Source organism: Gastrolobium bilobum, unplaced genomic scaffold, assembly GCF_033153095.1.
Source record: "Gastrolobium bilobum isolate Gb01-03AN ecotype WA unplaced genomic scaffold, APGP_CSIRO_Gbil_v1 utg19603, whole genome shotgun sequence".
Taxonomy (NCBI): Eukaryota; Viridiplantae; Streptophyta; class Magnoliopsida; order Fabales; family Fabaceae; genus Gastrolobium; species Gastrolobium bilobum.
In genome coordinates this window covers 113,984-183,045 of record NW_026895844.1, presented here as the reverse complement: position 1 = coordinate 183,045, position 69,062 = coordinate 113,984, and the positions used below count along the sequence as shown (strand labels likewise).

Below are 69,062 nucleotides of genomic sequence, written 5' to 3'. Positions count from 1 at the left end.
TGTTCCTTATGCTATTGAACCAATCAATAATAATGAAGGACAAGTTAATGATCCCACTACTTATGAAGAGATTATTGTTGATGAACCGAATGAACCCATAGTAGAAGAACCACAACAAATAGCATTAAGAAGATCTCAAAGAGAAAGGAGACCTGCTATTTCTAATGATTATGTGGTATATCTACAAGAATCTGAATTTGACATGGGTATTCAGGATGATCCAGTAACGTTTTCACAAGCCATGAATGGAGAAAATGGTGATAAATGGTTAGATGCCATGAAAGATGAGTTGAAATCTATGGAACAGAATAAGGTCTGGGATCTTGTTGAGTTACCAGAAGGGTGCAAGAGAGTTGGTTGTAAATGGGTCTTTAAGACCAAACGTGACTCTCATGGTAACTTGGAACGTTACAAGGCCAGACTAGTTGCAAAGGGATTCACTCAGAAAGATGGCATTGACTATAAAGAAACTTTTTCACCAGTTTCAAAGAAGGATTCGTTAAGAATTATTATGGCATTGGTGGCTCATTATGATCTAGAGTTACACCAAATGGATGTGAAAACCGCCTTTCTAAATGGAAATTTAGATGAAGATGTGTACATGGACCAACCAATGGGGTTCATAGAAAAGGGTAAAGAGCACATGGTGTGCAAACTTAAGAAGTCAATATACGGACTTAAACAAGCTTCACGACAATGGTACCTTAAGTTCAATGATACCGTTGTTTCCTTTGGATTTAAAGAAAACATCGTTGATCGATGTATATATCTGAAGATCAGTGGGAGCAAGTTCATCTTATTGGTTCTGTATGTTGATGATATTTTGCTTGCAACTAACGATCTTGGTCTTTTAACTGAGACTAAGAAGTTTCTCTCTAGTAACTTTGAAATGAAAGATATGGGTGAGGCAGCTTATGTGATAGGAATAGAAATATTCCGTGATAGATCACAAGGACTGTTAGGTTTGTCTCAGAAAGCATATATTAATAAAGTTCTAGAGAGATTCAGAATGGAAAAATGCTCATCATCTCCAGTTCCAATTCAGAAAGGAGATAAGTTTAGTCTCTTACAATGTCCTAAAAGTGAATTGGAACGAAAAGAAATGGAAGCAATTCCGTATGCATCATTAGTTGGGAGCTTAATGTATGCTTAGACTTGTACGAGACCAGATATTAGCTTTGCAGTTGGGATGTTGGGTAGATACCAAAGTAATCCCGGTATGGATCACTGGAAAGCAGCAAAGAAAGTTCTGAGATATTTGCAAGGAACTAAAGGTCACATGCTTACTTATAGAAGGTCTAGCAACCTTGAAGTTATTGGATACACAGATTCGGATTTTGCAGGATGCGTAGACACAAGAAAATCTACATGTGGTTACCTGTATTTTTTAGCTGAAGGAGCTATATCATGGAAAAGTGCAAAGCAGACTGTAATAGCTGCGTCCACTATGGAAGCTGAATTTGTGGCATGCTTTGAAGCCACGATTCAGGCTAAATGGCTACGGAACTTTATTTTAGGGCTTGGATTGGTCGACAATATTGCAAAGCCGCTGAAAATTTATTGTGATAATTCCGCAGCTGTCTTCTTTTCTAAAAACGACAAATATTCCAAAGGTGCTAAACATATGGAATTAAAGTACTTTTCCGTTAAAGAAGAGGTTCAGAAACAAAGAGTGTCTATAGAGCATATTAGCACCGATCTTATGATAGCTGATCCTTTGACGAAGGGATTACCGCCCAAGACATTTACTGGTCATGTATGTAGAATGGGCATTATGTCAGCTAATGAATGATAAAAATTATAGTTATGTATTAAAGTATTGACACTCTGAGCTCATTGATGAATATATGTTTCTGATATTGTCTTGTTTTTCAGTTTATGTATGCATGCAAGTATATGTGATGATATTGAAAATATTTGTGGTCCGTTATGAAGACATTATTGTTGGACATAATGTGTACTTCCTATTAAAGTATCATGTTAGGAAGAAGAGTCAATATAGTAGTACATGGAAGAGACTATGTCGACTTGATAGCATACAACCGCCATGACTCATGTTGATTTTATTTCTAATAATGAATTATGATGACGTCAATGTATGGAACCTTTAGGCTAGTAAATGCGCATTATAGTGAATTTTAATTAAATCATGAAGGGACACCTTATGACATGAGCCAAGTGGGAGAATGTAAAACTATTTGTGTCTCATGTGTAACGTGTGTCAATCGGTTTAATTAAATAATAAAAGAGGCTTTATGGTAATTGACGTTTCGCATTAATGGTAATTGACGTTTTGACGTTTTGCATTATGCTAACGTTTTACATTAATGGTAATTGACTTTTTGACGCTTCGCATTAATGGAAAGTTACAGGGAGTTATTTGAAACTCCATGGTTCAGTTATATAAAGAGAAAAATGGTGAGTCTCTGGGTTTTAATCTCTCAGAATTCTCTCCTTCATGGTCTGCCCATAAAAGTTGTATCAGATCCTTGTCATAGACGATACAAGGAAAGCAGAGGGTAAAGACTCTGAGAAACAATCTTCCATCATTAAAGTTCTTCATCAGAGTTCTTCCGCACTAATGGAGAAAGGTACGCTCTTATGTGAAATTCATGAATTCTAAAGATCCTGTATCATGTTCTTGAATGATCATTGTTGAACATGTATTAATGAATTACTGATAAATTGCTTACAAAAAAACCACGTCCTGCCGTCTTCCACTTGCACTTTTATAATTTGCATACTTCTGTAATAATTATTTACATTCACAAAGTCCTATAGTTTCTGTGGAATTTCAGCTTAGTATGTGTTCTATTATCGTACTTTACTACATTGCTTCATGATATCACATAATTTTACAATACGAGTATAACGCCCTAAAGTGTTTTTGAACTTTAGATACCGCTCAACGCAGAACCATAGTCCTCTGCTGTCTCCAATTACTCTTATCTTATGGAATCGAGGTTGAAAAGCTCGGTGTGGACGGCCATGGAGACGGAGCTGTCGGGTGCGCAGTTTGCGAAGAAGAGGCTGAATTCGTTGGGGGTTGCGACGGTGTGGGAGCTGTTGAAGGAGGCCGATGGCGGAGGAGAGAGTTTGCTGAACCTGAAGAGCAGCGTGATGTAGCGGGAATCCAAAACGCAGGAGCTAGGTTTTTGCTGGATCTCTATCAGGACTTGGAGGAGCGATTCTTTGTTCAGGAGGAAGAACCCAAACAGTGACAGTTTGGGTTCCGCCGCAGCAGCCACCGAGACGGCAGAGACCGCGATGTTGACCTGGCCCGAGTGTGTGAACCCGAATTTCTCAAAGAGGATCATGGGTCGGGTGTCGGAGGTTATGGTTAGAGATTTGATCTCCGCCGTTGAGGGGAATATCAGGAATAGGAGTAGGACCAAAACGGCGGTGGTGATGACCGTTTTGCTCATTTTCGAGAGAAGGTGCTGATGGTTGCTGTTGAGAAAGAAATGACGCTAACGGGACGGGACGGTCCAAGTAAACAGTGGGTTACGCAAGTTAAGCTTAGCTTATTGTTGAAGACAACACACACACACTGATCTGCCAAGTAAACGACGACGTCACTGTGGACAACTAGACGGAGTCATCAAAAATGAGAAAAGCATTGCCATATTCTTAAAGTCATGGCTCCTTCGTGATTTTTATTGAAAGCAAAAACGTCTGGATCGAAGAAAATGATCAATTTGTACTAAAAAAAGAAAAGAAAATGATCAATGATATGATTTGTATAATAATGATCAATTTCTAGTTACAAGATATAATGATGTGTTCATTTACAAATATTTACAGATTTGATGTCATTATTTTGTTATATAATAACATTAAAATTACTAATTTATCTTAGAGTAAACATCTTTTTTGGTCCCTGGCAATATTCACGAAATCCATTTTAGTACCTGACAATAAAAAAGGACCAAATTGGTCCCTAAAATTACAAAAAAAAGGGGCCACGTTAGTCCTTCTGTCAACTCCTCCGTCACGGTCAAACTAACGGTGTCCATGTGGCACGTTAGTGTGATGACGGAGCTTGGACAGTTGACACCTTGGATGGGCAAACGACGACGTTTTGTGCAAATGGGTTCCCAGCTTTGCAAAGTAGAGCACGACGTCGTTTCTTGGTCGATGAGGAACCCTAAAAAATAAAATCCCCAAAATGTTGAATCGAACCTTAAACAGACAAAAACCCCCGAATTGATGAAGCTAACCCTAAACATGAAATAAGCCCCCAAAATCTGTGGACGTTGATGATTGTTTGTTTCAATGTGACTGTCATGACATTTGTTAGTAGGAAAGAAAACTGAATGATGTATACCTGAAGATGGTGGAGGAGTTAGATAGGATAGACAACTAAATTAGAAATGTTGGTAGGAAAGCTAGGGTCTTAGGTGCTGTTTGTGTTGGTGTGTTTATCTTGTGTATGTTTTTTGTTAGTGTGGTAACAGTCAAAAGAAGTTACCCCAATGTATTTTTCCTTCAATGATGTGTAATGAGTTATCAGTTCTGTTGTTATACCAATTAATGAAGAAGGTTGTATTATATGGAGCATTTCTGTATAGTATCATATATTTGTGTATCAATTAATGCAGTACTGGATGCTAGATTGTATCTGGTTTGAATCTGTTTGTGTATAGTATCATATTTTTGTGTATCAACTACTGCAGTACTGGATGCTAGTTTGCTACATTGTATCACAAACCATCCATGTACAGATATAGATGCATAAGCTGATACAAAAGTTCCATATTGTTATGCACATTTGTTAATCATGCCAAAACACGAGGGCCAATTTGGTCCATGTCAAACTACACGAGGGTCATTTTAGTCCCTGACAAACAGCTCGGGGCCCTTATTGGTCCATGACCAGAGAAAAATAGGACATGAGGGATTGAAACACTTGCAGTCTGAGATTACAAAACAAAAGTGCATAACACTTGACTTGGAGGTCCAAGAACTACACTTTCATAACTCAGGGTTTAAAAAACATAAAACAGAACAACTGGAACATAAGAGCTGGAACACTGCATTGCTGGAACATTCATCAACCCTGTATATGCAGAGAATAATAGGCACATACTTGTATGTTGTTGATGTGCAGTCGAAATCAACAAAACAGACTTGCATTACATCAGATACTGCTTATTGTCCAGTTTGTCCAACAAGAATAAATGTAGTACTTAGTTAAAAATACATATGTCAGTTAAATATTTTTGTGCATCACATGCATGTCCAGAATATAGTCAACTGCAACGAATGAAAAGAAATGTCATGACAGTCATATTGAAACAAACAAATGTCATGATAGTAATTACTCCAGGACCATAATGGATGTCATCAGCATTTATAAAAATTTGAAGCCAAAACCTTACTTAAACAAAATCAAATATATATCACTTGAAAGTTCATACCCTCAATGCTATCTCATAATCATTTTAAATATCCAAAAGAACGGTAAAACACAATCAATCTAAACTTTTAAGATTTGCTAGTAATAGAGATTCAGAAGATAAATGCCCACTCTTGATAAACATAATGATCAATCATCACCTCATTCAAAGAAAAATGACAAGTCAATTAATGCTTATAATTTCAAACCCATAAATGATGTAAGGGGTCCTGAAAATTGGTTTTAATCATAATGCATTGAGTAAGATGTTGGGGTCTGGGCTTTAGAAAGTGTACATATATACTATAAGGGGCGCAATCGTAGTTCATGAATCCCCCTGAACCCCCCCCCCCCAAATTGACTCAAACAAATGTCATGACAGTCATATTGAAACAAACAATCATCAACGTCCACAGATTTTGGGGGCTTATTTCATGTTTAGGGTTAGCTTCATCAATTCGGGGGTTTTTGTCTGTTGAAGGTTCGATTAAGCATTTTGGGGATTTTATTTTTTAGGGTTCATCATCAACCAAGAAACGACGTCGTGCTCTACTTTCCAAAGCTGGGAACCCATTTGCACAAAACGTCGTCGTTTGCCCATCCAAGGTGTCAACCGTCCAAGACCCGTCATCACACTAACGTGCCACACGGGCACCGTTAGTTTGACCGTGACGGAGGAGTTGACAGAAGGACTAACATGGCCCTTTTTTTGTATTTTAGGGACCAATTTGGTCCTTTTTTATTGCCAGGGACTAAAATGGATTTCGTGGATATTGCCAGGGACCAAAAATGGTATTTACTCTTTATCTTAAGATATGATTTGTATAGTTATGTTAAATGAAATTATCGATTTAAATAATTCTTTTGTCTTTAACGTATTCCTTGATACTTTTTTTAAACTTGAGAAATATTTGGATGTTAGAGATTAGAAATAAAATATTTATATTTATATATTTAATTTTTTTTAATATTTTATTTTTTAAATGAATTAACCCGCTAATCCACCTCAAAATAAAATAAATTGAAATTTCTAACCCATTCATTAATAGAGGGTCAACCTGTCCCACTTCATTTTTAATGAGTTAAGGTGGATCGAGGCGAGTTGACCCATTTTACTATGAATAACTTTCTTGATGTTGTTCCCGAAAGTCCTTGGGCGAAAAACTTTCCTCGAAACAACTCTCTCATCATTTAATTTTTCATTTCTCTTTCAACGATCAGCATTAATTGGGAGTCTTGACTATTAGAAGATGACCATTTCATATGCATCTGAAAATATTTTTAGATTTAGATTTCACGTTTATATATATTTGATCTTGATCAATTTTTTGACATCGCCATTTTTATGCCAGAGATACCCTAAGGTTTAAAGTAATTACATTTCATCTTTATTATGAATTATCACTATTATATATATATATATATATATATATATATATATATATATGTCCAGTTTTCATATTTTTCTATTATTTCTTTGACTGTGATTTCTTAAATTCCGCAATTGAATAGGAATAAATAAATACAAAATATAATTAATTTAAAACCGATTTAGGTCAAATAATATTTAACTAAGCTTAATTTAATAATTTTTAATTAAATAGTAATATATTGCTTTAAGAAATGAGGATGGGGCCCGGGTTACTGATAAGGAGGAGCTCATTAACATGGCCAGGAATTATTTTGAAAACCTGTTTGCTCCTAGTGAAGAGGAGATTGAAGATTTTCCAGTGAAAGGTCTGTTTCCTACTCTTAGTAATGAAGAGAAGGATTACCTTGCTAAAGTGCCTACAAGTGAGGAGATTCGTAGAGTGATTTTTAAAATGGAAAAGTTCAAAGCTCCAGGGCCTGATAGTTTACAGGCTATGTTTTTCCAAAATCATTGGAAATTTGTGGGGGATTCTGTTTGCAGGCTAATTATTAATATTTTTCTGGATCCTAGGAAAGTTAAGGAAATCAATAAATCATTGATTTGTCTTATTCCTAAGAAAGACAGCCCAGAAAATATGAAGGAATTTTGTCCCATCAGCCTCTGCAATGTAGTGTATAAGGTGGTGACTTAAATTATAGCAGAAAGATTGAGAGACTTTACGCCTAGGGTGGTTTCTCCAAACCAGTGTAGCTTCATTAAAGGGAGACATAGTGCAGATAATATTATTATAGCTCAAGAAGTTGTGCATTCTATGAAAGAGAAGAAATGGAGGAAAGGGTGGATGATGATTAAGGTGAATTTGGAGAAGGCTTATGACCGACTTAGTTGGAAGTTTATCAAGGATACCTTGGAGGATTTGGTTCTACATAAGAATCTGTTAGAGTTGATATTTAACTGCATATCAACTAGCACAATGAATCTTTTGTGGAATGGGAGATTAACAAAAGACTTTAATCCTCAAAGAGGAATTAGACAAGGAGATCCTATTTCTCCATATCTTTTTGTCTTGTGTGTTGAGAAATTGGCTCATCTTATTCAGTTAGCTGTGGATACCAAAGCTTGGAAGCCAATCATGGTAAATAAAAGTGCCCTTCCTTTATCTCATTTTTTTTTTGCAGATGATATCATCCTTTGTGTAAAGGCTTCTCTGGACCAAGCTTATGTTATTAATCAGGTCCTCAAGCTGTTTTCTGCTGCTTCGGGCCAGAAAGTCAATGAAGATAAATCAAGAGTGCTTTTTTCTAAGAATGTGGGTATTAATAGAGCTAAGGAAATTAGTGATTGTCTTGGAGTGGGAATTACTAGTGATCTGGAAAAATATCTTGGTGTTAATCTAAATCATAGAAGAGTTTCCAGAAGTTCTTTGAATTATGTGGTGGAAAGGGTGCAGATTAGGCTATCTTCTTGGAATCAAGCCTCTTTATCTTTAGCAGGGAGGATCACATTGGCCAAAGTTGTCCTGGAAGCTCTTCAAACATATACAATGCAAACCATTTATATTCTTATCAATATCTGCAAGGAGGTGGAGAAGCTGACTAGGAGCTTCATTTGGGGGTGAAGTCCTAATAAAAGGAAGGTGCATCTGGTGAGCTGGAAAAATATATGCAGGATGAAGGAGGATGGAGGTCTCGGGTTAAGAAATCAGAGGCTGATCAACAAAGCTTATGCTATGAAGATTGGTTATGGGGTGATGAAAAATAATGGTGCTCTCTGGGCCAGAATTCTGAGAAGTAAATATAAGGTGGGTGCTGATTTAATTCCTATGTTAAAAGAAGCTAGAATTAATTCTAACGCTTGGAAAGGAGTTTGCAAAAGCTGGAGACATGTTCATGATGGGGTGGGAATTCATATTGGAAATGGGAATAGAAAAAAGTTTTGGTGGGATAAATGGGTCCATGACATGGGAAGGCTGATAGATAGAGTTATTGAGCCCATTCCGGAGGAAGCAAATAATTGGTGGGTGGTGGACTGTGTAGATCATGAAGGATGCTGGCAGTGGTCAAAGTTCAATAAATTCCTTGATGATGAGGCTATTGTTGCTATTTCTAATGTGAACCCTCCATCTAAGGCAGCTGGGGTTGATAAGGTGATTTGGAATCACTCATCCACATGTATTTTTTCCATTAAATCTGCTTATAATTCTTTGAATAGTTCGCCGGATAATGATGATGGCAGAAACTGGACTTTGGCTTGGGAGTGGGAGGGTCCTCAGAGGATTAGAGCCTTCCTCTGGTTATTTATTGGTGAAAATTTGCTCACCAATGATCAAAGGTTGAGAAGAAATCTCTGTGAGGATGCTAAATGTATGAGATGTCAGGATGCTGTAGAGAATTGCAATCATATTTTCAGGGAATGCATCTGGTCCAGACACATTTGGCAGCTATGTTTTAAAGGTATGGAGTTTAATTCTTTTTGGGAGGAGAAGTTTAAAGTTGGGTTGAAAGAAACTTGAACAGGAGAAAACAAAATAGAGATTGGAGGAGGTTGTTTGGGGTTATATGCTGGTTGATATGGAAGGAAAGAAATAACATGGTTTTTAATGATGATTGGAAAACTTCTACCGAGATTGTGAATTATGCTCATTCGTTCATTCAGAATATAACAGTGGTTAATAATTTGTTTTTTAAGGCTTGGCTTCTTAAGCTACTAGGAATGATATGAATTTTCAATGGAAAGCTCCTCCCCCCAATTGGATCAAGTTTAATTCTGATGGTGCATGCTATGAGAAGGGTACTTTGCAAGAAATTGTCATGGGAATTGGATCTCTGGATTTTCAAAAATACTTGGCAGTGACAATGTGCTGATGGCTGAATTATGGGCAGTAATAATTGGCTTAGAATGGGCTTGGGTGAAAGGCTATCATCAGGTGATTGTTGAAATTGATTCTATGGATGCTCATGAATTGATTCTCCAGGGATGCGTGATATCTCATCCTTGCCATATGCTCATGCTTAGGATCAAGGAGATGCTGGGGAAAAACTGGATGGTGAAGGTTGTTCATGTGCATAGAGAAAGTAACAGAGTAGCTGATTGGTTGGCTGGTCATGCTCCTAGAGTGGATAGGAATGTTGTCTGGTATAGTGAGCCTCCTGAGGGTTGTAGAGGTCTTTTGTTGAGAGACATTAGAGAAGATAGTGCCTAGGATATTGGGTAGGTAGTTGGTTTTTTGTTTCTGTTTAGTTTCCTTACTTGTACAAAAATAATAATTAAAAAGTAATATATTATTTTAGTAGGTCAAATAATAGTCAAAATGGTTAACATATTAAGGTGGTTTGCGGGGGGTGGTTCGTGATTGTGCAGGTAATTGGGTTCTTGGCTTTTGCAGGAACTTGGGAAGTGAGACTGCTTTCAATGCCGAGCTTTGGGCCTGCCTGATTGGTCTGGAGCTTTGTTGGAACAAAGAAAGGGTATGGCCTATTGCCTGTTTTGAGATTTTAAACTTCTTTTAAAATAGGAGTGAACTAGTATGATCTTCCTTTCATAGGAATTCACTTAAATATCAAACACATTTTACTAATAGAGATATATCGAATCAGCATGATCGTAGAATTCACTTCCAAGGTCCAAAACATTTTATTAATAGAGGTACATCGCTTCTATTAATGCGTCACTCTAGGCACTCACTATGATTATTTTTCAATTCAGTAGTTTGAGCTTATTAACATATTTTACTGAATAGTTTATTTGGAATGAAATTTTTGAATAGAAGGAAAAAGAGAGGAATACAGATTATACCCATCTCATAATTAATATACATTTTATAGAGATAAAAAAAAAAATTAAGGGGAATAATACTTTTGTGACTCCCATTACTTTTTAATTTTTCCTTTATCTATAAAGAAGGAAAAAGGAAGAAGCTTTGTGCACATCATCATATTTTTACATGCATTTTTATTTATTTACATATATATATATTAATTTTTTTTTACAAACTTATAAATTATATTATATTTGATCGGTAATACTCTACTCAAAAGTATCATACTGATCCGACATAATATAATTTGTAAGAGTTTATAAACAAAAAATTTATAAATATAACCTTATCCTATTTTTATTATTTAACCAAATAAAATAAGAAAAACATCAATTCTTTTCATCATATAATATAAAATAACGAAAAATGATAATATATTAGTTTGAGACAGAGAATATTCGAAGTTGCAAACTTTATTAAAGAAAATGGGTCAGGATTATTTTACACCAGTGTAAGTTACACTCTCAATTTTATCCGTTGATTCCATTTTTATCTAACGGCTCAAATTTTTTAGTAATGTGAGTCATTGGATATAAGTGGATCAATGGTCAAGATTGAGTGTAAGACTTCTAACTTTTACACCGATGTAAGAACATCCTGCCCCAAAAGAAAATTGTCATGCCATATTTATTAGAACAGTATGGGGCACCCGTTAAATTCTCATCTGCTTTTTTTCTACCCTGAACCGTCACCTAATACATCACGTGGTCAACGCGTGGCCAATTAGAAAATGACAAAGTTCCCGAACAAGCCATGATATTAGTAATATTCCGAAAGAGAGAAAGAGAATAAACCTTTGTAGCAAATTTGGGATAGGAATAGATCAGTGATTGGAGGACAATTTGGTCATTCCAGCAAAGTATCATTAATATTTTCGAAAACATTTTCACTTGCAGACGAGAGAGAGACGAGGTGGTCGGTGTTCCCGTTGGTCCATTCCGAACCACCAAAACCAACAAAATCGACCAAAAAGCCCCGTTTATGATTCGCAATTTATACGTTATCGTCAAGTTAATTCCCGTAATATAGTTGCAAAATTGAAGTAATTGAAGATTATGGGTATGGGAATAACGATGTAATGAGTAGTGAGTACGAGTTAGAGGGGTTGGGTTCTGAAACCGGTTTTTTTCTGGTATCCAAATCCTCCACGAGAAAATTGACAACCACCTAGGAGGAGGTTGTGGAGGATTGAGCGTATCAAAGGGTACTAATACAAGAAGTTAAGAACCTCATTGCATAAAGAAAGGGAAGATAAACCAAAATCGTCATCAATTTTTTGAGACCCCAGATTTTTATCTGAATCTGTAAGTCTATGCTTTCTCACCTTTGGATTGTCAATGCTCTCCTTCCATTTTTATTTTTATTGGGTGGGAAAAAAGTTTTGTTTTGTTTTCTGATTTTTATACATTACATCGATTATTCTGTTTCTATCTGTATATATATATTTTTCCCAAATTAATGATATTTATGTTTGCCATGCAGTGCTGTTGTTGATCAGGAACCATAATAACTGGAAAAAGACAAAGGTTGGAGGAATACTTCATGTATAGTGTTGGGGTTGTTTTGATTGGAAGCAAGGCTTAAACTTTGGGGGTCTGTTTTTGTATTTTGGTGTTTTGACAAAAATGAATGTGGTAGGCAGAGTTGGAAGCTTGATTGCAACCCCTTTTCACCCCTTTGGTGGAGCTGTTGATGTGATTGTTGTTCAGCAGCAAGATGGGACCTTTCGGAGCACGCCTTGGTATGTTCGGTTTGGTAAATTTCAGGGTGTTCTCAAAGGTGCTGAAAAGATTGTCAGAATAAAAGTTAATGGTGTTGAAGCTGACTTCCATATGTACCTTGACAATTCTGGGGAGGCTTATTTTGTGAAGGAGGTGGATGATGATGATAAAGGAGTTGAGTCAAATGGGGTTGTTCAAGATTCTAGTAACAAAAATAATAGTTTTTTGAGTAATGTTCATAAACTTGATCATAGCATCTCGGATTCTGGGGTGCTTCGGTTGAAAGATGAAGGTGATTCCTTAGTTGTCCCTCCAATTCAAAGGGCAGAATCTGATGGTGATAGGAGATTTTACGAATTCCAAGATGATCGATCTTCTTTTGAAGATTCAGTTGAGTTGTCAGAATATGGGTCTAATTCATTTGAGAGTCCAGAGAGAGAGAATTTTGTGGACTCACACGGTTCCCTTCCAGAGATGGTCTTGGTGAGTGTGGATGGTCATATATTAACTGTCCCTATCTCAGAATCAGAGCAGAATGAGGAGAATGTGCAATTAAGAAATCCTCAGTTTCATCTGGGCCCAGGTGAAGAGACTGACTTATGTGAAGGGAATGAAGAGATGAGTTCTGGCGAAAGTGCTTCGGCTTCGGCTGCTGATTATACTAGTCAGCTGGATGCTCCAACAGGTGAATTAGCACCCACATGTTGCAACACTAATGGTGATGATAATACTTCTGTGCTCCCACTTGAAGTTTGTCAAGGAGAGGAGGAACATATTTGTCAAGTACAGGAAACCTTGGAGACTAAAAATCAAGATCTTTATATGCAAACTGATTCAGAAGGGGTTGTATCTGGTGTCGAGAGGGAGAATGTTTTTGAAAGCTGTTTGGAGCCACAAGAACTTGCCCAGCAGGCTAAAATTGCTGATTTACATGATTTAGCTTCATCATTGGAGGTTCAAAATTCGGCAATGAAATCTAATGCAAGTTGTCCGGTAGTTGATGAAAATGAACAAGAGAACATTGTACAATCTCAAAATGTTGATGAGTTGTCTCCCCCAAATGGTTCTATTTCTTCTGATGGCCATAGATCTCCAAAATCAGATTTGGGACTTCAAGAGATTGAGAAAAATGCATCAGTAGAAGTTGAAACTGCTTCTGGCTCTCATTCTGTTACTATTGATACTCAATGGAATGATGAACATATTGGCAAATCAGTGTCAAATGATGTGGTAGATGAGAGTCAACAATCCCCTGCACTTGAAGGTGTTAGTAATACAAGTGAGGTAGTGGAACCTCAAACAGAAACTTCAAATAAAGGGGATCAAGGTCATTCAGGTTTGAGTAAGACCTGTGCGGAAAATTAGTTGCTCTTGGATTCTGCAATTATTTATTTGATATTATTGGAGTATTTACTTACTTGCATTCATCTTATAATTTGCAGGATTTGAGATCTCACTTTGTGGTCATGAACTTAGGGCGGGTATGGGTTTGGTAGCTGCTGCTGAAGTGTTTGAAGCACATCGGATATCTGCAGTGGACTTTACAAGTTCTGCACCATCAATAATTAAGAATCAAAATCTTATTATCAGATTTAAAGAGAGGTACTTGACGTGGGAAAAGGCTGCTCCTCTTGTTCTTGGAATGACTGCGTTTGGTTTAGATTTACCTGTTGAGCCCAAAGATGCAATTCCTGTGGAACAGGATGATGCAGTAAAGTTCAGATATGATGATACTGGATCACCTTCGTCTGGACGCAGATGGAGAATTTGGTCTCTTCCTTTTCGAAAGGTCAAGACACTTGAGCGCACCAATAGCAACTTATCAAATGAGGAGGTATTTCTAGATTCTGAGTCTGCATCTCTTGTAGAGCCAACTCCAACTTCCAGTACCCAGGGATCTCCTCGTAAACAATTTGTAAGGACAAATGTTCCCCCTAATGAGCAGATAGCATCCTTGAATCTCAAAGATGGTCAAAATTGGGTAACCTTCAGTTTCTCTACAAGGGTTCTTGGAACACAACAGGTTTTGACATTTATTGATTGTCTAAGTTCCCATATGAAGTTATATGCAGTGCTTGGGTTTTGTTTATTTAAGAGAAAATTTTTAATTGCGTAACAGGTTGATGCTCATATATACTTATGGAAGTGGAATGCAAGAATCGTAATTTCGGACGTTGATGGAACTATTACCAAGTAAGGCTACTAATAATGCTTCTTGTGCTACTAAATATTCTTTCAAACTTGACATAGATGCTTCTTCACCGTTGTTATTCTTCTCTACCGTCTTTCTGACTTTGTACTCCATTTAATTGGACATTTATTTAAGATGAAATCCCTGTAGGCACCTATCATTCAAATTTTGATAGTTATTGATGCTGTTGAGACTGTTACCAAAAGAAGGACAATAGGGAAGGGGGTGCAGGATCTGATTTGAATATATGAAGTTTCAAATTTTAGTTGTCTGTCATCTTGGGTTCAGGCTTTGTGTAATCTTATGGTGCATTAAATGACTTGTTGTCGGAGTGGGATGAACCAAAGCATCTATCATCAGCTTGTGTGCATTCTATATTAAATTCCTCGGCTGATCCCTTGACTGAATCTTGAACAGAATGGTCTTTGTTACTCTGGGTTGTTTTTTAAAAGTATTTACCCATGCCAATTGTGTCTGAGTTATTTGTACATGCATAAGAAAAAGATGTTAAGCATGATTGCATTCGCCGTTATGCCTAGACAAACATGTCTGAATGAAAGTTGTACTAAAAAACACTATAAAGGAAATAGAAGGCAGAATTGCATTATGGTTTGAGAATCATAATCAGCACCTTGTTTTTTCCTTTCTTTTAGGTCTGATGTTTTGGGGCAGTTCATGCCTTTAGTTGGCAGAGATTGGACTCAGTCTGGAGTGGCAAGGCTTTTCTCTGCCATTAAGGTATGTACATTGTTTTATTTATAAAGATCTAACTTATGTTCAATTCAGCTGGAGTTGGAATGTTAAGGCCAAAATTTGGTAAGGTAAATGGAAACAGATCTTCATAGGATTTTTATAAGAAGCATCTTGTACATATAATGTTTAATTTAATTTCCGCTTTGTTGTTGCTGCTTATTCATTATGTTTCTGGTTACTATGTTGTGTTTCTTAACTAAGATGTATACATGATTCTCAAATTAGTGGTTTGAGTTTGTATAACTGGCAAAGGGACAAAGAAAAGAAAATTCAGTTACCAAGTAACATCTATATACCTCTTGGCTATTCTATTTTAAGGATGAATTGAGCTGTAGACTAGAATTGCTTATTGCATCTGCAGTTATTTAAAGCACACTCTCTCTGGGGTGGGTTTGTTAAAGATCTTATGACCATAAATGCAAATGGGTTTGGAAGGAACTGAACCCTGCTCCTTTGAGCTTGGGCTTGAGATTGCTCAGCAAATGAGCCTGAAGCCTGGTCAAGTCATTTTTTTGCTCAATCAACAAGCACAGTTGCTCGGAAGGCTAGTGTCCATGGTCTGTTGTTGTTACCATACAACATTTATGGCTTTCTTTTACTTCCCCCCTTTTTCACTTGCATTTCATCAATATTGTTATTGTTGCTGTTATTATTATTATTACTATTATTGTTGTTATTTTTATTATTATCATTATTCGGTTTTGGACTAAATTTCTGCTTACGTTTCTTCCGTTGGAATGAAAACGCAAATAAATATAGGAAAAATAGTTTATCCTTTTAAAGGATCTAAGTTATGTCTTTTTATCCCCTCATAACTATGTACTCTAGGGAGTACATAGTTATAATATTAAAGTTGTACTTTTTTCTCTCTCTTGAGAAACTGTCGGTTGAAGTGAGAAGTGGAAAAAAGTACAACTTTAATATTATAACTCCCCGGAGTACATAGTTATAAGGGGGTGAAAGGACACAACTTAGGTCCTCTAAATGGACAAAACGTTTTCCCATAAATATAATGGTTATTAGCATAACTTTTACTGTCTCTCTAATGCAAATTGTAGCCTAGCATGCATGATGATATCATGATACCTAATGTTCCATAGATTTGTATCTCAAGAAGATCAATGTCTAATAGTAGATCCGGATTTTATGTCAGGAAAATGGATACCAGCTACTGTTTCTGAGTGCCCGGGCAATTGTCCAGGCATATCTAACCAGGAACTTCTTGCTTAACCTGAAACAGGTATTGAATCAACCTGGTTTTCTATTATCAATGACAGCTTAATTTCCTATATTAGAATTATTCTGTGCTTCTAAGTAGCTGCATCAAAGAATTTGTCTATGAGAATTTCTTTGAAAAGGTAGGCATCAACTTTCATCCACCTTCTAGTTTTGTGAAGCGATATGGATCTTGATTTAATATCCAAAGACATTAGTTTTTCTTAACTGCACCTGTGGCTGCTTATTAAGTCATCGTTTCAAGGTAGTCTGTTACAAACCTCTACTCAGATCATGAAAATAAGAACAGAAACAGAGATCATTGGCCTGAATAACTTCACCTTTTTCATATATTGAGCAAAAGATAATTACAAGACAGTCTCACTGAGACAATTACAGGGAAATCAAGACAATTACAATGAACTGGAAATCAAAATAACAAAGCACAAAGAAATAAAAGATAATGTGAGACAATTCTAGAGTTCTCACTCTCCTAATTCCAAAAGGGCCCAGTCACTACTAAGATTCCAGATACCCAACCATGCTGCCTTCCCTTTGTATATAACTACCTTCAAGTCACCTCCACGCTCTCCATTCTGTTACGGGGCAATTTGGGAAACTCCTAGCTGACGTGGCAGTAGCTGTGTATGTTTGTTGACTAGGATCGTATCATAGTCAAAGGCAAAGATGGCCTTAAGGTACCATGGGGTTTTAATGCCTTGAAACAGGAGATGCTAAAATTGCTAGTTTGACTGAATAAAAAGAAGAAAACAGTAAAATATTTGGCTATTTTACATTTTACATCAACTTGCTATATAGGTGAGGTTAATTAATCATGCAAACATTAATTTTTATATTAAAGCCAAAAAGAAAAATGTTTAAAGCAGGATAATAAGTGGGTAACAAGTTCTAGATATTAAAGATCGTAATTGGAAGACTTGACTACCAGGAAAATTTCATTAAGGTGTTAAAGGCAAGAGAAGACAGTACCAAGGGCGCCCTTAACTACACTGCATCATTTTATTTACTTTTTTGCAATTAAGTTATCATTTTGTTACCCCTGTCCATGTCTCTCTATGTGTGTGTGTGAGAGAGAAGAGACAGTAAAGATTTCTTTGTTATGTTCTCTTTTTATTGGCATGTTTGATTTTTCTGGCCTCATTTTGCAATAATAGTTCTTTAGCTAAATAAAAGTTTTGTATATTTGCAGGATGGAAAAACCTTACCAAATGGACCCGTTGTTATTTCTCCTGATGGATTATTTCCCTCACTTTTCCGAGAAGGTGAGGCACTTTTAACCTGAGATTAATTAAGGTTGCATTGAATCCTACAATGTAGTCACTTGTTAGCTGTGTGATGATAATTGTAAAGAACCTTGGGATACACCACCCCAAAAGCTAGCTCAAAGGATGGGAGTGCCCAAGGCCTTATAAACTCCACATTAGTTGCACATACAACCAATGTGGGACTATATATCTCAACACGCCCCCTCACACGAGAACCCATTGGGCTTGAAGAGTGGACAATGCAACAGGCCCAGCCTACCTGTGCTAAGAAACGCCACAATAGAAAGTGAGGGGCGGCGAGACTCTGATACCATGTAAAGAACCTTGGAATACACCACCCCAAAAGCTAGCTCAAAGGATGGGAGTGCCCAAGGCCTTATAAACTCCACATTAGTTGCACATACAACCAATGTGGGACTATATATCTCAACAATAATGACTTCACTTTCTGCTGATGCAATTTTGCTTTTTGTTTGATGAATCTTTCTTTATGAAGACTATACTGCTGTCTCAAAGAAATCAGAGAGAGAGAGAGAGAAGAAAGAGAACGAGAGTGAACAGAAGAGAGAGAGAGTGAATAGTTCATTAAAATGAAAAGTATTACACGAAGCTCATTTATAGAGCTCAGATTTATGCCACGTCATCTAGTTCATTTACAACTATAATCAATTAACTAAACTGATCTATTTTGCTAATTACAAAATTAACCCTGTGTACAACTGTACACCTTTATCTACTCTAATATGCCCCCTCAAACTCAGGGTGGATGGAGATAACTAAGAGTTCACCACCTTGAGTTTTTCCCTCAACACAGCAAACCGTGAGGCAGATAAACTCTTAGTAAGAGTGTCAGCAACTTGGTCCAAGGCTGGAATGTGGCAAACTTTTATTTCCTTAGTAAGAACACACTCTCTGACAAAGAAGATATCTAATTCCATATGCTTAGTCCTGGCATGAAGAACAGGATTATGAGACAGAGAGACAATACTCAGATTGTCACAAAGGATGAGAGAAGTACTAAACTGAACTTGAAGCTCATGAAGAAGAGACTTGAGCCAGAGAACTTCTGCTGTAGCTAGAGCAAGGCTGCGATACTCAACTTCTGTACTAGATCGAGCAACAAGATTTTGTTTCTTGGACCACCAGGATACTAAGTTGGATCCAAAAAAGACACATGCTCTTGAAGTGGACCTTCGATCATCAGGGTCACTAGCCCAATCTGCATCACAGAATGCTGTGATAGAGAATAAATGGCTAGGATTGCATGGATGTAACAACATACCATGATGTAAGGTGCCATTTAAGTAACGTAAAATTCTTTTGACAGTAGCCCAATGTTCTTCAAGAGGCTGAGCCATAAATTGACAAGCTTTGTTTACTGAGTAGCTGATTTTAGGTCTAGTGAGTGTAGCATATTGGAGAGCCCCCACAATAGAACGGTAGAAAGAAGGATCTGAGTAGTAGTTGAATCCATATTTAGAAAGTTTGCAGCCAGATTGAAGTGGAGTGGAAATTCCTTTTGCCTCTGCCATTTGAGCCCTATTGAGTAAATCTTTTATATATTTAGACTGAGTAAGACTCAATGCTCCAGAAGATGCTCTCTGAACTTCAATGCCAAGAAAGAAATCAAGTTTCCCAAGATCTTTAAGAGCAAACTCAGAATGAAGTTGTTGAATTAGAGACTGAATAAAAGTTGAATCACTGCCAGTGATGATTATATCATCAACATAAACCAAGAGAAAAACACATTGAGCTGACTTCCTGTAGATAAACAGTGAGGGATCACATTTACTAGCAATAAATCCAAGATGCAGTAGAGCTGTACACCTTTATCTACTCTAATACTATCAATATCATGTAATTATTATAACCTGCTAAAATTTACAATCCCGCTAAAATTTACAATGTAATTTACAATCCTGCTAAAATTTCTTTGGTTTATCAATTGTGAAAAACATTGACAACCTTCTATTCTTTTTGTTATTTCATGGAGTTTAATTATATATATACCTGACACCCATTAAAATCAGTTCTTTTTTATTTAGACAACAAAAATATTATAATCATGCATTACCCATATGTTTACATGCTTATTATCATCGATCTTTTTTCCCCTGAAAGTGGATTTGTGATATGTCTCTGACTTGCCATTTTGTGTGCTTGGTCCCTTTACCGATGGAAGTGATAAGAAGAGCACCTCACGAGTTCAAGATTGCTTGTTTAGAGGTGACTTTCTGAACTCAAAAAATCATGTCACTGAATATAAACTCGGATATGCTATTAGAAGGCATCTTCTTAGCAGCAATATTTTTTTGCAGGATATCAAGAGACTTTTCCCTTCTGATTATAATCCATTCTATGCTGGATTTGGCAATAGAGACACAGATGAACTTAGTTATAGGAAGATTGGAATCCCGAAGGGCAAAATATTCATTATTAATCCTAAGGTGTGCATCCTGGATTAATATTTCTTAACAGTTAGTATTTTCTTTAGTTCTTCCTTGAGACCAACTAAATGACTACGAAAACTAACAGGGTGAGGTGGCTATTAGTCAACGTATTGTTGGTGCAAAGTCATATACATCATTACATACCCTCGTTAATGACATGTTTCCACCTACTTCTTTGGTAGAGCAGGTGACAAATCATTTCCAAACCCCCCCATTTGAATGGCAATTTTGAAACTTTATTAAACCAACAATTTTGACTTTTAATTTCTGAACATTGCAGGAGGATTTCAACTCATGGAATTTTTGGAAAATGCCATTGCCAGATGTTTAGTTCCCTTTGACAAGAATTCCCTGGTATTGAACCATCCGAGATGTTAACCAAAAAGCCAGACATTCCTTCTATAATTGATTGGAGAGTATCCTTCTATACTGTAATTCATTGATGGGCATGTAAGTTTTCAAAGAACATTATTTTCATTGTGATGGCCATGCCCTTGCTCTCCTTCTTTTTTGATCTTCATTAAATCTTGGTTTATTACAATCCACCCCATCAACAGAATTGTATAACATTTGGCTTACATGTTAAATTGTACTACGCTTAACTACTAAAAAATAAATAAATTGTCTTACACCTTGGTGTATTTTTCATTGGGAATGGCACAAATGTTCAAGAAAGCAAATGACTTTTTCTCTAGTTCTAGTTTTAGGTTGGGTGGATGCGGTGATATGCAACTTCTTCAAGGGAATAGGGATGTCACTTAGTGGGTGCAGGTGATGTTCGTGTCAGATCGAGGCCTGACACGAATATAAATACACTTGACATGGATACGATGTAGAGAAAGATTTGTGTCAAAATCTTGACATGAACATAATTTATATTTATTTTGTGGGTTGATATGATTAAAATAATTAGTCAATACTAAAATGTCTCGTTTATTATATGGGTTGGTAATGACAACATGAATAACCTCATTTCATAAATATTGTTTTGACATGATATCACACAAGAAGAATAATTTGAAGAAGATTCATGCCGGTCTTTGTTGTGTTCGTGGGCTAATATAAATATAATATCTTTTTTCAGGATTTAAATCAATTAATCAAATTATAGTGATTAATAATTTCTAAAACGATATTTTGTCATTTGATGAATTAACTGAATATGTTTGGTGTTATTATTATACCTCTTTCAAGAAGTTTTTTACAAACCAAAAAAAATAGTGTCATCCATTCAGTTAGGGGTGTCAAAACGGGTTGACACGAATACATCAACACTAACACGACACAAATACATCAACGCTAACACGACACGAATACATCAAAAATAGTGTCATCTTTTTTTTTTTTTTTTTTTTTGTCAAATTGTAATATAGCAAAGTAATACGCAAAATTATTCTCGTTAATCGTTACTAAGTCCGCCAATTTATTTATTTATTTTCTGGATAGGTAAATCGTTGTTATTTCCTGAAATTTCACGAATCAATTAATAATTTAATACTCATCCGACCACACCTTAGCTGGACTAAGAATGATAATTATATCCATCAAATATAAAAATAAAAATGATAATTATTAAATAAATAATAAGAAACAATAATTCTAGTACTGATATAAAGGAGGTAATAATAAAGATATATTATTGAATAAACCCCACTTAAACTTTTATATACAAAAAAAATGGAAATAATAAAGATATATTATTTTTTAAAATATAAAATATAAGTATTGAAATTTAATGATGGATTTAAAGAAACATGAAGCGAAACGGAAGGCAGAGGAATCGAACTTAATGACACCAAAAACAATGAATGTTTGAGTTCAGCATGTCGCGGATGCGCTTGACTTCTTCTTCCTTTCGCCATTTTTCTCCCTCACCTCTCTCTCTCTCTCTCTCTCTCTCTCTCTCTCTCTCTCTCTCTTCTTCACAAGCTCCTAATCTCCATTGCATTCCCAGCTACCATTATATCTCACACTTATCAGAATCAACAACCACCCACCTTCACCTTCATCTATTCCCTGTCATTTTCATTCTTTTCTTTTCACCTTTATAACAAAGATAGATACACACTTTCTTTTTCCTTAACCACATTTGCACATATATACACATAGAAAGAGAATCAGAGGAAGAGTATATATATATATAAAGGAAAATTAAAAACGGTGGTGAAGAGTGAAGACTGAATAAGAATGTCGTGGGTAAGATCGGCGGTGATCAAAGCGGTGGAAGCAGGTGGCCAACACAATCTCAGCCGCGCCGTTCGCAACTACGCCGACTCCGTCGTCCTCCATGCAAGCAACGCCGTCGCCGGCGGCGCCAAAATCATCCAGGACCGCATTGTAACTAAATTCTCCAACTCTCCACCGTACCCCTTTTTCTAAAAAATTTCATTTTTCCTTTTGCTTTTTCGTTTTTAATTCTGGGTTTGGGAGAAAGTTTTTACCTTGGCAATGGTACCTTGCAGTACAAGAAATCTCTAGATTCCTCTCTTTCTCGAATCTAGTGTCTGAATGGTTTTATTAAACAGGTATCTCGTAATATGCAAAGTTTTAGGCATACTGTAAAACGGTTAGAAGAAGTTTCTGTTTCGTGTAGAGGGATAGAGAGGGTTCAGTTGCTAAGAAGGTGGCTGGTTGCGCTGAAAGAAGTTGAGAGACTAGCTGCTACTTGCACTGACCCCAATGCTAATGATCCAGATAACCAGTTTCTTTCTGATGAGTTCAAGGATTCACCTGCAAAACCCACTTTGGTTTGTGAAACCTATTTGTTTTTTTTTTATTTCTGCTTATGTTATTTTATTTTATTTTCCCCTCTCCACTTGCAAGTTTTGGTGCATCGCAGCGGTAAGATCGCTTCTCGTGACCGGAAGGTTACGGGTTTTAAATCTGGAAAATAGTCTCTTTGCAAAAATTGCAAGGGTAATGCTGCCTACAATTGACTCTCATCCCCACCTTTGCAAGTCCGGGAGCCATATGCATCGGGTTTACCGTTTTTATTTTCCCCTCTCCAGTAATGGCCTCACTATGTTAAGCTAGCTCACTTCTTTGAGTAGTTGTTCATTCTTGTAGTATGTGACCATGGACAGGTTTACTATGTAGACCCTGGCATGATGGGTGAACCAAAAAATTTTCGTGATGTGTTTCTTCACAGTCAAGCTCTTGAGGGCATAACATTTTCAATGGTGAGTTTAAGCAATGCTATCTTTAACTGCCACAGTGCCAAACTTTTGGATCAGTATATTAAATGAGTACAATGCCCAATTGCCTCATTTAGTTTCTCTAGAGGATTTCCATGTTACAATGGGTTAGGTTTGACAGTTTTTGGTTGTAACTTGTATGAATTTGCTATCAAATTAAGAGTCAGCTTGTACTTCCCATATGGAAATGAAAATTTAAATTACATAATTTTAATTAAATTCTATAGAAGGGGTGATTCCTAATATATCGTTTTCTTTAAACTGCTAGTTATTTATTCTGGAGAAAATAGTTCTTGTTCTGGTACTTGTTTGAATCATGGGTATAGTTAGCTGATAATGGTATGTATAAAAATTAGAACATGAATGTATAAAAATAACAAGGATCCTACATTTATTTGTCTTTTTAATACAAACTCAATGTGTTGTGACTTGAGGAACAATTCTTAAGAATTTGTCTACTTTCAGTGATATTCTATTTACAGTGGCTTAGCTTTATATTTGCTGATTTATGAAACTTAACCGCAGGTTATCTCTTTTGTGTGACTCAGATTCTTGACGCACCAAATGAGGAAGAAGTTTCACTACTTTCAGAGATATATGGGTAATTTTCTCTTTCTGTTTTTAGCTTTTCTTTTCTTAAACTGATGTATCCGCAGCCAAATATTGGTTCAAAATAGTTACTGGTTAAAAAACTGCTTCTGGTTTGGTATGGTTGTACAGGCTCTGTATTCAAGGAGGAAAGGAAGAACATATGGCCGTGTTATCCAGCGTGCAGGATTTGGCAAAAGCATTTTCTGGATATGAAGATGAAGTACTGGTAAAGATGTTAATATTTTCTTATAGATTTATTTGTTTGTGGTTAATATAAACTCACGTACAATATTATGACTTGTGTGGAGCATATGTGAATACCCATTATCATTGATACATCAGACCAAACGACTGTAGTAATACTTTGCTTGGGAGTTCATGATATCAGTAGGTTGATGTGAAGCTCAGAATCACAGAGATGCTTTGATTTTATATGCTAAGAAACTTGGGGTCTAATGGCATCCTCATTTAAGAACAAAGGTTGAGGGCTTACAAAGCTCTAAATCAACACCGATAGAGTATATAAGTTATACATCTTAACTAGTGATGAAACATACAAGTGGCTGAGAGGGGGCAGCTCCCCCCCCCCCCCCCCCCCCCCCCCCCCCCCCCCCCTCTTTCTCCCCAAATTTATTTTCCCCTTTAACAACCAAAATTTTCTTTAATAAATCATATTTAAAGAATTTAGTTAACACTTTAACTCTTTTTAGTATGCCAAATTAAAAAAAAATTAGTGACATTTTCGCCCCTGCGTTGTTTTTGGTCAATTTCTGCCACTGACCTTGATTTTGCCATAACATGCAAACTGAATACTGTAATTTTATGAATTCATAAAGGTAACTGGTGTGATTTATTAAATGTTAATTAAATTTTATTATTCTGATAAAACTGGATCAGATAACAAGGAAATAAAAGAACTCAAGCAGCTTTTTGGCCCAGATAAATATCTGAATTTTCTGTATATTGAAGAAACAAAAGGTTGCAGTAATGGAAATTTGCAGAAAAATAACTACTACACAGCAGTGCTGTTTACAGAATGAAAGTTCTAATGGCAAAAGCTAAAGATCAGCAGATTAGAGAGATGCTGAGCTCTCCAAGTTCAAGTTCCAATTCCAATTCCGAGCTAACTCCCTTTCGCATGCTCAACTCAACACATAACCAACCTTTCTAACCAACTTAGCCAGCTCAGCACCTACATAACAGAATTGAACACACTTAATTACGTGTGCTATCATCTAGAATATTCTCATGGTTAATTTTTCTCCTGTGATGCCTCCTACCATACACCTTCATGTGTCGTATCATATTCCTATCTGGATTTCGTTCTAACTTCTCATCAATTTTGTTGTTTGAAGTGGTCTTTTGGCTTATCTTGATTTGTTGCTTGCAATATACGCTCTAACAACAACATCTGACTTTGTAAAAGTATTGAACTTTTACACATTTTACAAGAAGCTACTTGAGTTATATACACTTATTTGGTACCTAAGTATCTTTCCCTTTCCTCCTTATTTTTTTAACAGGCCAAGCGAGAGGAATTACTTCAATATGTCCAAGCTGCAATTTCAGGGCTGAAAGTAAATGCTGATCTCATGAGGTTGTCTGTTGTTGAAAAACATATCTTTATTGGTGCTTTGACCTTTGAGATTTTCTTTTGATTATCAGCCGATATCTTATTTGATGCATGCTTGGATTATGCCGTGCCAGAATTTCCATGGTTCACTCTTGCATGCGTGGTCATGGAATGTGTTTTTCATAGCTTAATTGATTGTTCATGCTTGATAACTTGGAGCATCACTTATTTTTAACACACTGCTAATATAGTTTACTGCGATGCATTTGGTTTTGATGGGTCATAGATACACTATATAATTAGTGAAAAATAACACATATAAGGCTTCTCAGTTATTTATTTACATATTACTTGGTATTTATTTTCCTTTTCTTGATGTGCATACACGAGTTACTAGTGCTCCTTGAAGATATTATGGTATTCAATGTTGAAATCGAGCATTTACAGAAGTTTGAATTGTATATTAAATTATTGGATTCTAAAACTTTCAACCAGTGCATGATGTATACTGAACTATTATGTTAAAAGATTTTCCCCACTTCAATTGATACTGCATTTATTAAATCTTCTTGGGCTATAATCCATCAAACCATTGTCAAGACTCGAGCAAATGTATTATTCTTTTCTCCTCTTGTATGTGATGCATCTCCTCTCTCAGAATAGAAGATGAGGCCTCCAATCTGATAGAAAAAATTGAGAAGATGAAGGAAATGGATGCAGATCATTTTGTAAATTCACCTAAAAAGACCAATGCTGTGGCAATAGAGGTGAGCTTGCATTTCTTATATTCTGATGCATGTGGAACAGCTACTTGCCTATTCACATGCCCACTTCCACATGGACACTCATATAGTCCTCTTGTGAGGGTAGGGGTGAGTGCAATCTTTGTATACAGCCTTATCCTTTTATATTTGCAAAGATGTTGTTTTCCATATTTGAACCCTTGACCTTTCAGTCATAAAGGAGCTGCATTACCACCGCTCTGGGCTCGCCCTCTTTTGTTGCAATAATTATAATTTACTGGATCTTGAGTATTGATTGAAATATTCAATGCTAAAAAGTACAAGTGACATATTACGGAATGAAATTGAAGTATTTAACGTAATAATGATATCATTCGTGCTATTTTCTTACTAGCTCATTATAAATGTTTGCTTCTGCTTTTTGGCTCATGTTATAACAAATTTAAGGGGTAAACAGTTATGTTAAAAGTATTAGTTTCGTAGGTTCTAATGTTCCTGAGTTGCTGTCTGCTAGCAGGCATGTTTGATTTTTTATTACAAGATTGATGTTCCTTTCCAGTGATGCCTTAAATCTTAATGACAAGCTGGCTAACTGCCTTTGTTTTTGGGATTAATGCCTTACATGTTCTATTACTATAGACGAGCTTCTTATATGGCTTATGAGGATTGTTTTAGGCACTTATTCATGGATTTAAGATCATGGATTAATATGTAAATTTATACTGTGGTGAAAAATGAGCATTTTGGTTTAAATTCAGGGTCATGATGAAGCTGTGTTAGAAATTCAAATGTTTTCAAAGTTGGTGGAACTCTTATTGAAAAGGAAATCCTTTAGCTACGGTGATTCTCCACAACTTCATGCTGAAAAGGTCTTGTCCAGTGATTTTCTGTATTATTTATTGTTCATCTCTTTTACTCCTGAAATCTTACCTCCGTGAGTTTTTTTTTCTTCCAAGCTTCACTGAAAAGAGCGTATAAAGCATTCAAAACTGATAATGCATCATGTGAAATTGTCTATGCTCCATTACGTGAATTATGGAATGCTAACACGAAAATTTAATTTTTATCAATTCTTTACTATAAGCTTTTAGGGGAAGGTTATACTTACAACCTATTTTTGTTTACAACCATATCTTAACCGTTGATTTCCGTCAATCAACGGTTATCATTCATTGTAAATTAAATATTAATTAATGAGTTTGATTTGTGAAAATAATAACGTTGATTGACAAGTAACACTTATCTCGCATATTACTAAGCATTGTAAAGCACTCAATGCATATATTTAGTTTTTAAAGAATTTATTGTCAATGTTTTTTATTTGCTATTTTGAAAGTAATGTCTATATTTACATATGTTCTATGTAATCTATAAAATGTTAAATATGATTGTTAACATGGTTGACAAAGATCAACGGTTAAGATATGGTTGTAAAAGGTTGTAAACAAAAATAGGATGTAAGTATAACCTTCCCCAAGCTTTTATAGTTCTAAAATCCGAATAGATTTTGTTTTCTGTATTGTATTATTAATACTCAACGGCTTCTGCAAGCAGGCATAATTTTTTTATTCACAGTGCAATGATGCTTAGTTTCCTGCATTTGGAGTTACACATTTTTTGTGGTTGATGATGTGTGATTGATTGACTTGCAGGTTGATAAATTGAAAGTTTTATCAGAGTCTCTTGCAAATTCTACCTCAAAAGCTCAGAGTCGCATTTTGGAAAACAGGTGCCAGAAATAGTTATTATGAGTTCCTTATAAATAAAAAGAAAGAAGAAGAAAACAGTTTATTTCTTGTATATGTTGTGCTTGCACAAGCACTTGTGCCTTCATTGAGTATCGTGCAAAGGTACTGAACGTACTTCTTATAACAGCTCTTTGTATCAAGATATATATAAATTTTGTAACAGTGTAACGTGTTGATAGTATACTTGATGCATCTCAATTCTCATCTGCTTTTTGGCTAGTTGAAAGTTGGCGCAGAAAAGAAATGTTGACCCTTCACTGAATTTTTAAGTTTTTTTTCTTAAATTCTGTTGCATATTGTCACGCAACCAACTCTCCTTAAGCTGTTGAGCAAAGATACATGAATGATTTATTATATCTCTTAACACATTTTTGTTCTCAACCAGATCTCAAAAAGAAGAAGCACTTCTTTTTCGGGTAACTAAGACCAATGAGGTTGGCCAAATTGAGAAGGTACATTCTCCTCAAAAGCAGCAGATTGTTTTATCTTATTGTAGATGTAGTGAAGACTGAAAACTTTCACTGAAGGAACTTTCCTCAACCAACAGGTCAAGTCACAAGCTCAAGTATTGAGTCCTCTAGATAGTTTTCTTCTTTTACGAGGGTAACTGATAAGACCAAAGAGTGCTGACAAAAAAGTCTTGGATTCTATTCCTATTGGTAATCCTTCATTGGTAGGTCATACATATGTAAATATCATTATAAATCCTCCCTGAGGCTTGTAGCATGCCCTTATCTTGGAATGGGGCAACTTCTTCCCCTCCTAAACCTTTATCAATAAAAAAATATATATATATTCTTTTCTTGGGAAGGGGAGGGGTGGTTGGGGTGGTTAGACCTCACATCTTTGGTTTCTTCATCTCTTCATCAGATGTTGAAAATAAGCAATGCCTTGGTTTTTAGAGGTGAAGGAAAGAACAAGGATTTATGATAGATAGGACTACATTATGTACAAGGACTCGAGTATTACACCTTGGGTCTAATTCTATAATTTTCATATTGATCAAATGAAACTCACTCAAATTTCTTGCAAGATTGGAATCTATACAGATTTTCATTATGCATTATTGTTTGTATAAAACTTGCTCAGCACATATTTTCTATTTCCGGAATAATTTTATTTCATAATATCTGAAATATACATAAAAAATAAGTCATGCAAGAATCTATCTTCTCACAACATTGTTATTCTACGTAAAATAGTTGTTCAATCAATTTAGAGTTTTTCCATTTTCTGACAATTTTTAGTCGTATATAAAAGAAATGAATTAATGTCTATTTTGAAGGAACCGATTTACAGAATACTTGTTTTTGAAATAGATATACAATGGCTGGAGTGCATTTTGCAGGAATTGGCAGTGGAAATTGAAGAACTTCAGAAGCAGAAAGATGAGCTTGAAGACAGACTGAAAAAGGTTTTCTTTTACCTCCTCTTGAATTCTTGGATTATGATGGAGTTCAGGAGTTACATCCTTTGTTTTGTTGCATGTACATTGATAACTATATCAAGTTTACTGTATGTGCACACACCGATGTGCATTTGCTTAATCAGCTATTATGCCCTCCTATTCTCAGTCTGCAATATGATCTTCACGGATCTGTCTGTTACCCTTTGCTGGCATTACATAAGCCTGAGATATTATTGTAGGTCAACACCTTGCTGGTGGCTGCTCGTCTACGCCTCCACAATGCAAAAGAAGAAAGAGAGCAGTTTGATGAAGCAAGCAATGAAATTATTGTACATTTAAAAACAAAGGTACAGAAGTTTATTTCATTCCTTAGGGTCGCATCTACATAAAAATAAATAAATTAAGATCTTGTTTCAAAGGCTATAGGAAAATTAATGATGTGATGTAAACCATTTTATTGTTTGTCATAATCTGTTGTAAAGTTTTTCTGACATTAGGATGATGAGATGGTGCGAGCCATTACTTCTTATACAATGGAAGCCAGTGTTGTTGATACGTGGATCCATTTTCTAGAGAGCACATGGGTTCTTCAAACCTCACATACAAAGAAAAAGGAGGAGCAGGTCAAGTATGTCCTGTAGTTTAATACCAACGGGCAATCAAATATGATAAAATAGCTATTGAAATTATACATTTTTTGAAGTTGTTATGCAAATCAATATCTGGCATGATAGTCCCTCTTATGTGCATGTATATTCTCATTTATTAATTTTCATGTTATCTAATGGTTTTTTCTTATTATATATAAAAGTGCTGAACTGGGGAGATATGGAGATCATTTTGTGAATTTGGTTATTCATCTTCTGTCTTCTTACAAGGTAATAAATCATCCTAGCTTGATATCTTTCTTCATTGTTTTATTAACTTGTCTACTGCTTTTTCCTTATATTCTCTTCATCGTCTTACTTATATGTTAGGAAAAATTGGGTTCATCTGTTACTCAAATAAGAAAACTTGTGGAGAATTTAAGTTCAAGTCAAGGGTATGGCCGTTCTGCCTCTCTGAATTCTCTATTGTGTCAAAACCATGCCTCCAACTGTTCATTTATATCAGGTTAGAAATATCAGCAGCTGTAGATGATCATGATGGTTCGAAAGTAGTGAATCCAAGGAAAAAGCTTGAAGAAGAATATTTGGATATTGAATCCAAGGTATTTTTCTTTTTGATGTTTTATTGATCTCATTATGTGAAATGAAAACCAGTCAGGGAGTACTATTGTGCAAGATTTTGAGGTCTTAACAGTCGCTTATTTCTTTTTCTACTTGTCAGTTTTTAACCACACTGAATATAGTGGACACCTTGAACAAGCAGTTTCACAATCAAAAGGAAGGCATTTTCAGGTATGTTATTTCTTGCTCTCTTTCTTCCCCTGCCCCTCTGTCCTTCTTTATTTTTCTCATGTCAATATATTGATAGATAAGTGTTACTACACGATACATTAACAATTTTGATACAGAAAAGACATGGACAAGGTCACAGAACTATTAGATGCCATCAAGAAAACAAAAGATGAATTTGAATCTATTGAGAGGCCAAAGTTGGATATTGAGAATCCACCTCAAAGTTCAGAAACACCATCAAGAAGTCCTTCACCTACCTCCAGGGCTAATAAGCACAAGCAAGATAGAGTGATCAACCCTCCCTTAATTACTGGGAAAGCTAAATCAGTAGCAGCAGAATCATCAAAAATAGAAGCAGAACTTGATAAATTAAGCGATGATGACTCAGCGGAAGAGATAAGTGAATGGGAGTTTGATGCTCTTGATAAAGATCATCATCACACCAGGAGTTGAACACGAACAAAATAGACTAGAATTACTGGTGGTTATAAAAAGAGTTGAACTAAGTTATCTTGGGAGTTTCACTTAACCTATGTACATGAAACAGCTTTGGTCCACTGAAAGTTGTATTTGTACCATATTCAATCATTGATGAAGTGTAGATATTACACCATCTAACTTTCATGGATAGGTCTTGTTTGTGTAATAATTTTGTCAGTGAGAAAATTCTTTTATTATTAGTTAGAAAATGATGACATAATTGACTCAAGAAAGAGCTGTTTTGTACCTAGTCCTGTAGGGTTTTGAGGATTAGCTCTATTTTCACACGTTAATGAATTACCTGTATTGTATTACTCAGTTCGCTAGGTCATCCAAGTGAGAAAATTTAACTTAATTTCCTTGGTAATATTTTGACGTATCAAACAACCTTTTTTAAACTTTCCTACCAAAATCACTTTTCCACCATATTTCTACTAATTCTATTTTCCTGGTAAATTTTTTTTCTCTCCTAAACCAAACACCCCTAAATGGCACGTTGAGGTCCTAAAATTACTATAGTAGGAGGTCAAATACCTTATTATTTTTAATTTTACATAATATATTAAATAATAAATTAACATGCTAATAAATTAATATAACAACAACATATGCAAACTCAATAATATACATAACATTCATAAGTTTTATATTATTAAAAATGATACTTAAAAACAAGTTGAAACATGACATGATATTTAAAATGACATTGTTTAGTCCTTAAAAAAAAAAAAAAACGTTGTATGAATTTTTTTTTTTTTAAAAGAAAAATTGCAGGTTTGACTAGTTATCCACTAATTTTAGACTGGTTTAACCAATTTTCTATTGTTAATTTTTTTTCTGATTTAGTCTTATGCGTGAGATAGACCAATACCTAACTGAATTTTCTATTAAACCAACCATTCAGGTTTGAATTTTGCATCTATGATTATTGATTTAAAGCATAGGGAACATACCATGTACACTAGTATTAGAATTTCTGTCCTTTTTTCTCCCCCTTTATTTTACAGCAGAAGTAACTTGTGGGGGTACTATTTTAAACATACCCCAAAACTTTCTAGTTTTGGTGCACAAGGACCACCAAAACTAGGTGGTACTTTTACCAAACCCTCCCCCTATATTCTTATTAGGATTTAACATTAGATTCTAATTTAAAAAGAAAAAAATAGGATCCGTCTACAAATTCTATAATATATATATGTGGCAGATAAATTTTGCTGCCACAACTGTAAACAAAATGGAACCCTATTTTTTTCTTTAAATCTTAAAAAATTTCTCTTTTGAATAAAAGAACCACTGAATTTTCGTGGTTCTAGTGCACCAAAACTTTTCTCCCCCAAAATGTTAAACTTCCATGCATATTCTTTTCTTTTCTTTTTTGGAGATATTCATCGCTTCACTACTAGTTCGATTCGAGGTGGTCCCGGGATTAAGACTTTAAATCTCTTTCAAAGACAGTACTGAAAAGGATCGAACACATACTTTCATCCCTATTTGTTCAATTAGTTTCGTGACGACAACTTAACTGCAATCATTTGATACTTCTATGCTTATTCTGGTTATCATGAAACCCAATTATGAAATGTAAAAACCTTTTGAAGGTAAAAGGAAAAAGATAAGGTAGATACCATTTGGCCTCACCTGGAAGGGTGGAAGATAGGAAGAGCCTTTATCTCTGCAATGACACTCTCCACTCAATCCGGGTGCTGCCATTCCTGTTATGTGACCCATTACTTCTCTCACAATAAGCCAATGACCTCTAAAACGCTGTACTTGAAAAAGGATCATGTGACTTAGTTTGATGAGCAACACGTGATGTGGCACTGACATTTTTCTACTACTTTAGAGATGACTAAAGAAAAAAAAGACTCTGTATCAAGCAGGCTTTTCTTTTCCTTTCCCTTCCCTTAAATTTGCCTTAAATTGCACTTGTTGTTTTGCCTTTTTGGTAGTAGGAAGTTGGTGTTTTACATTTACATCATGTTAAAACTTTAAACTCTCATTTTAAGTTGAGAAATTCTTGCATGGGGTGGAAGAAGTTTTCCACCACCACCACATTAGTAACAATTATGTGATCTCATGAAATTTTATTTTATTTTTTGTGGGTCATGTTTATAGAACCCATCATATCATATGATTTTTCCAGAATTATATATAAAAAAAAATACAGCTTAGACTCATTATGTATTGAGCTCATTTACCAAATGAGAAACTTTATTCGGCAACCGTTATATATAAGAGGGATATTCACCATTATATGGAAGTACAAAGTCATCTTAACACTCTTAAATCTGAATGGAACAAGACTCTTTCTTTATGAGAGTTTTAGTTAAAACTCAACTTGGGTAGGGGAATCTGCTGGAGAATGAGAACTTTACAAAGGGAAACAAAAATAACTGCCCTCGAGCTTTGTTAGTTGTCCTTTATTTTTCAATCTCGAAACCAACGCTAACCACTTTTGGTTTTGGAGATAATTTACCATTACGTAGGTCCTATGGCCTATAGGTAACACATTCACCACTTCCCAGTGTCTTAATTTTTGTACTTGTTTATGAGGTAAAACCTCAAGTTTGAATACCCAAATCAGTAATAAGTTAATAACACAGGCAAAGAGCCAAAGATGAATGGCTAAAAAAACTGTTACATTTTGACCTGGTCAAATGGACACATTCTAACCATAACCATGAATGATTGCCCATTGGTCGATTGAGATAGAGAGACGGGGCCTTCAAAAGTATGAATTATGTAGAATTGGTTAGTTATAGATTAGGCACAAAAGGAAAAAGAAAAAAATAAAATTCCCTTCACAAATTTCTTGCTCCTTTAGTATTTCTGATGTCCGGACCCACCACTACGAATGTGCAAAATGCAAAACATGTCTTCCTAGAAAATAAATGATGCCTATTGTTTTTTTCTTTTTTTAGTAACCTCATCCAGTTCTTTCTTTGATCTAGTCCGATTCGAGTATTGTCGGACTTAAAGCGGGATGACTTTTTCAAGATGATTTTTTTTATTCTTAGAGTGCGAACTCGAGACCTCTAATTAAGGAACACAAATTCCTTACCACTTGTGCCAGCTGTGTTTGGTAATGATGTTTATTGTTAAATATAAGCCCTTGTGTTCATGAACATAAGAAAAAATAAAAATAAAAAACCATGTTTCGTTTACCTTTATTATATTTAACTAACTCAATGAGTGTAGCTCACTTGGCTATATGGGCTGATTAGGTGAGGAGGGAACGTTAATTCAATTTTCACCAAATATATTTTTGGAGAGGGACGAGAAGTTTTAATTATGACTAAGCTCCGACTTGATATTAGTCATATAACCAACTCAAAGAGTTGAAGCTTGTGGAGATATTCAGGAGCTGACTCGTCTCAAAGAGGTAATTATAGTTGGTATAAATAAGACATGTGTTAATGAACATAAGAAAAAATAAAAATTGAGTGTAGCTCAGTTGGTTACACATGCTGGGTATGTAGGGAGAATCTAAATTCAATTTCCACCAATACATTTTTGGAAAGAGGCGAAGAGTTTTAATCGTGACTAATCCCTGACTTGAAATTAATCATATAGTCAAATTCAAAGAGTTGAAACTTATGAGAATACCAGAAGAAATTCACCTAAAAGAGGTAATTAGGGTTGGTATAAAAAAAAATTTACTTCAAAGTTCAATCTTTATTTACGTGTATCATGCTCTATAGTGTACAATTATATGAGTTACAGTCTCTCATATATAATGCATGCTAGTACCTTAATCATATATAGAAGATAAGATATGTAGACTAGACAGAGGTTGTAGATTCATTTCATTGAGACCTCCCAAGTAGATGTATCATGTACCTGCTTCTGCACTTGGTTCAATCTGGCATATAAATCATTGTGTTCATACTTTGTCATGGAACGAGTTGGAAGGTTGAGTGTGTTACATTGAAACTCTACATAAAAACAATGTTAGTGTCAACATCTTCCTTTGAGTTGCATATTCTTAACATGTACTTTGACGTATCAAATTCAAATGGAACATGACAACAGAAGAATGAAAGTATTCATCGAACACATGGTTTTGTACCAATTATGTTAACCACTAATTACGGATGATACATTGTAGGGACTAAGTTTTAATCTCATGTGATGCTTAATCAGTTCCACTTTGAAGACCAACTTAAAATACTCATTAAAGTGAAATTAAAATCTATCATGGGAAAGGTAAGAATTACAGCGTGGATTGAACTTTGTAAACAAAGGGGAAATAGGAAAAAGGAGAAAAGAAAAAGAATAGTGAAAGCAACAGAGATACTTTCAAAGATCATCATTGCTCTCTTTATTGCTACTTTGACAGATATCTAGTGCGGGTAACTGCATCTATCTCTATGGTGCATTCTAGTGCCTTAGAGGTATATACCTAATGGGAAAAAAAAGAAAGAAAAAATAATAAAAAAATTGACCTAAGACTACACTAGAGTCACAGACTAACATTATCTTTGCATGTCACAGGACCACAAATTTGAAACCCATCTAAATTTTTTTAATGTTTCGGATTATTCACACTTGTGCATGTTCTGGGGGCTAATAATTTTTGTTTTTTAAACAAATAGATACACAAAAAATGAGGAATAAATAAATTAGTAAGGAAGTGACTGCTTAGTAGGATGAAAAAAAATTCAACAATAAAATAATATCTTCATTTCATGCTTGGGAAGCGCCAAACATACTTTAAAAAAGAATGCTTTTATATTTAACTAAGGGGTAATTCAAATGGTAGAAGAGGAGTGATGTGAAGACAGAGGTGATAAGATTAATATTTTCATATAAAAAATTTGTGTTGCATTACAAAGTTTGGCAACATCATCACTTTAAAGAATACCCTGTCCTCTTTCCTTGACTAAGGAGCTCAATTTCCCATAGGCATCTCCATACTCCAACAAACACAAATAGTGAAGCCAACATCACAGTTGAGAGAGTCACATGAAATGGCAACAAAAAAAGCTACTTTGGTTCATGTAGATGAAGACTACATTGACATGGAACTAAGTTCTTCCTCTAACTTGTTCCCTTATTCCATTGGCTCTCCACCACAGAATAGAGAGTTTGAATTTCAAATGACTTCTGAATCAAATGAGAAAGAGTCCACAACTTCCCCAGCTGATGATCTCTTCTACAAAGGAAAACTCCTTCCTCTTCACCTCCCTCCTCGCATGAAAATGGTTCAAAAGCTTCTAGAAAACTCCAATGCCACCTTTGAGTATTTGAAATCAGAGTCATCTTTGGAAGATAGTGACTTTCCCTTCACCACTGACCTTAGAATGCCTTCTACAAATGCCAGAACCCCTCTTGAACACTGCAAAATCTGTCCTTCAGAATCATGCCGGGTTAGCAGTGATGTAAACCCAGATGAATACCTATTAGAATGGTCTTCTGATGTGAATGGTTTGGTTGGTGATCTTCCCAAGAAGTCTTGGCCCAAGAAACTGAAACAAATGAAGCAGTTTTGGCTTGGCCAAAGACTCAAGGCTTCAAGAGCTTATCTAAAAGCTTTGTTCAGCAAATCTGGTTGTTCAGACAAGTCTTGTGCCAGTGCTGCAAACAATGTGGGAACAGAGAAGAAATCAAAATGCAAAGACTGTCAGAATAAGTACGTGAAGGTTGCAAAGAAGAACCCTTTTGAGATTTTTTATGATAATAAGCATCAAATATCTTGTGCTGTCATGAAGACCCTTAAAAGAGAGATGATTGTAGATGATTTCTGTAACCACAGAAGGGCTTTCTCTGGGGTGGTTCAACGACATTGTGCTACTAAGGCTTCATCTTTGTCCACATCTTCATCTGGGTCATCTTCTTCATCTTTATCTTTCTCATTCAGCTCAGCTGGGTATTATGATTTGCAATTGTTCAAGAGGAGCATCAGTGCAAATTCTGAGCTTGAAAGTTCAGTAGAGGGAGCCATTGCCCATTGCAAACAGTCTCATTAGCAGCATAGTTCAAAGAATAGTTCATATGATAGCAGGATTTGTTCTCAATTTGCTACAAAAGTTGCAGTTTGTGGAAATGAAGAAACGGCAACACTTGCCAGCACTAGAGGGTGAGTGAGAGAGTGGAGAAAACCCTGTAATCTTGCTATTGCATTTTCATTTGAAATGCTATTGCATTTTCATGGAGTTTGGTGTTTGAATTAACAGCTTGGGTTTTCCAGCATTATTTTGTTCAAAATTGATAATCTTGCTCTCTCTTTTTTTCCTTTCTATATCTCTCATATTCTTTTACATGTTTCATACTTTCCAAAGGTGTAAAATTGAATCCCTTATCACTTAGCAGTACCATTATTATCATTAGCTCAGAGGAGTAATTCGTTTGGGCAAAAGTGACTTTATAATTTTTTAAAAGATGCACACTTATGATACTCCATAACATAGTTGCTATGATAGGAAACCTTACACTTGTCTTCTTATTTTTTGAAATAGGTCCAAACCCCTTGATTAACCCCTCTGTGCTATCATCAATTTTGTGGATTTGGGCCATCAACACACAAACAAAACCATCACTCACAAACCCACTTATGTGCATTTAATGACCATAAATTTTCTGTTTTAATTCACTGTAAAAAGTTAGTCTTTATGCCAAATCCCATGTTCTGAAACTGACCCTTTTTCCCGGGGCAGATCCTCAGTGACTGCAAGACTTTATCTGCCATTATTCTTTCAGTGTTCAACAGATAACAGATAGACTCAAGTACTGTGTAAAAGTAATGAACACCATATTTTATCTTCTCACCCTTTCTTTCTGTGTAATTTTTTAGTTCCATTATTTGCAAAGAAGAAAAAGTAGAAAGTCATTTGGAATAACCTCCATAACAATATAATAAAATAAAAAAATGAGATGTCAAAGAAAGCTGACCAAAAAGGATTAAAAATAGTCATTCACCTTTGTAGAGAAAGATAAGCTCAGAGAGAGTATCTCATATTCAAGATGTGGAAATCATGGTACATTTGGTGTACCTGAAAGCTTTTCTTTGGCCACTATATGCTTTATTGAGAAAAGTCATGATTAGTAATAGTGAATCCCCCCACCAAAGCAGCATAGTTGACTGAAGATTAAAGCTAAACAAGTGCAATTATGTATCCTAGTTGCAATTACCGAAGTATTACAGTAACTGAAAATGATTATGATCACAAGGTATGACCAACTACAATTTTAAAAAAAGGATCGTATCACCAATAATTATTGGTTCAAGTGGTAGAAAATTTGTTCTCCTTAATCAGAGGTTTAACTTTGAAAATGGAAAAAATGGTCTTGAGAGATCCGCCCCTATAGTAGATTCAACAATACTCGATTTGGATTGGTTGGTGATAGATTAAGCGGGAGATATATAAAAAAAAGTAATAATAATTCCCCAACTTTTTCATTCTATAAAGACCCCACCCACATCTAGCCCGCGTGGTGCTTGTATTCTTAAAACTCGATCGTATGTCTGTATTCTACAAAGTGTTATAAAAACAAAACCAAGTGTACAGCTATTCAGACAGACACAATTGAACCTGTTGGCGTGCAGTTCTTCCTTTCACTTGATTTTGACTAAACATTAAACTACGAGTACATCATACATGGAATCACATGCGGAAGATTTTGGAAGTTGCAAGTATACGTGAATGTAGTGGGGGTAGGGTACCCATTAGACAAACACATAGAACAAGCACAAGGAACAAGCAATTCTTTTTTCCCCACCAATGGCTCAATTGTCCTAATTCCTAAACAATAAAGGTAACTAATTCTTTCTCATTTCTCTAATGTTGATTGATACTTTTTTACTTTGACAAATGCCAATGAATCAACTCTCCCAAAGTTTATATCCTTAGGTTAATTTAGAGTGCAGGCCTAAGAACTACTTGTATTATTAATATATCAAACAATAAAACTACTCACTATTCCTAGTTTTGATTCCTCACTATAGAAATGTCATGAAAGGTTAATGATTATTCAAGAAATGTTAGAATGAACACCTAATTTTTGTCTTCTTCTTATTTTGTTGAGAAAATAAAAGAAATAATAAAAAATAAAGAGAGAGATAAACTTTAACTTTTATCATTAAAATACCTTTAATTCTATATTTGGATTAACTTCTGTTATTTTCCGGTTAAATTATGCATGGCAACAAACCCTTAAATATATGCTGATATTGTATGCAAAAATGTAATCCTTTGCATTCTTGAGATAATTTCATAACAATGATGGGTTTTATTAATCTCTTTTTACATAAGATAGGTATCTTATGTTGTAGAAAGAAACTAGGTGGGTCCTACCATTACAAGAAAAAGAAAAAAAAAAGTGAGGTGCGGAAATCGAAGTGAGAGAAAATGAAATAAGTTACCTCATGTAAAAGGAGACTAATATTTCCCAACAATGATACATATACTTTTGATTTTAGTGATAAATGGTAGGAAAGTAAGTGTTGATAATTGGCAAGGGAACTGTCAATTAGAAAAAAGGAAGGGGCCAAAAAACAAAATCAATCTGTTGGAGGAGGCAATCCTAATTAAGCCGACGCAGCAATGCACTTGATAATGGCAAAACAAATTAGTTTATTGTATTTTAAATAAAAAATTAAGAATTTATTGCTGTTTTGAAAATAATTACGAATTTATTGCATAATGTCACGTCCTGGTTGGGCGTCACATGTCACGCCCAAACCAGGTGTCACTGCCTAGTGGGTCACGCCCAAACCAGGTGTGACATGTGACGCCCAAAACAGGCGTGATCCATGTAGCCTATAAAATCCCCAAATCTAGCTAGGGGTATGCGGTACTAGCGCACTTGTTCAGGAATTTGTGCGAGTGTACAGACACCGATAGATCTGACATGGGTGGGTGCTACTTTCTTCTCCAGATTTGGGTGTTGAATAGATTTTCACCTATTGCTCCCCCTTCCTCCTCCTCCTGGCCCTGAGTCGTGGCAACCAACAATTTTTCTTTGTACTTGCCATATAAATGAGTGCCATCAATCTGTATGACTGGTTTGGCAAAATTGAAAGCCTCGCAACACTGTCTAAACGTCCAGAAGATATAATGAAACACGCATTTTCTAGTAACTATTTCATGCTCCACATAATAATCATTTGTTTGAATATGATAAAAAGAACCTGGTGAGAAGCGAAGCATGTATTCACGCCACCTGGGCAAAAAAGAATACGATTCCTCCTAATCACCTACATAATTGCAATTGTTTTCTGCTTCGCATACCATGCCTTTCTATAGGAAACTTTGAATCCATAGTTAGAGGTGATCCTTTCTTGAACTAGAGCAAATGAGACTGATGGTTCTTCCCTTATCATCCATAGCAATGAAGTCGTGACATACACTTTAAGACTAACATAAATAGCAGTAACATGATTTATCATCACACAATAAGCATAAAACATACATAGGACGAGCTCCGCAATGACGTCAGCATCAAGCTGTCTGTGACCCTGAGAAATGTGGTTATTCAAACAATCGTGATCACCACCCCATCTGGTAACCTTCTAATTTTCACCAAACACTGGTTTTATTGCCCTAACGCGCCACGGGCAACCCTTATCACGCGTGCAATATTTCATGTTTAACTTTGTAGGTGTGCTCTCAATTACAATTGCATCTTGATGCTCCCTTATAAAGTTGATCTTCAGTGCCATTTGAACCTCCTTTTGGTTGCAAATTCCTGATTCACAAATAACTTGTCACCCAATTGTCACAGACCTTGTATTGATCCCGATTCTGAAACTGAACCATCAGTACATGATTCTTGTTCGCTTTGATAACTCCAATCAATATGTGTGTAATGTGGAATTCCCCCAAAAAGGAATAACAACATCATCACCTGTATATAAGAATTAAAACTTGTTAATACACTATTTAAACACCCTAAATCACATACGAGTTATTCAGTAAAATACCTTCATGATGTTCTGCTAATTGCGCGGAGCCTATAAATCATCAAGTTGTGGGATTTGAGACTCCACCGGTTCATGGTATACTGGGATTTGAGACGCGAGCCTGTCACCACCGTCATCTTCTTCTGAAGCACTAGCATCCTCGGTGAGAAGACGTTCTTCCATTGTTATATTTTCATCATCATCATCGTCGTCGTCCTCATGCATAACCCAAGTAGGATCATTTTCATCTCCCTCGAAAATGTTAGCAGCTGGAGAAGCATGAGCAGCTGACGTTGATGCATAACGTGGAAAATTTAAAGCAACTGACCTCACTAGTAAAACTACATCCTCTGCTCCGACAATGTCCACATACAACTCCAAAAAATCTTTCCTTGACTGGTTGAAAAATTCTTCCATTATCATCTCGATGTCTTTATCATCCACCACTTGCAAACTAATGTATTGTTCAGATTGTTATAACCTTGTGGTGATCTGAGTGATACATTGGTTACCTTGAAGAGTTAACTTCTGACAAATTCTCTTATGTAGTTCGTCAATTGTTAAGTTGCGATTGATACGTGTCAGCCTTTTTTCACCTTCAAACATTACACCCCGTTGGCCTTCCACCTTCCTACCATTGTTATATAACACAACACGAACAGAATTAGAATGTGAACTCATTTTAAAATGGAATAATAAATAAAATAAAAGACTATATTTAAGCTAATAATTTCGTATATAAATGTAAGAATTGATGATAGAGAAGAGTTATGAAGAGTGTATAGAGTGATAAGGGTTTATATAGATTTTTTTTCACCATTCACGCGGGCTTCATATTTGCATGTGTCACGCCCAAATTGGGCATCACAGGTCACACCCCATTTAGGCGTGACTCACGTGGAGGTGACGCCTACATGGGGCGTGACCCGTGACGCCCAATTTGGGCATGACATTGTGCAATACATGTGTAATTATTTTCAAAACAGCAACAAATTCATAATTTTTTATTTAAAATATAATAAATTAATTTTTTTGCCTTTGATAATTATTCTGTGAAAATGTCTCTTTGAAACCAAATATTGAATTTAATTTGTGCTGCACATAGGTCGGAGTTGCTCCATTTAAGAGTCCGTTAAAAATTGGTGATGACAGTGCTCTTAATTATGTTCCTCTTTCAATACCTTCCCAAATTTTTTCACTCAGTTTGCCTCTTGCTTAGCATGCAATACGTCTTTGGCTACATTTTTGGAACCGTTTGGCGGGGTTTCACCCTGAACATGATCGGGTATTTTGTGGCTTCTCATGTAAGTAACATCTTTCATTTCATGCCATATGCATCTCTATATATAGCTACGAGGACGACAATGATTCTAATATAAATAAGCTGGCTAATATTAGGGATCAGCAAAATAACCGAACAAAATTTGCCTGAACGAGTCTTAAAAAGCATATTGGTTTTATAAACCAATTTTAAAATTAATCTGAACCATAAGAATTGATTCGAAAATTGGTTTGGAGCAAAAGTCGGTTCTGAACGAATTTGCATACCCAAATTGGTTCTAAAATTGATTTGAACATGTTCCAAACCAGTTCTAAAACATGAACATGTTTTGAAACATAAACCGGCAGTTCTGAAAAAATAAAAATTGATTTAGTCAAAAATCCAATTTGGGTCGACCCACAACAATATATGATTTTTTATTTTTTATTTTTTATTTTTCATGTACACAATTTTGTTGAACATTAATGGCTTCTAATTAAGGAGTTTTAGTCAAAAGTTAAAAGTTAATATTCACCAACTTATCTGCAAATGAAGACAAATATTCACTAAATTAAAAATAGGTGTGATATATCAAGCACTCTTAGCACAGATGGTAAGGAGTCTAGGTCCCTTAATCAGAGATCTCGAAAGATTTGGAAGAACTGCCCCTTTTAATAAGGCTCAACAAGTGCTCAAGTTGGATGTAATTCGAAAAATGAACCGGATGGGAAACTAAAAAAAAGTGAGATATCGAGTTGTTGTAAGTCAAAGTATAATACCCCAAACTTAAACATTTAATTGATTAATTTTAATTAAATAATTCAGCATGTCTTAGTGAGTAAAATTAAGTATAAGGCTTAATTAAATGAATCTGAGTCACTTTGGAGTTAAAAAGTGTACTCAGTGAAAATTAAGGGGTATAAATGGGTGTAGGCAAAAGTACCCAAAATATAAAAATAAAATTAGAAACATTCCTAGAAAAATATTCCAGACTGTTGGGTAAAGTTTGGTAATTAATGGAGTCGAATAGATAGATGAACCAATACCCGTTAGATATCACTTAACCAAGTTAAGTGACATAAAACAAAAGAAAACCCTTGTCCCCCCCCCATTTCAGTCGACGCCCAGAAAGAAGAGAAGAGAAGAAGAAGGAGAGGAAGAGAGGGAGAGAGAGAAAGAAAACCTAGGTTGTGTGATTTTCAACCGATTGGAGCGATTCAAAAGCCTAAATCACTTAGAATCTTCCCCTCTTTCATAATCCTAGCTTGGTTTTGAGTGGGAGTCCTTGTTGAGAGAGATATTGGCCCCCAAAGATTCGCCCCTTTTGAGAAGTGTGGGGTTTTGGGAGTTTCTACCTCCATGGAAGCTTGAGGAACACTCATTCCTCTATTGTGTGATCATTGGTGGTAAGTTTCCACTCTCTTTCACATGATTCTTGGAGATTTGCATGAGTTTAGGGTTAATGAATAGTGTTTTAGGGTTTTTATGAAATGTTGAGTAGATTGGCTATGTTCAAGGAAGAATGAGGCTTAGAGTATGTTGTGAAAAATGCTAGGAATGACATTTAATCGGTAGAAATGAGTTTATAGTGTTATTTTAGTATACTTTGATGTTTGGAGAAATCTAGGCTTGGAACTATGGATTTCCTTGCATTGTTAGCATTGTTTGATTGTATTCCTTGTGTTGATAGGATTGAGGCAAGAGGACCAAGTGGAGTGACCAACCCTTGGGGTTGTGTGCAATTGAGGAAAGCTCAAAGAGCAAGGTAAACCTTTGGACCTTGGGGTTGATCCCATTGAGTGTTCCACCATACTCCGTTGAGGAGAAATGGTTTATGAGATGTGATATGTAATTATGATAGTAATTGTATGCTCATGCATTGATTCATGCATTGATACATGTTATGATTGATTGATGATTATTGGTTGATGTTTGATTGTTTAAGAGTAATTGAGGAATGATTATAGAAGTAGCAATAATGAATGAGGTAATGGTTGAGGATTGTGATTGAGGTTATGAGTGATAGTATTATGATGAGGATGATTGGCAGGAACTTCCCTTGGAAACAACCCGATGTGGATCTCCATGTGGTTAGAGCCCAAGAGGAACAGCCCTATGTGGATCCCTCTTGGAGGTTCCTAGATTGAGGAAAGGACTTCCCTTGGAAACAGCCCTATGTGGATCTCCATGTGGTAAGAGCCTAAGAGAAACAACCCATAGTGGATCTCTCTTGGAAGTCCATGTGATGCTTGTGGATAAGAATGTGTTAAGCTATTATGATTATGTGTACATCAAAGTGAACCTTAGGGTGGAGTGATCTCCAAGGACCTCTGGTTTACTGTGATATATTCGTATATCTCACCCCGTGTTGTGGGGCATCATTTCAGGTACTGATAGAGGTGAGGTTGATCGAGGCAAGAAGCATGAGTAGACTGTACCTGATAGCTGGACATGTTGAGTTGCATGCCATTTAGCATTGCTATATGTATGTTTTGATGTCATATGATGTATTTTGGAGGACTTAGTGCATGATCATTGTAGTAGTAATGAGTATCTGATACATGGTTACTTGTTTTGATCATGTTCGTTTTGTAGCTAAGTCCTTGGGCATGTATATGAGATTTGTAATTAAGACATGATGTAATATTGTAAGTAATAAAGATATTTGTGTATGATGATTACTGTAAGTTAAATGCATGAATGTATTTTTATGTATTGGATATGTTGAGCTGAATTGTCTATAGCTAAGCTGTTAGATTGGGAAACGTTGAGAAAACAAAGGTTATGCTGCCCAATTTTCGTTAAATCAATGATGAGAGGATGAGAGTTAAGCAATGATATAGGGATATCGCAAGCTTGTTAAATAGGTTGTAAAATGTGTAGGATTGATTCCCCAAGAAAGATACATGAAAAATATGAGTATAGGAAATTGCCCAGAAGAGGGGGCTTAAGCCTGCAAATGGAGGCTTAAGCCTGCTCAGGGGGCTTAAGCGCCCATGAGGGGGCTTAAGCGCCCTGATGCACCTGTGAAGACCAAAAGCTTTCTGCCCCTGGGGCTTTAGCGCCCAAAATGGGGGCTTAAGCGCCCAGGTAGCGCGCTTAAGCGCCCTGGAGCGAGCTTAAGCGCCCTTGGTGGCTAAAAAAATGTAAATTCCCTCTGTCTGTGGGCGCTTAAGCTCCCTGGAGCGCGCTTAAGCGCCCTGCCCGCGTAGTTTTTCAGCATACACCTGAGTTAGCAAAATTGTCATAACTTGAGCTACAAAGCTCCAAATGAAGAGCGGTTTGAAACCACGCGTAGCTAACGAAGAGATCTACAATATAGTAGAAGTTGGAAAATAAATAAGAAGTAAATTAATGGTTTAAAAATGGAATAAGAACATGATGTTAAGCTTGGTTTATCTGATTTCGCAAAGTAATATGGTTATGATCACGCAATTGGGCATTTGAAATTCGGCATGTTTTAAAATGAAAAATTTAACCGGATTTTAATTGAGCCAATGTGATTGTAACTGCGCTTAATATCATAATGCGATGTTAACAAATCGGTTCTAGAACGGGGTGTTACACAAAGCATTGCAAATATTTGCTAGAAAAGAAAGATGACGTACAATAGTGTAAGTTTTTGAGATTTTTTTAGTATAGAATTAATCTATAAATACACAAGAATTCATTCCTTTATTTGTTATTTAACATAATTATGTCATGTGAGATAATTTTAATCATTGATAGACAAATTAATATCTTTTTTGCACTCCTTATCTTAATATCGTTTCTCTTTCATCTCTCATCATTGATTTGTCCATGAAGGATTAAAATTCCCTCATATGATCTGGTTATGTTGAATTACACATTAAAGTATCCAATCCCAAAAATATACACAATATCAAAAAAAGTGTATTCATACATAAGTACATTTCTTGATCGACATGCTAGCTAGGAAATTTGATTATTATTTACCAGGGAAAAGATTTATAGTTTCCACTGTAATGTCCCTGTCTCGAGCCAGTTAGTTAACATACATATGGTACAAAAGCGCAGCATAATTAAATTGCCAAAGCAGAAGACTTGATTTAAAGCCTCACAATTAACCTACGCTATTTTTGTGAGTTAACTTTTTCCTTTTTTATTTTCCTGATGTAATATGCTTATTGTAATCTTTTTCCATGATTAATCTAATTGTAAAAGCCCCATAATCGTACAGTGATATTCTTGTTCACTTATTAAGCATGTAACTATAAGCAATGGATAAAGACCATCAGAGTATGATAACTAGTACCAACCCTGACAGAGTCAAACATATAACATAATGTTTGTAAACTAGACAATATGGGGATTATATCTGACTCACATAATTATCCCTGCCAATCAGAAATGTCTAGTACAGTTCATGCATATTCAAATCGTCCAACACATGATATAAGAAATCGTCCAACAGAGGACATAAGACCCATCCATGAGCTCAATCATTATTAGCTTCATGCCATAGCAATCTATCATATACAAATTACTGATATATGCATCTAACTGAATAAATACATACATATATGCCTGAAATGCCAATGTACATACATCCAGTATGAATGAATCTCTCAAAATATATATACAGGTCATATACAAAATGTAGGTCATACATCATGACCCAAAAGAATAACATATACATAGTCATCCAGAAAGAAGGTCATCTAATCATAGACAGCTACTCGACTATTCTTGAATCACATCATTGGCCCGAGAGAGCTCTCTGATAGTATGCACACCTGAAACATATCCCCCAAAAAGGGTGAGATAAATAATCTCAGTAACCTCAGGGTTTATAGAGTTATCTCCACCCCAGAGCCTATTTTCTGCATGAAAGGTCAGATACAAAGCATAGAATATCATCATATAACAGAATATATCATATCTAAATTCATTACGTATATGTGACCTCTAAGAGCTTAGGTCCTCTTGTGGAATAGTCAACTTATTATGTACATATGACCTCCAGGAGCTTAGGTCCTCAAGTGGAATAGTTATAATATCTCTAACCCAAGTATTTAGGAAATTGCATGTGATTAAATAATTAATCATACATTATTGGGTTGAATTAAGTAAAAGGCTAAAATAAAAAGGATTAAGGCCCATTTTGGGTCAAAAAGTGCAATTAGTGAGAATTAAGAGGTAAAAATGGGTGTAGATAAAAGTATCCAAAATATAAAAGTAAAAGTAAAAATATTCTTAGAAAAATATTCCAGATCTTTGGGTAAAGTTTGGAAGTGAACGGAGTTAAATAGATATATAAGCTTATACCCCGTTAAAATAACTTAACATATGTAAGTTGAGAAATTAGCCTCACTTCTCTCATTTTCCTTCTTCTTCCTCGTGGGTGCAGCGCTTAAGAGAGAGGGAAAGACATTTGAAGACCAAACCCTAACTTTTCCAGTCCTTAACCAAATCAATCCATTCCAAAGCCAAAACCAATTAGAATCTTCCCCTTATTGTGAATCCAACCTTGGTTTTGAGTGGGAAGCCTTGTGGGGGAGAGATATCTCCTTCCAAAGATTTCAAAAATTTGAGAGGAATTGGTGTTTTGGGGTGTTTTAAGAGCATGGGAGCTTGGAGTTCACTTCTATGAGTATTCTGTTAAGATAGGTGGTAAGTTTTCCTCACTTAAACATGATTTTCATAAATTTTCATGGATGCTAGGTTTTGAGGTGAATAGTGCCATGAAATTCATCATTGTTTTGGATGAATTTTGATGATTTTCTTGTGTCTTATGATGTAGAGATGTGTTTGAGGACACTATGTTACAGGAAAACCCATTGGTGGAGCCATTGGTGTCAAACCCTTGCCTTTTGCATAATTAGAGAACAAAAGGTAAGTTGAGAATGGTGTTAATGTTGAGGAAGTGCCAAATGCTTAGAAGTGTTGAAAAATGCTAAAGACTTCAAGCAACCTGGCAAACCGATAAACCTGAAATACTTAGAAAAATATATCTAAGTTATCAGTGAGGCATGAAACTCAAGATGCGAGTATAAAGGAAAAATCATCCAAAGGCATGAAATGGATGATACAAAAAAAATCGCGGGAGTCTCACCCTGTTCCATCTGAACGTCATGACAATGCAAGCCAGACTCAGAAAGGTGTATGATTCCGATCAAGTAAAAATCTGTGAAAGACACGATATGTATAGCCGGGTTGAAACAGAAGACGACATCAGAACGAGATTCTGGCAAAGCCGAGCTCAAATAAATAAAGCTACAGTATATAAAACTGGGCTAATTACAGCAAGGAGAAATTCAACTCTGCAAACGAAACATGCGAAGAACCAGGAACAAAACCCCGCAACATCAGTGAAAAAGGATCTCAAAGATCCTCAAATCAGCAAAAAAGGCAAATTGCAAAAGCAAGTCAGTATTTCGACATAAAGATACTTGAATTAAAGTAATACAGCCCGACAACTTGAATTTCTCGACTGCCAGACGGGGGGGCAAGTGCAGGAATGCAACCAGAATTAAAAGAGGAAAGCAACAATCCTCATAAGTCAAGATCTCGGTAAGACAGTAAAAAAGACTGGTCAACTAGTCCGAGCTATGTACCTCGACCAAAAAGGTTAAGGGAGGAATGTTGAAACAACATACACGATACCTGGCTCATGAAGCCCGACACCGAAGAAAGAACAAAATAAGAAAAAATAAATCCGAAACACGGATCGACAAGAATCCATGGATTCAGAACATGGATCAATGAATCAATAAAACTTCGGCAAAGAGGACAAAGGGAAAAAATTTCCTACTTCCAATAAGAGACCTCGGTCATGAAAGTTTGACCAACAAGATTATGGTTCAACAGACTTCGCTTTGGACACCCTAACTACCGAGTAGGAAAGCAAATGATGATGTCTAAAGTAAGAATTCAACATAACAAGATAGTTGAAGTCATACACCACAAAACAAAGGCTAAACAAGGCTCAGACCATGAACATGGCCGACTTCCAGACATAGAGAATAAAATATTCGCAAATGCAATAAAGTGTAATGCACAGAAATCCTGTATCCCGGACACCCAGGCTGCTGGGCTGGGGGGCAATAACCCAGGATAAAAATTCGGGATAAAGAATGAAGACGGGTTTGTAGAGATGGGATCCTGAATAAAAGGATCACACCCCAACCCGCGAATAAAATGAAGACGTGTTTGGAGAGATGGGGTCCTAGACAAAGGATCACACCCCATTCCGCGATAAAATAAGATGGGTTTGGAGAGATGTGGTCCTAGAAAAAGGATCACACCCCATTTCGCGATAAAATAAGACGGATTTGGAGAGATGTGATCCTGAAAAAAGGATCACACCGCAATCCGGGATAAAGACCCAGGATAAAAATTCGGGACAAAGAATGAAGACAGATTTGGAGATATGGTATCCTGGAAAAAGGATCACATCCCAATCTGAAATGGCTCACAAGTCAAAACGGCGAAATAAGTCGAAGTCAAAAAATGACACTTTGGCAAGAAGCCGAGTTAAATATTATAAAGCCAAGGTTATGAAAACCTATGTCTAGCAACGTGCAAGAACCTGGATAGAAAACAAGTTAAAATAAAAAGCACACTGCAGGACCGTGGCTTCTAGACGAGGCATAGGAAAAAGGAAGGACGCTTCTGAATCCTAAATGTTGTCAAAATAAACAACATGTGTACAAGCTGGGATAAATGAAATCAGGCTTGAAAAATAAGGGGCAGATTGGTACAACCTTGATCAAGTCACCATGACACCTCAAATTTGAAAACCTAATTAAGAAAATTGGGTTAAAAGCAAAAAGCAGAATCCGCATGAAAGACCTTGGCTAGGTCATTTTGTTCAGTTAACGCTGAAAAGTTGAATCTGAATCAATAAAGCCATAGTGCAAGAAGTTGGGCTCAAAGCGAAAGCCTCGGAAGAAGAAGCCGAGCTCGATGTTAAAAGGAGGCAAACACTGCCTCACCAAAACACCACCTCAGCCAAAAAAGGTTGAGGGAGAAATAAAGAAACAACATATTCAATACTCGGTTCACTAAAACCGACTGAATGAATGACAGAGATAATAACTGCAATCACTGACCCAATTAAGTCGGCCAAAAAAAGTTCCAACCCAAAGACAATTGCTTCAATGAAGATGCCAAGTCAAATGCAGAGATTACTGCTATTACATCCCGACAGCTGGGACAACCAAACTACCGGGTTGGGGGCAACTGTTATGGACCGACAAAGGCCTATTTTCTAGAAGGTCCAACAAAGGATAGCACAAACAGGAAGGAAATCTTCTATTAATGACGATCCTATTCAGACAGCTAAACAGCTCACATTCTAGAAGGCCCAAATAGGGCTAACAACTAAGAGGGGATTAAGGAAACATTCCTTAATTATACTAATCATACTACGACAGCAATGGATCAACAACTGGATCCCTAATACTCCTAAGAGGCCCAAAAATCCACTCCTGCCAAGTAACTCATCTATAAATAAAAGGGTTAAACCAATAAGGTACATACACTCTAAATCCTCTCTCTTAGTTTGTCACTGTGCACACACCCCACGCCTTGACTATGTCGTTATATTATAGTGCACAGTGATCCGCTTATCTTTAGGGTACCTCTCTTATAGGTACATGAGAGAGGACAAGCAGATCCAATATTAAATTATCAATCTCTGATTGGACATTCACGATCTATCAAATCGTAACAATTACCTATTACATGAACTTCACAAATTTTGTTTGAAACTAAAAAAAAATTATATTGTAAAATACCCTTTTAAAATTTGGTAAAGAAGATGACACAAGATTTTGAAATCTATTTTTATAAGAAGGATAAAATAGTTATATTAATTAAAAATTCTAATATAGTTAATGAGAGACTTGGATGGAATAAAATAAGGGAGTAAGTAATAAAAAAAGCACGGGTAAATTATTCAAATGCAAACCATAGGAAGATATTTGAGCTATTCCCTATTTAATAATGTGATAACGAATGTCGGTAGTGCGGTTACAGTAACAGAAGAGGAAGAATTTCGTTACTGAACACGGTTTTCCGTTTTGAGTTTTAAGCTTCCCTTTCAGTAATTTAACAGAACTGAAGCTAATAGCTCCAAAACGAAACGTCTAGTTATCCATAAATGGGTAACGCACATGGACGTGGCCATCGCAAACACCGTAATCCCGTTTCTCACAACACCGTTCCTCCGCCCTATAAATACGGTGTTCAGCCACAGCCACAGCCACAGCCACCACCATTACCAATCCCAACCCAAAACGAGGCTACCTCCAATTCCAACATGATCTCTCTTCCTTACGCGCGCGTCGACACCACTCTCCGTTCACTCGCCGGCCAGGCCGAGGGCTTTGGTCGCTCCGCAATCGGTGGCCTTCACGGTCCCCTTTACCATGTCACATCTCTCGAAGGTTACTTACTCTCTGCTTCTTCTCATTCTTTCAATTATTCATAACTGAAAACCCTAATTAAACATTTCCATTGGTGTGTTTTTTATTTTTTTTATTGATTTCAGATGATGGACCAGGATCACTGCGTGACGCGTGTCGCAGAAAAGAACCATTATGGATTGTGTTTGATGTTTCGGGAACTATTCACCTCTCTTCATACTTGAGTGTGTCATCTCACAAGACCATTGATGGACGCGGCCAAAAGGTTAAACTCACCGGAAAAGGTTTGCGGCTTAAGGAATGTGAACATGTGATAATTTGCAATTTAGTGTTAGAAGGAGGAAGAGGGTCTGATGTGGATGCTATTCAGATTAAACCTAATTCGAAGCATATATGGATTGATCGCTGTAACCTAAGTGATTTTGATGATGGCCTCATTGATATCACACGAGAAAGCACTGACATTACTGTTTCTAGGTGTCAGTTTTCTCAGCATGACAAAACAATGCTTATTGGTGCTGATCCCTCTCATGTTGGTGATAGATGCATGAGGGTTACTATACACCATTGTTTTTTTAATGGGACTCGACAGAGGCATCCTCGTGTTAGATTTGCGAAAGTGCATCTCTACAATAATTACATCAGAGACTGGGGCATATATGCTGTTTGTGCTAGTGTGGAATCCCAGGTGATTATGTGTTTATGGTGAATTTGAGAACAAGTTTTTGAATGGTATACAAAATTATCATTTGCGTTATTTGTTTGATACCAGATATTCTCGCAACATAATATTTATGAAGCGGGTCAGAAGAAGGTGGCATTTAAGTATCTTAATGAGAAGGTATGTGACTAGTTCTTCTGTTTAGCGGCCATGTAATGTTTTAGCTTTTAGCTTGAATTGAAAACACTTGCATTATGAGCAATATTTCAACGGATGTTGCAACAATGGTGAGGTAGTATGAAAAACTGTTTCATGACATTGATCACTATCCTTTATACTGTTTTGTATTATTTCTGGTGGCATTTTATTTGGATAACAAGACTGAATTGGTGACATTACCGCAGGCAGCAGACAAAGAAGCAGAAGCAACTGGTTACATAAGGTCTGAAGGAGACTTATTTTTAAATGGTGCTCAACCAGGGTTAATGACTGAGAACATTGGGTGTAATATGTTTCACCCCAGTGAATACTATCATACATGGACAGTGGAACCTCCAACGGATGATCTAAACCAGGTTCTTCATCACTGCACTGGATGGCAATCTGTTGCAAGGCCGGCAGATCAAACACTTTGCGCTGAATAGAAGAGAAGCTGTTGTATACCTCCAGCGTTAAGTGAACTGATAGATTACATCCCCTCGATCTACTTCCATGTGTATATATATAATTGTGTGAACTGTTGATGCTCATCTTGTTACCAGTTTCGTAAGTTAATTTCATAGTTTCATTTGCATACATGTAACAGGGTGTGACAATAATAATATATAATACTATTAATGTATTTTTTATCCTCTATTTGAGATCTATATGTAATAAATTGTTATAGATAAAGAATGACGAATAAATGGTGGCGACTTGTAAGTAGGCAAAAAAGGATATTGCAGTTTGCATAAAATAAAATCAACCAGGATTTTTTTGAAATAACACTGAATTTAACATAATCCTTGGAAACTCTGAAGGCACAAGTCGTATACAGAGGCAATATTTGAAACTGAAAAGTACCTGGGCAAAATTGGAATGCTGGCATCCAAACCTTGAAATTTCAATATAATTTTAAGTTACTAGTCTACAAATGCAATTTGAAAGCAATTCTAGCCTAAACTTTGATTGCATACTTTCTTAGTGGAAAGTACAACTCCTCCTTCTTCTCCCGTTCTGTCTTCAGTGATGCCTGCACCAACCAAGCGGTAAGATGAAGCACAACTATTGGAAAACAAGTATTGAAGTCAAAATACAAAGAAAACACCAAAATCAGAAACCGAAGATCAAGCAAACCCAGAATTACCCAAGTGAGACACCTATGATTCAAAACAACCAAGTACATAAAAAACTCCAAATATTGCTTTTAATCCAAAAAATAGATATGGGATCGCTGAGGTTAACTACAGCAGCAAGTATGTTCATTACAAAATGTCAAAAGCTATCCTATCAGTCTATCACCGCTTGAACCAGTAAAACTGCAGAAGCAACAACGAAACTAACAAGTTAGTATTACATTACATCATGTAGCAGGTGAAGCTGGATTCTACTAACTATTTTCACCGAACTTCCAAAACGCGAAGCCAATTTTGGATGAATAATTGTCATTTTTCAAAAAAGTACAATAATCAAATCAAACAACAAATTAACACAACAATTGGAAGCAAAACAAACAACACTTACAATAATGGAAACAACCAATCAAAACTGCAACCAAACAACAGAATCAAGAAGAAGAAAAAACCTGGTTTTTTGTGAGGCGTCTGCGAATGGCTCGGGTCTTCTTGGGACGAAGGTCAAGGGGCAAATACTTCTTCTTCTTATAAGCCTCTCTAAGCGCCGCTTTCTGCTTCTGCGAAATCACCGTCAAAACCTGCGCTATCGAAAGCCTCACCACCTTGCTGCCAAAAAAACCACCATTTTACAAAACGCGATTATCAGCGTCGATCTAAAATCACCACAAACACAGACATTAAGAACAAGTTACAAGTGACCAAGTTCGGGGTGGTTTAGTTTACATCTTGGAAAGCTTGTTAGGGGCGCCGCCGGTGACCTTGGCCACTCGAAGCAGAGCTAGCTCCGCCTTCAGATCCTTCAGCTGGTTCAGCAGCTCCGCCTTGGTTTTGTTCCTCAGCTCGTACACCTTTATCCTCGCTTCAACATTCATCAAAATCTCAATTCAGTTAAAACCCCAAAAATGCCAATATTTTTGAATCCTTAACACAGATAATGCCTCATCAGTCTTACCCATTTTCTGGATCCACGCGCAGCTATGCAACAATTCCCTAAACCCTAAAATCGGAAAATCAAGGTTAACGACGATCCATTATATACGTAATTATTATTACTATTACTTATTTTCTTGGTACATGGAAGACAAGTGGGGTCGGCGAGAGTTGGGCCAGAAATAAATCTCATATTTGTTTTATGGGCCTGAATGAAACTATTTCTTGTTTGAGCTTAACTTATATACTGACCCAATTAATAACTCAGATAATGATTTTGATCAAAATAAAGATAATTAAGTATGTAATTAGAATCCATGCCTTCAGTTTTACGTCTTTCCTTTCCTTTCCTTTCCTTTCCTATATAACAAACCATAACTGCATTTCTGGTTCCTGTTGTGTCTCGCCTCTCGAGAGAACTAGATTGTGGGATTAAAAAAAAGTCTCAGGTAATTCGCAGTTAAAATTTTGTGTAAAAAAATATTTTACCTTTTTTTTTGTTTTTTTAACATTTTTATATTTTTAACCTGAGGCATTGATGTTGCGGTCAGTTTGATTGATTGTGAAAGAGAAAGGAAGAAAGAAAGAAAGAAGGAAAAAGGGGGAAAAATCGTGAAAGGGAAAGTATGAAACAGCTACACAAACAAGCGAGCTTAAATCACAGAAGGGAGGAAGAGATGGGTAATGTTCAAGACGATACCCCACCGTACTCCCCCAAATCAATCAAGCACAGCAGATCCCTCCCCAGATCCATTAACTACCTCTTACGAGAGCAGCGTCTTCTCTTCATCCTCGTTGGGATCTTGATTGGTTCCTCCTTCTTCATCATTCAGCCCACCCTCTCTCGTATTGGCCCAACCGAGGCCCACTCTTTCATCCCTCGATCCACCGGCCTGGCCCGCGTTGATACCGGCCTCGGTAGAGTGGGCCGTGTCCCCGTCGGAATCGCCGGTCGCCGATTGAGAGTCGTAGTCACCGGCGGTGCGGGTTTCGTTGGAAGCCACCTGGTTGACAAGCTCATCGCGAGAGGGAATGACGTTATCGTGATCGATAATTTCTTCACCGGAAGGAAAGAGAACCTTGTGCACCTGTTTGGGAACCCGAGGTTCGAGCTCATTCGTCACGATGTGGTGGAGCCGATCCTCTTGGAGGTTGATCAGATCTACCACCTCGCATGCCCTGCATCGCCGGTGCACTATAAGTACAACCCTGTCAAGACCATCATATCCTTTTTCTTTCGTTTTTGATTCTTTTGTTGTTGGTGAATTTGAATTTGAATTTAATATGAGCTTTGGATTTGGGATCCTTAACTGATTTGAATTTAATATGAGCTTTGGATTTGGGATCCTTAACTGTTTGTGATTGATTGATTGATTGATTTACAAGACGAATGTGATGGGTACGCTTAATATGTTGGGGCTTGCAAAGAGGATTGGGGCGAGGTTTCTGCTTACTAGTACTAGTGAGGTTTACGGTGATCCGCTGGAGCATCCACAGAAAGAGACATATTGGGGAAATGTCAATCCAATTGGTGAGTGAAAAATTGATAAACCAAATTGTCACTCAAATCAAACCTTCCTTTTTTTGTTGTTGTTGTTGTTCGGTTTGTTGAAATCTTAGTTTTGAATTTCAGGTGAGAGGAGCTGTTACGATGAAGGAAAGCGGACTGCTGAAACCTTGGCCATGGATTATCATCGTGGTGCTGGCGTTGAGGTACCTTTCATATGTATTTTATTGATCAGGGCTAGTGTATGTTATCACCTTAATGATTTCTATCGTAAAAAAGAGATATTTGAATGGAACCTGTGATCGTGATTGTGCTACACTGTCTTCTAGGTTGTTGGATAAAAAGTTAGTGTAATGTTACACTATCCTATTTTGATACTTGGTTATTTTATGCATTATGCTTTGTGTGTGTTGTTTTAACTTGAAAACATGCATACATGTTGTTTAACAGATATCATTTCTGTTTCCCTTGCTCCTACTTGTTTGCTAATGAATATTTACTTGCCAACTCATTAGATTATCCTTAGCTTGTCGGACCGTTGTTATTCCAGGAAATTGAAATATATTGTTGTTTTTGAACTTGCCAACTTGTTCTGCACTTTGGATTTAATAAACATATTAGGCTTCCCCGATTTATCAATTGTAGTCCGTGAATGATCTTACCATTTCTAATCAGTGAGTATAAAACATGCACACATTTTCAAGCGGCCAAACCCTGAAGATTATATAGGGTGAAGATACAGACTGTCTGAATGTTTGCAAAGAAATCTGGTGCTAAACTCATTTGTACAGGATGACTTAACCTGGCTAACTTGTGGAAACAGAGATTGTGGAGAGTCAGCTAAATTGTTCTGACATATATTTATTAATGAAGTTCCTAAAATAAATGAGTGAATTGATTTTTTTTTTTCTTTCTTTCTTGAGAACTTAATTGGGAAGATCAGACATTTATAATTTTATATCACGCTGGATGGAAACAACTTCAATTTCCATGAAAAAGGAAAGATATTTTTTGCTACAGGAAATTAGTTGGTTATTGAATATTTCACTTTGCTGATGTTGGATTCCTAATTAATTAAAAAATACAATTTGGTTTTTACTACACCATTATTTTATAGAAGACCTGTATGTTCTGAGTTATCTGTTCGTAATCAGTTCTTGCTTTTAATTTTTTGTTGTTTCCCCCCTTCCCCCTCCTCTGCTTATTTATTTTTAAAACTTATTGAAAAACAGATGGATTAATTTCGACTGTTTAGGGTGCAGTGGTGGATTCTAAAGAATACTTTCACCTAGAGTTGGCAAATTTCAATTTCAGGCTATAAATCAAAGCAATTGGCTAAGTTTAACAGGAGGATATGATGTCAGTTATGATATCATTTTTTTTTGTTTTACAATAAAACCAGCACAAAAGATGAACTTATTGTTAGCTTAAGATTTGTTTATTTTCCTAGACAGCAAATAAAGATCAAGACAAAAATAGACACAGATAAATCCTTTTTATTGTGTACCAAAAAAAAAAAAATCCTTTTCTTCATTAACCTATTGGTTGCTGGTATTGCATTATCCTTAATAAAATCTTTAAGAATGATACTGATTGTATATATTGGATTTGAAACATTTAGGTTCAATGCATGGTTAAATGCTTGACATTTTCTTCTTACAGAGAATAATTAATATTTAATCCAACATAAACGAAATTTTGACTACTTCTGGTAAGTTTTGTTAATCACGCGATGTTATTGATACTGATCAAGTTTGCTGATTTATAGGTTCGTATTGCTCGAATTTTCAACACATACGGACCCCGCATGTGTTTAGATGATGGGCGTGTTGTTAGCAATTTTGTTGCACAGGTTTGAGACTCCCTTAATTTTTTTATTACTGTGGGAGAGGGATTTGTGTTCTTATGCTATTTTTTTCTCATGTTCAAAGGCTATTCGCAAACAACCAATGACTGTTTATGGTGATGGGAAGCAAACAAGAAGTTTCCAATATGTCTCTGATTTGGTATGTAGCAATTATGTCTGAATCCTTTCTCTTTTTACTACAGTTTGGTTTGGCATACAACATGTTTTGCTGATTCTAAATGATGAGAGCTATATTTGAGTAGTTTTTTTTTTTTTTTTTGTGGGGGGTAGCTTAAAAGATATAACTGCATGTTTTCTAAAACACTCAACTAGCTTTGGCAACCTGATTTTCTGTTAAGTGAAATACTAATATCATTCAAATCGAATGGACTTTTAGAGAGTAACTGAGAGAGTTCATATAGCACCGAGAAAACAGCTGCTTTGGAAGGTTAAATGAAATTATTGATCATTGCTTTTGAGGGAGAACTTTGGATCTATAGTTATCAAATGCGGATTGCGGCCGACCATGAAAATGCTAGTGCTATGGCGGGGGTTTCGGTATCATGGAATAAAATTTGGTCAGCAAGAATTAAATTCATATGGTCAGCAAACGAAATTTGGTCAGCGAGCGTGTGAAGAGGGAAACATAACTTGAGAAAACAGAAATATGGATAATATAGAAACAGAACAATGTGAATAGTGAGGGTACTTGAAACAATGTGTGTATACAAAATTTTGACAGAACAAGTTTTAAAATCATATGCATAATATAGAGAAATATGAGTATTTGAAACAAGTTTTATGTATAATATAGAAAGTTAGAAACCAAAACAGAACAGGTATAATTTTGACAATGCAAGCGTGATTTTGACTTAGACATAATGGGTATGATATAGAAACAGAAACAGAATGGGCATTTGAAACAGAAATAGAGAAATAACTCATAATGTGAATTTGACAATCACACCCTACCCCTCCCAAAAAAAAAAAAAAAAAGAGACGAGAGAGAGAGAGAGAGATGAGATATGATTACCTGTTCTTCTGTCATGCAAGAGAGAGAGAGAGACGAATCAGAGAACAGAGGAGAGTGAAAGAGATGCTTTACAGAGACGTGAGGGAGAGTCAACATTGAGAGAGTTAAAACAGAGGCAAATAAATAAATAAATAACTATTAGAAAATTAAAACAGAGGCAAACTAGGATTTTGCCGTTGCTTCACTGTTGCAGTGCAATTGCGTCTAGGCGATTGCATTCATGACTGGAAAGGCAAATGTCCACAACCTGCTACTGTAGCAGAATTGCACACAAAAGCAATTGTGTGCTTTTGGATCAATTGTAAGGTTATTTCTTTGTGACCGGAAAGTTATAGGTTTGAGTTTGAGAAACAGTGTCTTTGCAAAAACGCAAGGGCAAGACTGCATACACTCGACCCTCATCTCTACTCTTGTAAGATCGAGGAACCTTGTGCCCTGGGATTTCAGCTATTGTGTGAAATAGTTTTCTTCTACCTTTGATTTAAAATGGTAAGATTTTCAATTGGATAAGTTGAAATGTAGAAATGATTGATTAGTGATCTCTACTTTTTTTGGTAAGAACATGTGCAGCATTGTAATGATGCAATGATGAACTGAATTTCTTTCCCTATTCACAGGTTAATGGGCTGATGGCTTTGATGGATGGTGAACATGTGGGACCTTTCAACCTGGGTAACCCAGGGGAGTTCACCATGTTAGAGCTTGCTCAGGTATCTTGCTTCTTTTCTATTCTTACTTTCATTTCTTTCTGCTTTTGGTTTACAGTTCTGCCTTTTCCTTATAAGGTTCTTTGCATGACATGCTGTGACTTGCTTATTTTATTCATTCCTTAATCAATAGCCTAACGTATACCGTATTAGTTGTGTCTTCTACAGTAAGGGCACACTTCTGTATGAGTTTTGGGGTTCTGGGGAGTGAACTGAGATCAAAGTTACTGTTTTATTGACATCCTATCATTGTCATCTTAAATACGCAGGTTGTCAAAGAAACAATTGATTCGAGTGCTACAATAGAATTCAAACCAAATACTGCTGATGATCCACACATGAGGAAGCCAGATATTAGCAAAGCAAAGGAACTACTGAACTGGGAGCCGAAAATCCCGCTGAGAGAAGGGTTGCCGCTTATGGTGAATGATTTCCGGAATCGGATTTTGAATGAGGATGAAGGAAAAGGGATGAAGTAGGCAGCAAACCCTGTATGTATATGGAGAAGGACGTGTCTCGTCGTCATTTTTTTTTCTCATCTATAGTCAACATCAACAGAAAGTTCTGGTAATACGTCACTCTTGTAGGAAGATATGTCTACTGATTTTTACATTTAATCATTCATGCTTGCTTAGCACACAATGTATTTGTTAAATTTTGAAAAATTCTTTTCAGCAGTTTTCTTGTCTATTGTATTGATTAAAGTTGTAGTATTTGATATTTTGATTCTGGTATCATGAGAATGAAATTTATTCTATAGAAATTTGTGAATTTTAATTTTTTTACCATTATAACTATTTTGCTTTTTATGGTAGAGGGGAAGGGAACTTGGGAGGTGGGAGGTGGAATATGGCTAATTGCAAGGACGAGTGGCAAAACGGGTCAATACGATACGAAACCATTCAATCAATACACGACATATATTTGTTGATGGGTCAAAAATTTGAACCCGAACGAACACTTGTTGTCAGAGGTGACAAAGTGGGCAGCACACTTCGCCAAAAAATAAGTCAACTCGTCCCATCCTCCTTTTGAAATTGAGCTGAAAAACTTGGTTTGTCCTATCTCATTTGACGGGTTGGGCAGATTGGCTCGCCAGTCTGAGTCTATTTTACACTGACCCGTCTCGATCCGTCATCAACCTGTCAAAAAACGAGTCTGCCCTATCTTGTCCAGTTTAGCGGATGGGGCGGGTTGGCCTATCGAGCTGAGCCTAGCCTGTTTTGTCGGCTCTACTTGCTATGGGTCGCGGGTTGATACAACATGACACGAAAAAATTGAGAATTTATTTTAAAAAAAATTAAAAAATACCAAAAAATCTGAAATTGTCATGTATACTTGCGAGTTGATAAGACACGATTAAGATTTTATAATATGAATTACCAAAAATATTCCCAATAAGAGTTAACATTTGGGTTAACTTGTGACGCAATAGGATATTAATTTATATCAAAAACTTGGTTAATTGAGATTTTATAATATTCATACATGATCCGTTTGAATCCGTGGATGACATGACATGCATTTTGATGTGTTGGATCGTGGGTTGACCCACGGGTTATGACATGTTTTGTCAAGGTTACACTACCTGATATGGCTAATTGAGATGGCCATACGGCTTAATTATTTGGAGGCAACATTTCCAGCCCACTCTTGGTTTCTTGATTTCGGCCCTGCACCAAATTGCTGTTTTATATTTATCTATTATTTTATGTTAGAGCTGATAAATAATTAATTAACATGTGTTAAAAAAATTCAACCGATATTTTCTTTAGTATGTAATATCTCTTATATATGAAATTATAAGTATAAATTAAAGATAAAGTGTTTGTCTTTTTAAATGACACAATTTATATTCTTTCACTCTCACAAAGAGGTGCGACTCACATCTTTATATTTTTTTGTCCACTCTCTTCACATTTATTTATCTCTTTCTCTCATTTAAAATGACACAACTTTACATCCTTTAAAATGATACACATTTTTTTCATAAATTAATTAACTGTAATTGAAAAATACAAAATATTTAATAAAGTTTTCGGATTTGGAAGGAAAATCTTTCTAATATTATTAATCGTTAGTGCATGACAGCAGTTAGTCAATCTCGTCGTATTTGATATATTAGAAATGAATACGGTACTGTTCCTCTTTATTTCATAGACGCAACTCTCAAATGAGATTTATATTAACACCCCTTCTGAATTTCAGATCCCTTTTTATAAGTCATTAAATAGTTGGAGTTATCAATTTATCTGGTGAAAATTATGACGTTCAAATTTTATTCATAGTTCAAACTATACATGCAAGTTCTTTGTAAAAAAATGATAGATTTATTTACAAAAAAAAAAATGATAGATTTTTTAAGAGAAAAATATTTGTCATTTTAAAATACATATAGTTGCATCATTTTAAAAGAGAGAAAGACACGTTCTAGTATTTTTTTTATTTAAAATTTAAATTTTTTAAAAAATACTCATTTTATCTTACATAATTTCAATTACTTGTATTTTTCTCTCGTTTAAAATGATATAATTTTATATTCTTTACAAGGATAAACACTAAACCCATTTTTTAAAGGAAAAATTTAAATTTAAAAAAAAAAAAAAAAACCGCCTATTTTTTCTCTCATAATTCTCATTGTTTGTTCTTTCTTATACTTTAAATGACATAATTCTATGTCAATTCAAGAGAACAAACAGTAAACCTGTTTTAAAAAAAGATAGCTTAACTGGTGACAATAACTTAGAAGAACGAAGGCAGAATTTCAAGAAAATAAAGTGGTTACATCATACTGTGCTATCTACGGTAGTATAATTAATAAAGAAGAAAGAAATGAGGTGCTTTCTACTTTCGGTTGCGATGGATAATCAGAATCAAAACCCAGGTTTGGGTACTTTGTTCTCTGGGACCATATTTGAAAAGGAAACCCAACACCATCTGTCTTGAGGAACATTCTCCACATAGCATTATCATTTATCAGTGCTTTTTGTTTTTGCTACTAGATATAACACTATCACTCTCGGCTATACAAATTATCTAGCATGATTATTTGTGTCACAAAGCATATTAACTTTCCCAATTGCCATCATTGATATAAAGTTATTGTTCTGTAATTCATTGTGTACCAATATAGAGTTGGGACTTAGTATTGCTGTTCATAATAATTTCAACATTGGTGGAGAGAAAATTGTAAATGCCATTTTCCTACAAAAATAATTTATTTATTTTTGGCAGAAGATGATGACAGGTCTCTCAACAAGAATCTATAGTTTCAAACTCATTTCCTAATCTCTGAGGAAAATGATTTAGAAACTTCAGAAAAAATTGCATTACCTAAGAAAATAACACTAATTATAATCTTTGATAGATATTGAATCATTTAGGAAATTGGGCAATTAATCATGGAATCGTTCAAAGATGGGACTCTTAATTGGAAGATGGGGTAGGCAACGGAAGTAAGGATGAAAAGAGGATGAATAAAGCCATAGAAGCATCTGATTCCATGAAATTTTGAAAGAGACTTTTTCTGAGTTAATGAAAGTGAGAAAAAAAAATAAAAGGTTGCTTTGCGTCTCCTCCATCTACTGAAAGCAAAATTCCAAATGGTTAATGAACTAGCAGAATATGTTCCATTACAATCTTAAATTGTTAATAATGTTGGGTTTTGATTCTCATCAAGAAGACTTTTGTTGTCTTTGAATTTCCCTTTTCCTGTGCCACCAGCCTCTCTAATGTTTATGCGAGTTCAATAACTTTCTCGAAACTTCAGTTTCTAAAAAGCAAAAAACTTTGGTAAAAAAAAAAATTGAATAGATTATTTTACCTAACTTTTTTTTATGTCTATCTTACTTATTACTCTCTAAGATCAGATCTCAACTAATATTCTTTTCTCTTGAGATTCTAATTTAATGGTGTTGGAGTGTGATAAATAAATATGTATGAAAAAATAAATAAATAGAATAACATGTCTCACAATCCCAAAAAAATTAGGAATCTGAGATAGTTAAACGAGAAAGAAATATTATCTCACATTTTCGATTAGGTCCACTCACTTTAATTTTGATTTTTGAACTAAGCCTCTTTAAGAAGGCACCATTTTGCATTTTAATGGTAATCATATATTGAATTTGGGCTTTGCATTTCTTCAGCAACTGAAGATTATCGTTTTTCCTACGGAGAGTAAACAAACCGGAACCCATCAGATTTTGTAAAATATAAAATAAAAAATATTTGACACATTTCTCGAAGTATGAGAGACAGAAGATTAAGAGGTAGGATATTCCTACTACCAATTTTTTCTACTACCACTCCACTACCACTTTAATCACCATTAGATTCAAAAGTTATTTTTTTTTTCTCTCTCTTCATTCAATTTTTCCTTTAATCCAACGGTGATTAAAATGGTAGTGGAGTGGTAGTTAGAATATCCTAACCCGAAGATTAACAGATTCCTGTTATATAAGAATTAATTTTGCCATTGAATTTAGACAGAATAGAAAATGTCACAAACTTTCCTTAATGATCTTCAAATAATTACTTATTTGCAATAATCAATTAATTTTGGACTGTACTAAAAATTGTTTGATGTAGTACATTATGGGCCCTCGTACTCTGCCACCCAGTTGTTTTTTGCAATAATTTCTTCATAAATTATAGATTATCAATTCTGTGAACTTCGCACATGAAACTGCTGCAAATATCTAGCCGTTGCTTTGTTTTCATCTGCCCAAGTTTTCTATTTTCCAAAAATGATTTCTAGACAAGCTTGCTGTCAAATGCTTGGTGAGTATTTAAACCTGTAGGCCATGCCCAACAAGCCAAAAGAGCATTAATCAAATTCTCAGAGCTTTAGTTATTCGTGTTCGTGCCATCAATTTTATTTATTTTTCACAACAATTTAGGCACCCCTGAAAAACAATTAAAATAAAGTACTACATGTGTTCAAATATGTAATCAAAATTTAAATGATAATCTCATCTAATACCCTCACAAAATAGAGAAAAATTGGTATCCAAACTCCAAGCTATATATATATATATATATATATATATATATATATATATATAACAAAACTATATTTCTCTAATTATTTGAAATCAGGTGCATATATATATATATTCCTTGCTTTTTTTTACCCTGTTAGCCACAAGTGAAGTGGGTAGGTTCATGGGTGACCCTATAGGGCTTTCGAGTGAGCTTGATAGTTTAATTCAGTGTACTTACAGTATACACATTTATTGCATCTAATAAAGATAACCCTGTTTTGCTGTTTCTTTGACATTAAATTGATGCTCTTCCACTCTCCATACGAACTAGTAAAATTTTGCATTGATTAAATTTTATTGCATTTGATACTAATGCACGTGCAGCGTTCCTATTACAATGCTCTAAAACCATTGACAACTACGTGAACATCCTTAATATGTATATCTTATTTTGGTTATGTTATTTATGGTTGAGGTCCCCACAGCAAACTGGGTGTGCCAGCGTTTAGCTTAGGTGTCAGATTACTATAGATCATTTGGTAGATCAGAATTTTTTTTACTCAGGAATCACGATTCTCATGAATATAATAAATAGTGAGTTTCTTATAAATGTTATCAAAAATTTATTTGGTATACCAAAATATTCACGAGAATATTGAGTTAATTTTCTTAATGCTATGTTTGGTTGATTATAAAACATTGTTAGGAATGTGAATTGAGATTAATTATGTCCCAAAACAATTATCAAATATTCTCGTCAGATGAAATTATCAAAATAACACTCATTTGGTAGTATTTTAAAACAAAATTTTTTTTTATAAACATAAATCTCGGAAATCCAACTTTTCAAAAATAAAATTATAATCCTCATGTCCAATGTGGATAAATTAAATTTTCAATTAAATTTTTTCCTTTTACAATGTTCCAAACTGATATAGGTAAGTTTAAACCTTTCCTATCTATTTTATCTCTATCACACACTCAAATATTTTCTCTCATTTCTCTATATCTTTTAGTTATCAATATTTTATTGAAGTAGAGATAAATCCTACAATAAGGTTCAAGTCCCTTTATCTCAATTCCTTTCTCTTCCATATCCCAAACTTAATGAAGCATAAAAGCAATCAGTGTTTTTTTGGAGAAGTTAATCAATGCCGATGTGGTTTGCTTCAGAATCATTTATGCTCCTATGATTTTTTTTCTATCACATATGCTCCTGTGCTTTGTAAAAAATAAGAAATCACAGGAATATATATGTGATAAAAAACATACCTTTTTACAAACCACAGGGGCATATGTGATAAGAAAAAACCACAGGGGCATAAGTAATTCTGAAGTAAATCACCGGGATTGGTTAACTTTTCCCTATTTTTTTTTGTATAAAAGTTCTCTTATTTATCTCACCCTTTCTGGTTGCTGCAGATTCTCTAAAAGCCACTAGTTTTCTCTATTATCATTATCTAAAAGACTACACTTACAGATATGTTCTGTGCTTCCCAAGCCTCAACAGCTATATGTCTTAGCATGGATCAAGCTTCATGCTCCTCTTCCAATACCATTCAACTTGGAGGCCGAGCCATTGATCGCCACAACCCCATTATCAGTGAATCAAGAAGAAGCACCTCCAAGGCTCTCACTGCCCCATGTTCTTCTCACCCACCCATCAACCCCAAGCCTTACCATAACAACCAAAAGGACAAGAAAAACTCTTCTTCAAAGCCAAATGGCCAGAACAAGAAAAAATCAACAAAGGGTCATGATGAGAAGAAGAAAAATTTAACAGAAAAGCTCACTGAACATGTCACCAACAAATACTCTTCTAAGCCAATGGATCGTACTCCTGGTTCAACTAGATCTTTGCTCAGTGAAACGGCCTTCTTGGATGGTTTATCAGATTATGATCCAGTTTTGGCATTAACTACGGTTGATAATAAAAAAGCTCAAATTGTTCATCAAGATGAAACCAACCCTGCATGTAAACCTTCTAGTTCTTCTCCAAAATCTGGTTCCCCAGACAAGGTTAGTTTTCTCTTTATCTCTCTCACAAAAATCCTGAATTTTCTACCTTTGTTAAGGTCACGGATTCACGGGTTCAAATTCAAGAAACAGTTTCTTTGCAAATATGCAAGTATAAGACTACGTACAAGGATGTCTCACCCCATCCTCACTAATCGAGTTTAATGAGAAGTGGTTTCTTGTTAAGGCTTCTCCACTTCTAATAGACTATTGTATCAGATGGATATAGGCATGTCTTGTAATTTATGGTATGGTTCATGAATAGTAATAAGCAAGTTTGGAAGCATGTTTTTGTGGAATAACCAAGACTAGACCATTGAAGGTGAAACTATGCACTACTTAAATATTTTTATAATTGATTTGAGTAAATTCTTTAGCAGGTTGTAGAACTTAAGGTTTCTTTGCATTGCAAAGGCTGTGAAGGGAAGGTGAGGAAACAGCTCTCCAGAATGCAAGGTAAGTCACCTTTTTTACATGTAACATTCAAGTTATTTCCCTTAGAAGGGATCTTCATATTATTATTGATTGTATGAACAGGAGTTACTTCCTTCAACATAAATTATAAGTCAAAGAAGGTGACAGTAGTTGGGGATGTGACTCCATTGAGCGTCTTGGCATGCATTTCAAAGGTGAAGAATGCACAATTTTGGCCACCATCTGCCTCAGAAGTTGGATCTGGTATCGTAGAAACAGAGAAAAAAAAATTATCTAATTGAATGGAAAGTAGAATATAGGTATTAATGTATGCTTTGAGTGTGAATTAGATGGTAATTTAATTATTGTAAATGCAAATGTTAGCAAGAGTAGTAGGTGTGGCTTTGAAAGCAGTAAAGAAATGGTAAGAGTATAAATTTATCGGAAGGAATCAATCAAAGCCACTATAATTTATTTATTTATTTTTTTAATTTATGTAGAGAATTGCTTTAATTCATTGATGAACCAAAAAATCGTTAATTTGTACATCATGCCACCTCATATTTTTAAAATTTATAGGAAAACTCTTTTATACAATTATATGCAGTGGCAGACGTGTGTGTGCAAGTGTGTCCACTTGCACACACAAATTTTTTGGAGAAAAAAAGAATAAAATATATTTTAGATCATCAATAAAAATTACAGAACCCAATTTAATTTCTTAAAAAAAAGTCGACTCGTGATTCTTTTAAATTTTAAATTAGACTCATGTTAGTTCTTTTGAGAGATTAATGTGGATCTTTTTGAATTTTAGAGGATCATAATTTTGATTATCTGGGTCTATTTTTGAATTATGAGAGATCACGAATAGACTTTTTTTCCCAAAGGGGGCGTTTGGTAGAGGAGAAAAAAAAATTTACTAGGGAAATACAATTACTGGAAAAATGGTAGAAAAGTAAGTTTGATAGAAAAATTTAAAAAAAATTATTTGGTTGACCGAAATATTACTGAAAAATTTATTTAAATTTGCAAAGTCTATGTTTGATTGAATGTAAAATAATGATGGGAAAATAGGTTAAATTGACGAAAATACCCCCATTATAAATTTTTTAAAAGAACCATTAAAAGTGAGTCTCTTATACTTATCGGTACTAATTAATGCAAGTTTGTCACCTACCATCCCTCCTAGTCCTTCTCCTAGTTTTTTTTTTTTATTACTTCTTACAAAATTAAAACAACCATATTTTGCAGTTTTTGCTTTGTTTGAACTTGAAGTGTCCCTCCTTAAAAATCGTGCCCAGAGCTGCAGACGAGGAATAAATTTTAGGTGCATCTGTTGCACTTAGATTCAGTGCATCCTACCAATGGAAGCATTACACATTAGATGAGAGAAAAAGAATTTGGCAGAAGAAAGAGAATATTGGCTGACATGTAATATTTTTATTAGTGGGATGCACTGAATCTTTGGTGCAATAGTAGCACCAAAGATTTATTCGCGGACGAGAATGGATCAAAATGTTGTGGAAGTGAAGTCATTCACTATGAAAGTCAATTTGGTCCATAACTTTTCCCCCATTTTTCCACTTCTTCATCTATCCCAAAATACTATATCTCAAATGGTTTTTTGGAATAGTAAAAATCGACACAAAAAGAGCTTCTTATGCTTCCTAATCTCCTAGTATTTTTTTTTTACAAACTTATACCAAACATGGTATTTCTCAACATCCACTTTCAC

General features: G+C 35.6%; 7 protein-coding genes and 1 long non-coding RNA gene across 11 annotated transcripts; 7 read left to right on the top strand and 1 right to left on the bottom strand.

Annotated features, from left to right (window-relative positions):
• The first annotated feature begins 11,453 nt into the window (after positions 1-11,453).
• Positions 11,454-20,821, top strand: LOC133296364 (phosphatidate phosphatase PAH1-like). 2 transcript variants are annotated; one of them, XM_061495326.1, is made up of 11 exons: positions 11,454-11,891; positions 12,070-13,644; positions 13,751-14,331; positions 14,428-14,501; positions 15,153-15,237; positions 16,406-16,492; positions 17,678-17,750; positions 19,936-19,979; positions 20,072-20,200; positions 20,289-20,390; positions 20,484-20,821. In XM_061495326.1, exons 2-11 carry the CDS (start codon positions 12,213-12,215, stop codon positions 20,532-20,534), a joined length of 2,658 nt encoding a protein of 885 aa, XP_061351310.1. In that variant the 5' UTR covers positions 11,454-11,891; positions 12,070-12,212; the 3' UTR covers positions 20,535-20,821. The 2 variants fall into 2 exon arrangements, with proteins under 2 accessions (XP_061351310.1, XP_061351308.1); XM_061495324.1 differs by having other exon boundaries at positions 12,070-13,650.
• A 1,569-nt stretch (positions 20,822-22,390) lies between these two features.
• Positions 22,391-31,340, top strand: LOC133296367 (uncharacterized). The gene is made up of 18 exons (XM_061495330.1): positions 22,391-22,540; positions 22,729-22,950; positions 23,287-23,382; positions 23,946-23,998; positions 24,118-24,214; positions 25,512-25,585; positions 26,220-26,328; positions 27,063-27,173; positions 27,957-28,033; positions 28,438-28,504; positions 29,401-29,466; positions 29,700-29,807; positions 29,958-30,088; positions 30,272-30,338; positions 30,438-30,502; positions 30,574-30,670; positions 30,790-30,860; positions 30,977-31,340. The coding sequence occupies exons 1-18, from the start codon at positions 22,391-22,393 to the stop codon at positions 31,311-31,313; spliced, it is 1,998 nt and encodes a 665-aa protein (XP_061351314.1). The 3' UTR covers positions 31,314-31,340.
• A 4,970-nt stretch (positions 31,341-36,310) lies between these two features.
• LOC133296378 (probable membrane-associated kinase regulator 4) lies at positions 36,311-37,407 on the top strand. The gene has a single exon (XM_061495347.1). The coding sequence runs from the start codon at positions 36,311-36,313 to the stop codon at positions 37,307-37,309; it is 999 nt and encodes a 332-aa protein (XP_061351331.1). The 3' UTR covers positions 37,310-37,407.
• Positions 37,408-43,794: 6,387 nt separating this feature from the next.
• LOC133296363 (uncharacterized) lies at positions 43,795-44,967 on the top strand. The gene is made up of 3 exons (XR_009749497.1): positions 43,795-43,908; positions 44,193-44,267; positions 44,890-44,967. It is a non-coding gene; the product is annotated as an uncharacterized LOC133296363 (long non-coding RNA).
• A 2,153-nt stretch (positions 44,968-47,120) lies between these two features.
• On the bottom strand, positions 47,121-54,958 carry LOC133296371 (large ribosomal subunit protein uL29-like). Of its 2 annotated transcripts, XM_061495334.1 has the most exons (6): positions 54,842-54,958; positions 54,613-54,748; positions 54,339-54,495; positions 53,731-53,786; positions 53,618-53,648; positions 47,121-47,259 (listed from the first exon to the last, which is right to left on the bottom strand). In XM_061495334.1, the coding sequence occupies exons 1-6, from the start codon at positions 54,843-54,845 to the stop codon at positions 47,218-47,220; spliced, it is 426 nt and encodes a 141-aa protein (XP_061351318.1). In that variant the 5' UTR covers positions 54,846-54,958; the 3' UTR covers positions 47,121-47,217. The 2 variants fall into 2 exon arrangements, with proteins under 2 accessions (XP_061351318.1, XP_061351317.1); XM_061495333.1 differs by lacking the exon at positions 47,121-47,259 and having other exon boundaries at positions 53,501-53,648.
• On the top strand, positions 51,558-53,403 carry LOC133296370 (probable pectate lyase 4). The gene is made up of 4 exons (XM_061495332.1): positions 51,558-51,915; positions 52,020-52,582; positions 52,667-52,735; positions 52,960-53,403. Exons 1-4 carry the CDS (start codon positions 51,630-51,632, stop codon positions 53,197-53,199), a joined length of 1,158 nt encoding a protein of 385 aa, XP_061351316.1. The 5' UTR covers positions 51,558-51,629; the 3' UTR covers positions 53,200-53,403.
• Positions 54,959-55,223: 265 nt separating the features above from the next.
• LOC133296368 (UDP-glucuronic acid decarboxylase 1-like) lies at positions 55,224-60,639 on the top strand. The gene is made up of 8 exons (XM_061495331.1): positions 55,224-55,268; positions 55,371-56,042; positions 56,203-56,350; positions 56,453-56,532; positions 58,095-58,178; positions 58,258-58,332; positions 59,823-59,915; positions 60,182-60,639. The coding sequence occupies exons 2-8, from the start codon at positions 55,446-55,448 to the stop codon at positions 60,389-60,391; spliced, it is 1,287 nt and encodes a 428-aa protein (XP_061351315.1). The 5' UTR covers positions 55,224-55,268; positions 55,371-55,445; the 3' UTR covers positions 60,392-60,639.
• A 5,690-nt stretch (positions 60,640-66,329) lies between these two features.
• LOC133296375 (protein SODIUM POTASSIUM ROOT DEFECTIVE 3-like) lies at positions 66,330-67,784 on the top strand. 2 transcript variants are annotated; one of them, XM_061495343.1, is made up of 3 exons: positions 66,330-66,916; positions 67,294-67,369; positions 67,451-67,784. In XM_061495343.1, the coding sequence occupies exons 1-3, from the start codon at positions 66,380-66,382 to the stop codon at positions 67,627-67,629; spliced, it is 792 nt and encodes a 263-aa protein (XP_061351327.1). In that variant the 5' UTR covers positions 66,330-66,379; the 3' UTR covers positions 67,630-67,784. The 2 variants fall into 2 exon arrangements, with proteins under 2 accessions (XP_061351327.1, XP_061351326.1); XM_061495342.1 differs by having other exon boundaries at positions 67,291-67,369.
• Positions 67,785-69,062: the final 1,278 nt, after the last annotated feature.

Bases quoted from the DNA above. Each gene is read 5' to 3' on its own strand.
- LOC133296364 (XM_061495324.1), top strand. From the start codon at position 12,213: ATGAATGTGGTAGGCAGAGTTGGAAGCTTGATTGCAACCCCTTTTCAC. The intron at 19,980-20,071 runs GTGACTTTCTGA...ATTTTTTTGCAG, and splicing joins TCAAGATTGCTTGTTTAGAG to GATATCAAGAGACTTTTCCC. The intron at 20,201-20,288 runs GTGTGCATCCTG...GAAAACTAACAG, and splicing joins TATTCATTATTAATCCTAAG to GGTGAGGTGGCTATTAGTCA.
- LOC133296367 (XM_061495330.1), top strand. From the start codon at position 22,391: ATGTCGTGGGTAAGATCGGCGGTGATCAAAGCGGTGGAAGCAGGTGGC. The intron at 23,383-23,945 runs GTGAGTTTAAGC...TGTGTGACTCAG, and splicing joins AGGGCATAACATTTTCAATG to ATTCTTGACGCACCAAATGA. The intron at 29,467-29,699 runs GTTTTCTTTTAC...ATATTATTGTAG, and splicing joins TTGAAGACAGACTGAAAAAG to GTCAACACCTTGCTGGTGGC.
- LOC133296378 (XM_061495347.1), top strand. From the start codon at position 36,311: ATGGCAACAAAAAAAGCTACTTTGGTTCATGTAGATGAAGACTACATT.
- LOC133296370 (XM_061495332.1), top strand. From the start codon at position 51,630: ATGGGTAACGCACATGGACGTGGCCATCGCAAACACCGTAATCCCGTT. The intron at 52,583-52,666 runs GTGATTATGTGT...GTTTGATACCAG, and splicing joins GTGCTAGTGTGGAATCCCAG to ATATTCTCGCAACATAATAT. The intron at 52,736-52,959 runs GTATGTGACTAG...ACATTACCGCAG, and splicing joins TTAAGTATCTTAATGAGAAG to GCAGCAGACAAAGAAGCAGA.
- LOC133296371 (XM_061495333.1), bottom strand. The intron at 53,787-54,338 runs GTTTTTTCTTCT...TGGTTGGTGCAG, and splicing joins GACGCCTCACAAAAAACCAG to GCATCACTGAAGACAGAACG. The intron at 53,649-53,730 runs GTATGCAATCAA...TGAAATTTCAAG, and splicing joins TTGTACTTTCCACTAAGAAA to GTTTGGATGCCAGCATTCCA.
- LOC133296368 (XM_061495331.1), top strand. From the start codon at position 55,446: ATGAAACAGCTACACAAACAAGCGAGCTTAAATCACAGAAGGGAGGAA. The intron at 56,351-56,452 runs GTGAGTGAAAAA...TTTGAATTTCAG, and splicing joins GGGAAATGTCAATCCAATTG to GTGAGAGGAGCTGTTACGAT. The intron at 59,916-60,181 runs GTATCTTGCTTC...TTAAATACGCAG, and splicing joins CCATGTTAGAGCTTGCTCAG to GTTGTCAAAGAAACAATTGA.
- LOC133296375 (XM_061495342.1), top strand. From the start codon at position 66,380: ATGTTCTGTGCTTCCCAAGCCTCAACAGCTATATGTCTTAGCATGGAT. The intron at 66,917-67,290 runs GTTAGTTTTCTC...TAAATTCTTTAG, and splicing joins AATCTGGTTCCCCAGACAAG to CAGGTTGTAGAACTTAAGGT. The intron at 67,370-67,450 runs GTAAGTCACCTT...TTGTATGAACAG, and splicing joins ACAGCTCTCCAGAATGCAAG to GAGTTACTTCCTTCAACATA.